Below are 51,472 nucleotides of genomic sequence, written 5' to 3'. Positions count from 1 at the left end.
CAGTGTAATACTAAGTACTTGTTCGTGAAATGCATCTGCGACCTGCATTGATAAGCTAATATTAAAAATTCTTGTTCCATATCCAACTCAGATAAATGAATGCGTATACAAATATTAAATATCTAATAATTTAAACTTCTGCACTAGGGTACAAGTACTTCACCTTTGTCCCATTTATGAGATTTAGATACTAGCTTTTAATTTTATTTAAAATTTTATATCATGATTATTGGGCTTTCAGACAAGCTCCGATAATTGAGTCCATGTGAACACTGGCTGCTTATTGGTATTTTTTATTGGTTCGCGACATGGTTGGTGTGTATTTGCTGACATCAGTGTATTATATTAAGAAAAAATTATATATAGATAGAGTTATGAATCCTAAATAATAAAATAATTTATTTTAAAATTTTATTTTTTAATTTAATTAATTTAAATAAAATAATTACAAATAAATCAAAAATTATTATTAAAGTTTCAAATTCCCTTTTTGTAATATGACTTATTTTTTTTGTTCTTGAGTTGTTTGTTTCCTTGCTTAATTATCAAAATATATATATATATGAAATAAAGTTTCCCCAATTATCTTTTCAAAATGATGTTATCTATAATTTGTAAGGGTGGCCACGGATCGGATTAGGCATCAATCTTGATCCGATCCGCTCGCAACGGATTTGGAGATTTTAAATTCGCCACCAATCCGTTAGCCAACGAATCAGATTAGATCCAATCCGCAAGCGGAATTTTTCAAAATAGTCTATTTTCACCAATTTCAGATCCACCTACAAAGCTGTATAATAGAACATAGATAAAACCAATTTAAATGCATAATAAGTAAGGCAACCGTTTTTCTCTGTGCTCTTCTTTAATACTTTGAGTTCTTTCATCTTTGGCTAAGTTTAGGTTTTCATTAAATGAAAAGTATGTCGTCCACTGTTATTGATTTGAGTAATAAATATTATAAAACTAATTCTATAATACTTACTAAAAAGGAAAACACAAAAAGAACTGTATGTTAAGAGTTCATATATTATATATTATTAATATATATATATATATATATATAGAGATCAGCTAACGGTCATTTTACAAACCTACCTATAGCCTTTCCTTTTAACACAAAACCATTTTCACCCTATTTTTAGTTTCTATAATTAATTTTACTATTACCACCTATGTAACAATAAAAGGTAATTATCAAAATAAAAATAGAAACCTTTAAAAAAAATTAATTCTCCGCATCTTACTAAGAGGCTTGATAGTGTCTGGGGTGTCTGGTTTTTCTTCAGTTTTTTTTTTTAAACCAACTTTGAATGAGAAATCAAACAGTAAGATCACTTAATTGGGAGAGTAATGGGGTTGATGGGTATAATAAATTAGACTTGAAGCTTGATGTTTTCATGGCTCAGCATGATATGGAGAATATGTATATGTGGGTTTTCAAAGTGAGGCCTGAAAATACATTGGGAAAGATGCAGCTGTACCAAAGCTCTCATAGAAAACAGTATTATTGTAATAGTTATTTGTGCATGTATATGGATAATAATATTATATAACTGAATAATGAAATCATATGGCATTGACTTTATTCAAAATTGTTAAAGCTTAAACTAAATAAAACGAAAACAAAAATTTTAATCTCTTCATAAAGGGATGAAACTTAACAAAATTTAAAAACATTTAATCCTCAAAGCCTTAAAGTAAACTCTTCCACGACAAAGGTTTCTATTTTTATTTTGATAATTACCTTTTATTGTTATAGTATGTGGTAATGGTAAAATTAATTACAGAAACTAAAAATAGCGTGAAAGTGGTTTTGTGTTGAAAGGAAAGACCATAGGTGGGTTTGTAAAATGACCGTTAGATTTAATTCAACGGTCTAAATAAAAAGTGTGGATTATTTTTCTTACTCCATGGAGAGCAAGAGATCAGGACTCATATTATATATATATATATATATATATATATTACGAATTTACCGATCGGATCGAATTTTTGACAGCCTAATCCGCCACCAATTCGTGAAATTATAGATTCAATTTTTTTGAATTCGCCACCAATCCGTGGGACTGATAATCCGATCCGATCCGTACGGAATGGATTGGATCGAATCGAATTCACCGATTCGCGAATTTTTTGCCCACCTCTAATAATTTGTAGTGAGACCAAATTTACAAATTTATGGAATAAAATTAAAAAAGCAAAATAAGATGAACCTACCGTACCAATATTAAAAGTCTAGTTAACGACATAAAACATTTTTTGAAACATAAAAATTGTAATAAGCTTTTATGGTGTAAGGCATATGACTTATTGTTGTAGACAATATTCCTTTCAGTTTTTTCATTGACTTTATAATAAAGATAACCATTGTTTTGAAAATGAAATATTAGTACTTGCTCCATTATTTTATTAGAATCATGTGATGCCCGTTATGTTCTTAGCAAAATAATATAAGTTTTTTATTGGTACTTTATTTTATTTTGGTATTTTATTTTATTCTATAATCATATAATTTTGGTCTCACTAAAAATATACATGAAATCAATTTGAAAAGATAATTTAGGAAAATATTTTTTTGATATATATATATATATATTGATAATTAATTAATTTTATTAAATAAGGAAACAAACAGCACGAGCATATTTTTTGACAATAAAAAAAGTAATGTCTAAGTACAGAAAATACTACGATAATATGCTTATAGCGCATAAAAACACTCCTAAACTGGCATTTGTGCATATAAGTCCTACTCACACATTTACGACTAAAATAACCCTAGCCCTAGCGACACATTTAATCTTATATATAAAATAATTAATATTTTATGAAATGACTAAAAAGGAAAGCTAAAAAAAAAAGCCACAATCGTCTCCGTCGACGGTGGCGTTGGTCTGGGTATGGTGCAGATCTTGAACCACCTTATCAGCTGAGATGTGTCTGCTTAAAGATGAGCAATTTCTCTCTCTAAACACCAAAACATGTAACTCTCCCTCTTTCTCTCATGGACGCTACAGATGGACGAGCCACTGTTGCCGGTTAGCCGGCTATTCCTTCAGCCGGAGCTGAACCAAATAATCACCTGCGTCATCGGCCAAAAACACCCAATTGACGTGGACGCCATCCAGGCCGAGATTAGCAACCCTGTCATGATTATACTCCCCAGATTCAACACTTCATAGGTAACCCATTGTCGACGGAGTCAACAACGAGGACGGGATCAACAATTACCTCGCGGAGCTGGCGACGCTCAACTTTGACAAGCCGCTGTGGGAAATACACATGTTAATGGCCCACAATTGTCTCCGTCAACGGTGGAGGCGCCGCCACCCCCACTATCCCCAAACCCATAATCGGGCAACAGAAATCAACAATGGAGGCGCCCCTCCAGAAACCCCTTCCTCCGCTAATCCCCTTCTCTCCAAGGGCAATATCCAAGGAACTTAAATCAACCTCCAGACCTATAGCCAATGCACTTATCCGCTTTGTTACCAGCATAGCCTTTACAATTTGGATGGGCTATATTCTATTACTTCTCTAAGGAGGCGACATCTGCCATTTACTACCCCTCTTGCACCTTTCGCACTGAAATATGGATATTTTTTGTACAATTTTTAAAATAAAAGGTAAGAGTGTTATAAAATATATACTTCAAGTATTTTTTGCACTTATCTTAAAAAGTAAATCAGATTAAAAGAGGTTATTTGAAACTGTAACAATAATTCTATATATATTTGTAATTATTTTGTTTAAATTTATCAAATTAAAAATGAAACTTTTAAAATAAATTATTTTATTATTTTGAGCTCCTAACCCTACCTACTTGTTATTTTCTCTTTTTTTTAGTTGGTTCAGTAAACGGTTGGTGTGTGGAAAGAAACACGTTGCTCCGGTAACCGAGTCCTCGTGAACACCGGCTAGTTATTCATAATCAACTGACATCAGTGCATCACGGCGTTTTTTATTGGTTCATGATGTGGTTGGCGTGTGAAATTAGAAAAACTTAAAACCGTCATAAATAAATAAATAAATTTGAATATGCGTGAATTAGAAAGCTTTTGAATTCATGATACATGTCACTGCAGGGTGTTCTGAGAGGAAAAATATTTTAATATATATATATATATTATTATATTGATAACTTGATATCACTAATATATTAAATGTAGTGTGATATTCTCTCCATTTCATAATAGAAATCTACATATAAAAATAAAATAATGAACTATTAATATGGGACCAAGAGAGTAATATTTATAAAAATAAATGCACTTTTACTAATGTTATAAGATAAAATTGTTGATGACACTTATGGGACATGGCATCACCAATGCAGTGTAAAACTATCTTTTTGAAACGACAAATGATTTTACTATTTTACCCTTATCTAGCCAACCTCTTATGAGAAGCCCATTCATTGTTTGTTGCATGGAAATATCAGCAATAGAGCTAAAGCTTTGGAGAGACCTCTCTAATGGCTAGTCAAATGTCTCCTCCTTCATGGCTTATCCTCATCAGAGCATCTGACAGAGATCAAAAGGCATGTGTGTGTATATATATATATAATATATTATGATTCATATTGCTTTTAAGGTTTTTAGAGCTTGATCATTATGCTATAAACAAGGCTTAGTTGCATTATCAACAAACTTCATCCAATTAAAAATAGGGTAAATTACACCTAGACCCCCTGAGGTTAGGTCATTTTTCACCTATATGAAGATTTGGGTTTTAACTTTCACTTACACCCCAATTTAATTTTTGGGCTTTGACACATGTGAATTGACCCTATTACCCTTAGTTTTTTTAATACAATTTAAAACAAAAAAATCTGCAACTCTAGAAGACAAAACTACCCCTCTTATTATATACTAATACACACCAAATGACACATACCACACAACACCCAACACCCCGCTTTATATCTCTCTCTGAACCAAATACAGATATAGCCATCGACCCACACACGAAGAGGCGAAAAGAAGCAACTGGACCGAGAAGATCAAGGCAGAATGTGGTCAGGCGAAGAAGAAAGCGTTGCATACAATGACGGATAAGGATCCCAGACCAGATCAACTGACTCAATTGCTAATAGATGCTCGGGTAAGGATCCCAAACCGGAACAACTGACTCAACTAATAATAGATGCTCGGAGAATCGGACTAATCCACTACTTTCTCTTCAGGGACTGTCAGATCATCTTCCTGAATCTTGTTTCCCATATGAAAAAGACTGTATCCTGGACTGTTGAAAAACCGTGGACTGTTGAAGAACCCTAATTTCAGGTACGATCATACCCTAAATGTTTATGTTTTGTTGTGGGTGTGCTTAAATTAAGGTTTATTAACCCTAATTTAATGAAATTTCTAGTTCTCGTTCTAGACTTTTTTTTTTTTTTTTTTTTTTTTTTTTTTTTTTTTTTTTTTTTTCTCTGGGTAAAATATGCCATTTTTATTACTGAAAATTTGCTAGAACAGTTATAATTTTTATGTTTAGTTGATGTTCATACCAAATTGAATTCATGAATTTTGAGTGTATTGAGTATATATTTATTTTTTGTATTATATGATTGCAATTAGTCTTTCTTTTTTTTTTTTTTGGTTCTTTTTTGATTTCTATCAATTTATCCAATGATTTAATTGTTTCCTTTTCATTTGTTTGCTTTTTTTTTTTTTTTTTTTTCCTTCTCTCCGTATAAAATATTTCATTTTTATTTCTGGTTCTAATTTTTAAGTTCAGTTGACGTTCATACTGAATTAAATTGATGAATTTTGAGTGTATTGAGTATATATATATATATATATATATATATATATATATATATATATATATATATATATATATATATATTGTATTATATGATTGCAATTAGTCTTTCTTTTTTCTTTTTTTCTTTCTTTTTTTTTTTTTTTTTGGTTCCTTTTGGATTTTTATCAATTTAAGTGTGTGCATTTCATTTGTTATTCTGCGTGTTCATGTTTTGGTTCAATTTTTCTGCATACTGTACCCAACTTTTGGAAAAATTTATGCGAGTCTGCATTTCATTTGTAATTCCAGTGAAGGTTTTTTTTTTTTTTTTTTTTTTTTTTTTTTTTTTTTTTTTTTTAAGATATTATCTGACATGTTTGTTGTGTGTTATTCCAGTTTGAAATGGTATATGACAGATTGCATGATATCATTGTTCACTTTGAGGGACACATACATGTAATAGGGAATGTTCATCCGGACAAGTTCAGTTATGTCATGTTGTATAATAATGTTATTGTATTGCTGAAAAATGATGTTCAGAAAGGTGCGGCATTGAATTTTTTCTTTAAATTTCATGGAACTGATCAGAGAATATTGGTAGAAGCAGATGAAGATGTGATAATCATATTTGAGATGATGAAAGGCTGTACTGATATCAACATTGATGTTGAAGTGGCTCAATATTGTTTGGCTTCACATACTAGTAATATTTTGGATGGGGACAGTGATGTTGAGGAGGTGATAGAAGTAGTGGTGAGGCAAGAAGAGAATGTTGGTAAAGAGGTGAGTGAAGAAGAGAATGTTGGTGAAGAGGTGAGTGAAGAAGAGAATAATGAGAGTGATGGTGGTGGATTGGAGTATAGTTTTTGTGACAGTGATGATGAAGATTGGACTGGTGTTCATGAAGAAGTCGAGAATTTGGGAGATCATAATGTTCAAAACATTGGCTTGGAAAATGAAATTCCAGATGTGAGTAGTGATGGGTTATCTAATTACAGTGAGAATCAAGATTTGACTAGAGAAAGTGAGGATGAAATAGACAGTAATGTAAGGAAAGGGAGAAGAAGAAAAGCAACAAGGACCATGAATTATTTACATAAATCATTAAAGGGGAAGTTGTTCAAATATGGTGAAGGGGGAAAAATTGAATTTGAGAAGGACCATATTTTTGATGACATCCACCATTTCAGAGACGTTTTGGTGGAGTATTCAGTCCAGAAAGGTTTTAACCTTTTTAGGGAAAAAAATGAGACTGGTAGAATTACTTGTCACTGTGCCAACCCAGGCTGCAGTTGGAGAATTCATGCAACCATATTGGCTGATAAGTTAACATATAAGGTGAAATCTGTAGGCCCAGAGCACATTTGCATCAGAATAAGTAAGCTCAAGAGTGTGACTGCACCTTTCATAGCAAAAAAGCTTATAAAGAAGTTTAAAAGGAATCCTGATATTAGTATCAAAGAAGTGAAAGAAAAAGTTCGAGAAAAACTTCTTGCAATTGCAAGTCATGTTGCTTGTTGGAGGGCTAGAAATATAGCAAAAGAACAGATTCTAGGGAACCATTCTACTTCATATAAAAACCTGTGGAAATATGTAGCTGAGGTGGTTAAAACTAATCCTAGGAGTTTAATTTTTATAAGACCAACTATAGATGACCCTCCCAAGTTCAAGAGACTTTTTTCTATCATTTGCAGCATGTCAAAATGGTTTTATTAATGGTTGCAGACCATTTATTGGTATTGATGGGTGTTTTTTAAAAGGGCCATTGGGGGTATGTTGATGAATGTAGTAGGACTTGATGGAAATAATGGATTATATCCATTTGCAGTAGCTGTAGTTGAGTCTGAAACTAACGACAGTTGGAAATGGTTTCCGGATCACTTGCATAAATTCTTAGGTGATACAGCAACTAATATGCCATGGACTTTTATGTCGGATGGCCAAAAAGGCATTTTAACTGCTCTCTCTGCAATTTTTCCACAGGCAATAACTAGGAGATGCTGCAGGCACATATATGCTAACTTTAGGACACGATGGCCTAGTGTGAAGTACAAGAAACTATTCTGGGAAGCTGTAAATGCATATAATGAAGAAGATTTCAAAATTGCAATGAGGCAGATTGAGTCAATTAGTCAGGATGCCTTAAATTGGTTAATGGAGCATCCTTTGGAGACATGGACAAGACACAAATTTGATGATAGGGTGAAGTGTGACTATGTCACCAATAATCATGTGGAGTCATTTAATTCTTGGCTTGGGAATGTTAGAGCAAAACCAATCACTGCTATTTTTGAATGTATAAGAACAAAGCTAATGTCCAAATTCAACAAAAGGTTTCAAAGGACAGCAGATTGGACAACCACAGTAGTGCCAAAAATTAAGAGAAGACTGAACTCCAATATATCCAAAGCTGGTACATGTGAATTGACATGGCCCGCTGAAGGTGTGTATGAGGTAACTGATAATGCAAAACAGAAGAGTTATATTGTTATGCTTGGGGAGAGGACTTGTTGTTGTAGGGAATGGCAAGTGAGTGGAGTTCCTTGTATGCATGCATGTGCAGCCATTACTACCACAAGGGTAGATATTGAGAAGTTATGTTCAAATTTCTACAACAAGGATACATATACAAAGACTTACACTCCTTTCATCCACCCCATGCATCACGAAAGTATGTGGACTGAGGTTGACAAACTTGAATTGGATCCACCAGAGTTCAAAAGACCCTGTGGCAGACCAAGAGTGTCAAGGAAGAGGGAGGATGGTGAAGCAGAAGCAAGGAAAAGGTCAACTGTTGTGCAGTGCAGTGTATGTGGACATTTCGGACACAACAAGAGGGGATGTCAAAAGGCTCCTACTGCAAAAGAGGCAAGAGCAGCAGCAGTAGGCTCATCATCATCATCAACAGCAGTAGGCCCAAGAGGAGGAAGAAGATGTCCACCAAAAAGATCAAAAAGGATTAGATCAACAACAACAGCAACAGAAGGCTCTGAGGTATTAAATTCATTGAATAAAGATTTCTTCATTTCAATTATTATTATTATTTATTTTTTTATTTTTTTTTCAGATTTCTAAAGCACTGTTGTATATTATTTATGTTTTTATTTTCATATTAGGATTCAGGTAGGGCAGCAGCAACAAGAGCAACTCAAGGCAAATCAACACAAGGCTCTTAGGTATGTAGTTCATTTATTGATCCTAATAACAACAAAACATAAAGCTCTCAAGTATATAATTGTATTATAATAAATATTTTTGGTTTCATTTCAGGCTTCATGTTGCACCAAGAAGTAGGACCTATAAACACAATTGAGATAGAATTTTTTGTACAGTGCTAACACCAATTAATTGGTTATATGAGCTGACTTTCACACACAGAGCACATATTTTGATTATAATATGAATTAGAAGTCCCAACTGAAGATGTAATGAATTTGATGACATTTTCTATTTGTTGCAATTATTTAGTACTTTAAGTTCGGTATTTGATATTTACGATATTTTGAGACTTTAAGTTGGGAATGTATTGATATATTTTAAGACTTTAAGTTGGGAATGTATTGATATATATATTTTGAGACTTTGAGTTGCTATAACAGGTTTTAAAAATTGGATTACAGACATAGCACATATTTTGGCTTATCAATTGCTGTAACGGGTTTTAAAAATTTGCAATCCTCTAATAGGTTTTAAAAATTGGAATGTAACAGGTAGGATTTTAGAGGTTTAAAAAAAAAAAAAATTACAATTGTTTAACATGTTTTCAATTTAAATTAAAATTTGTTAGCCAATTATATTACAGGATTGTAACCAGATTTTTTTCCAAAAAAAAAAAAAAAAAAAAAAAAAAAAAAGGGATTGTGCAAGATGTCCTTGTGAATGGGCAGAGCCAGGTGCTCTTATTTGACGACCGTAGGGGAAATCCTTTTAGAATTGAGTAATGGGCTGAGGAAAGGAAGCTCTTAATTCTCTACTAAAAAGCCCCATTCTCTCTGAACTCATTCATGCAATAGGCACCCTCAGCAAGAATGCTAATATTATTACACTGTTTTACGTTCTAATATGCAACCAATTAAGAAAGAAATAAGATATGCAAACAATTAAGAAAGAAATAAAACTCTTTCTTAATTAAGCAATGCAAACAATTAAGAAAGAAATAAGACTCTTTCTTAATTAAGCACTGTTTCACATTCTAATATGCAACTAATTAAGAAAGAAATAAGATATGCAAGCAATTAAGAAAGAAATAAGACTCTTTCTTAATTAAGCAATTAAGCACTGTTTTAAATTCTAATATGTAATCAATTAAGAAAGAAATAAGATATGCAAGCAATTAAGAAAGAAATAAGACTTTCTTAATTAAGCAATTAAGCAATTATAGTAGCTAACATCATTGTCAGGGAAAAAAAAAAAAGGCAACAGTTATTTGTTGAATACAAACAGTTGCGGCTTGTAAGGTGATTGGGGTATTTTTGTCATGAAAAAATTGAGGGATATTTTTGTCATGAAAAATTTGAAATACATTTTTTTTAAGTCAACAAATGGTTAAAAGGATAGAATAGTCATTTTATACCTAAAAAGTATTTCACTTACACCCCAAATGTCAATTTGGGGTGTAAGTGAAATACGAAATCACTCTTTCAAATATGAATGAAAATTAAAACCAAAATCTTCATTTAAGTGAGAAATGACCTAACTTCAAGGGGTCTGGGTGTAATTTACCCTTAAAAATATTACATTTTATAAGACTAATACGTTGTTAGTGAGACCTCCTATCAACTTATTGGTTTTAGGGTATTACTCAGTTGCGAGGTTAATACCAAAGATATATATATATGTATTTGAGCCTGCATTGCGCTAACAAACACACTGTATAATATATATGGAGATTAATGATTTGATCTTAGTTTAAAAACATGAGTGTTGATAGAATTAGTTAGAACTGCTCGTTTTGTGCTTTCAGGCTTACATTGTGTACATGGGTGACCGCCCCAAGGGTGATCTCTCTGCATCACTCCTTTATACGAGCATGCTACAGGAAGTTGGTGGCAGGTCACTACATATACATATATATATATATATATATATACACATATATATATACATTCATATATATATGTTTATAACATATACCATAACATTAACATATCAAAAGACAGTGGATATATATAATAAGAATTTAAGTGGTGCTTCATAACGCGGTAATCACAAAATTGAACATGCAGCTTAAGGCAATTTCTGTTGGAAACGGGAGCATTAAAAATATAAACTTTGGATGAGAATTGGAATAATACCGTTAAGAATTTTTTTTGCAGATCAATAGACGAGCGCGGTCCTCTTCGCGAGGAGATGAAAGTGGTATATTTACTTTCTCAAATCCATTTCCGGGTTAATGAAAAATTAGATCCAAAGTGAGGTGTTTGATAAGCCTAAATGGAAAAAATGTTGAAACCAATTGAAGTTTAAATAAGTCAAGCTTGGGCTTGAACCCAATTGTAAAGCCCGGTTATTCCTTTTACTAAATCGAATTTTAGATTGGGCCTATTTTTAGGCTGGGCTTATTTAAATGGGTTTCACAAATGGTTGGTTTTTGGGTGGGTGGTTTTTTGAATTTAAATTAAAAAATCACTTTTTAGTTTTTTACAAAGGATTACCCCTTTTTCCGAACCATCATAACCCATGGTTGCATCCACCCAAAAAGGCACATTGCTACCTATAAATACTCTCTTTTGGATCATTTGCAAATCACACCAATTCAGATAATTCTTCTCTTCTTCTGCATTTTCTTCTTCCTCCTTCTCTCTTTAGTCTGTGGGTTCGAGCCTTTGTACTTGGGTTCGAGCCTTAGTCAGTCACTTCGAGTCCGAGTTCGAGTCAGAGAGTATTACACCGAGCTGGTTCACCTATTCCTTTGGTTTGCAGTGCTATTATCGAAGGAATACAAGTCGTTGTATCCTGAGAAATAGACGCCACTGAATCCGTTAGTACCATAGCGAGGCAAATCTGTCTTAAGGACATAGAATCAAATTCTAGCCTCGACTTTTAATCAGGTTCCTTTATTTTATAGTTTTTATTTTATTATATTAAACTATATATTATAATTATAAATATATAGATTATTATTTTATAATATATATATATATATATATATATATATATATATATATAATCATTATATTTTTACATAATATTTAAATAAATAATACTATAGTATATTGTATAATTAGACCGTAGTATTGGACAACAATCTTAAGACAAATTCTGCTTATATTATAGTTTAATTATTTAAATATTGTTGTTATTTTATTCCTGTAAATTTGACTGTGGTCTGTATTTAATATATATTTGACAAATGGCAAGTACGAGTACTACTATGTCTAATGTTCCCGTCAGTTATGGGGAGAAGCCCGAAAAATTCACTAGGGCGGAGTTTAAAAAGTGGCAACAGAAAATGATGTTCTACCTTACAACTCTAAATCTAAGCAAGTATCTAACTAAGACTACCCCAGTGCTAGATGAGGGTGAGACTGACATTACCAAGCTAGGAGCTCTTGAAGCATGGAAGCATGGAGACTTCCTATGCAAGAACTACATCCTCAATGGATTGGACAACACTTTGTATAATGTGTACAGTCTAATAAATATTGCTAAAGAGCTCTGGGAGTTACTAGACAAAAAGTATAAAACAGAGGATGCTAGATTGAAGAAGTTCGTGGTTGGACGATTTCTGGACTTCAAAATGATAGATTCCAAGACAGTTATGAGCCAAGTGCAGGAGCTCCAGCTGATCCTACATAAGATACATACTGAGAAGATGACATTGAGTGAATCCTTTCAAGTTGCTTCAAACATTGAGAAGCTGCCACCTACTTGGAAAGATTTCAAAAATTACTTGAAGCATAAGCGTAAGGAAATGGGGCTCGAAGACCTGATTGTCAGGTTAAGAATTGAAGAAGATAACCGCACATCTGAAAAGAAAGCCGGGAATTCTTCAATGGCGTCAAAGGCAAATGTAGTGGAAGCTGAACTGAAGAATAAGAAGAGGAAGTACTCTGGCTAAGGTCCCAGCCAAGGAAACTACAAGAGGTTCACTGGGAAGTGCTTCATATGCGGTAAGCTAGGACATCGAGCTAAAGACTATCGTAACCCAAGAAAAAGACCACCGAGGTGCACATTGCTGAGGAAGATAAGTTGATAACTGATGTATCAGAGCTAAATCTTTCAGCTGTGGTTTCTGAAATCAACCTTGTGAGCAACAATAGAGAATGGTGGGTGGACACAGGAGCTACTCGTCATGTTTGTTCTGAAAAGAGGATGTTCACTACCTATGAAGCTATAGATAATGAAGAACAACTCTACATGGGGAACTCTTCTACTACAAAGGTTGAAGGATAAGGAAAGATCAAGCTACAAATGACCTCAGGGAAATAGCTCACTCTTAATAATGTGCTGCATAGAACTTAGTCTCTGGATCACATCTAAGCAAGAATGGGTTCAAGCTGGTCTTTATACCTGATAAGTTTGTGCTGACTAAGAATGGGGTGTATGTGGGCAAATGGTATCTAAGTAATGGACTATTTAAGTTCAATGTAATGACTGTTGTACCTAAAGCTATTAATAATAATAATAAAGCTAATGCTTCTTCTGCTTATATGATTGAGTCATTTGATGTGTGGCATGGTAGATTAGGACATGTTAATTATGATACGATTCGTAGATTAATTAACATGGATTCTATACCTAAATTTAGTATTGATTTAAATAAAAAATGTCAAACATGTGTAGAAGCAAAATTGACTAGAATCTCATTTCACTCTATAAAGCAAAGTACTGAACCTCTAACATTAATTCACAGTGATATCTATGACTTTAAATCTGTGCCAACTAAAGGTGGGAAAAAGTATTTCATTATTTTTATTGATGATTGCACAAGATACTGTTATGTATACTTGTTAAGAAGTAAAGATGGAGCTTTGAAAATGTTTAAACATTACAAGAATGAGGTTGAGAATCAACTTGGCAAAAAGATAAAGGTGTTTATAAGTGATAGAGGTGGTGAATACGAAGTACCATTCATTGACATTTGCTTAGAACATGGTATTATTCACCAAACTACTGCACCTTATTCACCGCAACAGAATGGTGTTGCTGAACGCAAAAACCGTACCTTAAAAGAAATGATGAATGCTATGTTGATAAGTTCTGGTTTAACCCAGAATTTGTGGGGGGAAGCTTTGCTTTCTGCTAATTATGTTCTCAACAAAATACCTCAAAAGAAAACAAATGTGACACCTGATGAATTATGGAAAGGACAAAAACCTTCCTATAAATTCTTAAAAGTGTGGGGGTGTCTAGCTAAGGTTGCGGTTCCTATTCCTAAGAAAGTTAAGATAGGACCAAAAACCTTTGATGATATTTTCATAGGTTATGCACAGAATAGTAGTGCATATCGTTTCCTTGTGCATAAATCAGACATTCCTGATATCCATGTCAATACAATTATTGAGTCAAGGAATGCTTATTTCTTTGAGGATATATTTTCATGTAAAAATCCTCTTAAAAGAAATCATGATATAACTAATAGCAATATTCAAGAGAATATAGACCAAGAGTCTATAGATGGTGAAAATAAGTAAGAACCTAGACGTAGTAAAAGAGTTAGAACGTCTAAGTCATTTGGTCCTGATTTTCTGACATATATATTGGAGAATGAGCCACAAAGCTATAAGGAAGCTATGTCTTCTCCTGAAGCTCCTTTATGGAAAAAAACCCATAAATAGTGAAATTGAATCCATCATGCAAAATCATACTTGGGAGCTGGTGGATCTTCCTCCTGGTACTAAACCTTTAGGGTATAAGTGGATTTTCAAGAGGAAGATGAAGCCTGATGGTTCAATTGATAAATATAAAGCCCGACTTGTTGCTAAGGGATACAGGCAAGGCTTGGATTATTTTGATACATATTCACCAGTCACAAGAATAACATCCATTTGACTGTTACTAGCTATTGCAGCATTGCAAAATTATGAAAAACATCAAATGGATGTTAAGACTGCATTCTTGAATGGTGAATTAGAGGAGGAGATCTATATGGAACAACCTGAAGGTTTTGTAGTTCCAGGAAAAGAAAAGAAGGTGTGCAAACTTGTAAAATCCTTATATGAATTAAAACAAGCACCTAAACAATGGCATGAAAAATTTGACAAAGTGATGCTGTCAAATGGTTTTAAAATTAATGAGTGTGATAAATGTGTTTACGTGAAAAAAACTCAAAATGGATATGTTATTGTGTGCCTATATGTGGATGATATGATAATAATGGGTAGTAATGATGTTATAATCAAAACTACTAAAAAAATGTTGACCAAAAATTTCAATATGAAAGATTTAGGCAAAGCTGATGTCATCCTAGGAATCAAGATTTCTAGAACATCAGATGGTCTAGTATTATCTCAATTTCATTATATTGAGAAAATATTAGAAAAGTTTAATAAAGAAGACAGTAGTTTAGTAAAGACCCCTGTTGATGTAAATCTTCATTTATTGAAAAATACTGGTCCTAGCATATCACAACTTGAGTATTCTTGCATTATAGGAAGCTTAATGTATTTAATGAATTGCACATGACCAGACATAGCATACTCAGTTAATAAATTGAGTAGATATACAAGTAATCCAGGAAAGAACCATTAGACTGCAATAATCAGGGTTCTAAGGTATTTAAGATATACCATAAGTTATGGATTATATTATTGTAGATATCCAGCAGTACTTGAAGGATATAGTGATGCTAATTGGATATCAAATACGAAGGATTCTAAATCCATAAGTGGCTATGTCTTTACTATTGGAGGAGGTGCTATATCTTAGAAATCTTCAAAACAGACTTGTATTGCCAGATCCACTATGGAATCCGAATTTATTGCTTTGGATAAAGCTGGTGAAGAAGCTGAGTGGCTTCGTAATTTCTTAAAAAATATTCCAAATTGGCTTAAACCTGTGCCCGCTATATGTATACATTGCGATAGTCAATTAGCAATTGGAAGGGCACAAAGTAATATGTATAATGGTAAGTTTCGACATATACGTTGACGATATAATATAGTTAGACAATTGCTCTCAAGTGGGATAATCTCAATAGATTATATTAGGTCAAAAGATAATTTAGCGTATCCGTTTACCAAAGGTTTGACAAGAGAGCAAGTGTATAGTTCATCGAGGGGAATGGGATTAAAGCCGAAAGCTAACGAGTCATCTTAATGGAAACCCAACCTAGTTGACTGGAGATCCCAAGATCTAGGTTCAAAGGGACAACAAAAATTCTGAATGGCTCACCAGAAGCACTGGGAAGATTTAATCTTCTACCCATTTCTATGATGAGACAGTGCTACCTCCAGCGATGAGTAGGATAAGCTATGCTTTTAATGACTCTTATACTTTAAAAATTCAAGTGGGGTATAGTAGGATACTCTTAATAAGAAGTCACCTATATGAGTGTGAAGTGGGGCCGCTTCTATGAGAACTTCTAAAGGCTAAGTTTTCTAGAGCGCTCATGAAATACCAGGAGTTGTTCAGGGCCATATAAACACAACCGTGAGAACCTACTTTGTGCGGAAAGGAATTGTGTGTTTGCTATTGTCTTGGTTTACATCAACGGCTGAACAGTTCAAGACATCATATTCACTGGTTAGCTAGTAAATCCGATAGTAATACACTAGGGAAGGTTCAAGGCCAAAAACTACCTATCTCGATGCAGTTACTTTCTAATAGTACTCTCTCTAGTGTCTGTATCTTCTTCATTTGTAATTTGCGCAAATTTCCATTCATGCGGGGGATTGTTGGAAATGGGGGCATTAAAAATATAAACTTTGGATGAGAATTGGAATAGATTCCACTAAGAATTTTTTTGCAGATCAATAGACAAACGCGTTCCTCTCCGCAAGGAGATGAAAGTGGTATATTTACTTTCTCAAATCCGTTTCTAGGTGAATGAGAAATTAGATCCAAAGTGAGGTGTTTGATAAGCCTAAATGGAAAAAAATGTTGAAACCAATTGAAGTTTAAATAAGTCAAGCTTGGGCTTGGTTTTGGGCTTAGGCTTGGGCCTAATTGTAAAGTTCGGTTATTCCTTTTATTAAATGGAATTTTGGATTGGGCCTATTTTTGGGCTGGGCTTATTTAAATGGGTTTCACAAATGGTTGGTTTTTGGGTGGTTGGTTTTTTGAATTTAAATTAAAAAACCACTTTTTAGTTTTTTACAAAGGGTTGCACCTTTTGCCGAACCATCATAACCCATGGTTGCACCCACCCGAAAAGGCACCTTGCTACCTATAAATACCCCCCTTTGGATCATTTGCAAATCACACCAATTCAGAGAATTCTTCTATTCTTCTAAATTTTCTTCTTCCTCCTTCTCTCTTTAGTCTATGGGTTCGAGCCTTTGTACTTGGGTTTGAGCTTTAGTCAGTCACTCCGAGTCTGAGTTCGAATCAAAGAGTACTACACCGAACCGGTTCGCCTATTCCTTTGGTTTGCAATACTACTACCGAAGGAAGATAAGTCGTTATATCCTGAGAGATAGACACTACCGAGTCCATTAACACCATAGCGGGGCGAATCTGTCTTAAGGACATAGAATCAAATTCTAGCCTCGACTTTTAATCAGGTTTCTTTATTTTATAGTTTTTATTTTATTATATTAAACTATATATTATAATTATATATATAGATTATTATTTTATAATAATAATTATATATATATATATATATATATATAATCATTATATTTTTACATAATATTTAAATAAATAATACTATAGTATATTGTATAATTAAACCGTAGTATTGGACAACAATTTCTTGTCACATTTGCATTGAATCCAACTGACACCAATTGTAGTATTTGTTTGTTTGGATGTAAAATATTTTTTAAAAATATTTTATTTTTTATTTTTTGGTATTTGGTTGTTCAAAATTGATGTAAAATATTTATTCAGTTGAATATATTATCAAAACTTAACAAAAATAACTTGTGTTTTAAAAAAAATTTCTATACCTTTGGAAGACACTAGAAGATAAAATAATAAAGGTGTTTTACATTAAAAAGTTTTGTATGAAAAATATTGTTTCAGGAAGATATTTTACATTGAAATAAACAGAGGCAAAGTAAAAATAAAAAAATTAAGAAAAGCAAAAGTTTTTAAGAATTATTACAAATACATAAACGTATGGACCCATTTTTAACATTTGATGGAGTCAAAGTCAAGATCTCTCTAAAAACTGAAGATGACCAAAATACTGACGCGGACATAAAAAAAGAAAAAGAAAACAGTGTTTATTGTCCAAACTACCCTTACTATTTATATGTACCACTTTTGTTTATGTAAGTATCACTTTTATGTATAGAGGCAGTACACTTTTGCGCATAGGTACCACTTTTTGTGCACACAGATACCATTTTTTGTGCACCATGTTTGCGTGCACAAAAAGTGATATCTAAACATATGGTCTGCACAAAAATAATACTTACATTTACAAAAATGATACATAAAAATAATAAGGTTAGTTTGGGACAAATGAATAGTATTTTTTCATATCCACATCAGCATTTAGGTCCACTTCATTTTTCTCAAAACATCATGATCTAAACTTCTTATGATAAAATATAAGTCCATAACATCGTCTATCATCCCAAGTTCTTATTCCTGCACTGGCTAAGCATAGTGTGGTTCTCCATATATATATATATATATTGTGTGTGTGTGTGTGTGTATATATATATATATATATAATTCTTTTAATTTCAAGTTTGCTGAAGATATGAAATTAACTTTGACTTGTAAAATTATTTACCCAAACAAAAACTGACTTGTAGGATCGTATAACATGCGACTCAACTATGTTGAAATGTACAATAAGATAATAATATGATCTCTCAGAAGAAAATGCACATACATCCTAATACATCAAACATGTTGAAGTTCGAAATTTACTGTATATTAACTAACTTCCACATATATTACTGTATGAATTTAACAGTAGAGCATCGAAATCTTCACTGTATAGCTACAACAGGAGCTTTAATGGGTTTGTGGCAAAGCTGACAAAGGAAGAGATGGAGAAAATAGCAAGTGGGTGATTAATTTATAATTTCATTTAATTATATTGTTCCATCTTCTCTCTGTGGACGTAGATATAAACGAACTACGTAAATCCTTATCTTATTTGTGTGTGTGCCTATTTTTTTTTTCTTGTCATTATTTTTCTCTTATTCTCATAAACTTCTATTCGATCCTTATTTCATAACAAACTGTTATTAGAGCTTGGTTCGTGTATTGTGTACAGATACTGTTCACACGTATGTTACTGTTCACAGGTTCTATTCAAGGGTACTATTCACAAATACTATACTATTCACCGAGAAATATTTTGGGGAGTTTTTTGTTTTAGATGTCGATCAGATATGAGATTGAGAAATTTGATGGCAAGATTAGCTTCAGTCTTTGGCACATTAAGATGCAGACCCTGCTAACTCAGCAAGGTCTAAAGAAGGTGTTATTCGGGAAAGACAAGTTGCCAACAACTATGTCCAATGAAGACAAGGATGAGGTCGATGAAAAGGCATGCAGTGTGATTATTTTGAATCTAGCTAATGAGGTGCTACGTGAAGTTATTGATGAAAACATGGCGACAAAGTTATGGCTGAAATTGGGGAGTCTGTATATGACGAAGTCTCTCACCAATAGATTTTACCTAAAAATAAAGACTCTACACCCTTCGTATGAAGGAAGGTATGCCTCTTAAAGAGCATATTGATAATTTTAATTCTATTATTATGGATTTAAAAAATACTGATATTAAAATTGACGACGAGGATTAAACCCTTATTTTGTTGTGTTCTTTGCCTCATTCTTATGAGCATTTTGTTAAAAAAATTGCTCTATGGAAAAGACACTATTAGTATGGAGGATATTAAATCCTCATTGAACTCTCAGGAGTTGAGGAAAAAGTGTCTCGGAATATTGGAGATGAATAGGCCGAGGGTCTATTTATAAGAGGCAAAAGTGACACAAAGAGTTTTGATAGTAGGGGCAAATCTAGATCTCATAAAAATGTGGAATGTTACTACTATCACAAGATAGGGCACATCATCAAGCACTGTCCTAAACTAAAGGTAAAGAATGGGAATGGCAAAGAAAAGGATCAAGAAGTAGCTTCTGTGGCAACTACTACAACGAGTGATTCGAAAAGTGACGAATATGTTCTCATGACAACCTCGTGTTCAGGTATGTCATTTAATGACAGTTAGATCCTTGATTCTAGTTGCTCCATTCAAATGTGTCTCATTAGGGATTCTTTCTCTTCCTATAAAGAGGTGAAAGGTGGTTCCATTTTGACGGCAGATAGGAAAGTTGTCAAAATTTTGGGAATTGGAACAGTCAAGAACAAGACACACAATGGGTTAGTGTGAACATTATTAGATGTGCGATATGTACTGGATCTGAAGGTGAATCTTATTTCAGTAGGTGTGCTAGACTCCAAAGGCTATAAGGTTGTAACAAAGGGTAGAGTAATGATGGTCGTGATGGATTCTCTTGTGGTGATACAGGGCACCAAGGTGCAAAATTTGTATCTTCTCCAAGGGAATACAGTAACTAGTGGAGCTTTTATAGGGTCTTCTATAGTTAGCAGAAATCTGCGTTCGGGTTTTAGTAAAAGAAGAGTTAGAAAGAGGAGTTACGATTCTAGTTCTCAAAAGGGTTGTTAAGGGACTACACAACGTGGTGGGAGAATGAAATCCTTTTTCAGATGGCAACCAAAATTATAGTATTCCTTATATGGAGGCAGACCCATGAGGACATGTGTGATATTGACTTGCAATAATCTTGGTGGCAATGAAATAGTCCATTCGAGTGCCACTAAGATGTGTGGGAGGCAAGTAGTTGGTCACAATAGAGATGCGAGGAAAAATCAAGGACGTCTTATTCTCCACAAGGATGAGAATATGACTTTTCATTACCAGCTGGTGGTTTGTGGGCGGTTGGAGAAGGTTGCTGAAGGAGATGTCAAACTTGGAGTTTCCGAGGTTGCTTTTGGTAAGCATTTAGAGTTTGACAGAAATATCGGAGGTATGCTTGTGGCTGCGCAAGGCATGCATGGGTTGATGGAAGAGAGCTCGAGGGTTAAGTTTAAGGATGACTCAAACTTAACTAAAATTCTTAATTAATTTGTTTTGTGGAGAAAATAGTTTTTGTTTTGCAGAGATACAACGGCGCATTTAAATTTTTTCGCCAAGGTGGAGATTTGTTGAATTTTGTGGATTAAAATTGACAACTCAGCAAGTCTTGCATCACCCATGACTTCATCTTCTTGGCCTCCAAGTTTGAGTGCTCAGGAAGCCCTTTTCGTGGTCACTAAGTAACCTTATCAGCTTGTATTTTGGTGACCTATCTTTGGCTATAAATAGACATGTCTCTCATGCATTCTAGATCATCCTAAATCAATTGAGTTAGTTTTAATATCAGTTAGTAAGAGAGAGAGCTTCGGTGTAATTGGGTTTTGGGTGTGAGCCACTTTGCCTTGTATCTCTTTATTTCCATAGTGAAATATTGTTCCGTCTTTTCCCAGTGGACGTAGGCAAAGCCGAACCACATGAATTCTTGTCTCGTTTATGTGTGTGCCTATTTTTTTTCTTCTTGTGATTATTTTTCTTTTGTTCTCATAAACTCCTATTCGACCTTTATTGCATAACAAGTAGTGTCAGTGTTCCCTAATGAAAAGATGGAACTCCACATAACGAAGTCATGGGACTTCATGGCCTTCATTCAAGGAGTTACAAAAAGGGTGGATGTTGAAAGCGACATCATTATTGGAGTGTTGGACACTAGGATTTGGCCTGAATCTAAGAGTTTCAATGGCACGGGATTTGGTCTGCCTCCAACCAAATGGAAAGGCTCTTACAAATCCTCTTTCCCTTGCAACAAGTATATACATTTCAATTACATAACCATAAATTACATGAATATATGGATATATTAATTGCTTGACTAAAATTTTGAATACTTAATTTGCTATAAAATTATAAAAGCTAAATACTACCACACTGAAAGCCCAATACCTCTAGCAGATTTTCATTCACCAAGAGATTTAGAAGGTCATGAAACACACACTACATCTACAGCATCGGGACGCTTAGTGAGCGGGGCAAGCTTATTAGGCTTTGCCTTGGCTACAGTTTGGTGAGGGGTTCCCTCAGCTCGCATTGCTGTTTACAAGGTGTGTTGGACTGATCATTGTTCAAAGTTGGATATCCTTGCAGCATTTGATGATGCAATTACAGATGGAGTTGATATAAAATCCCTTTCGGTTGGACTTAGTGGGAAGGAACTCCCCTTGGATTACTTTAATGGTTCCACTACGATTGGAGCTTTCCATGCTATGAAAAAGGGAATACTCACTTCCACTTCTACTGGTAATTCAGGTCCTGATCCTGAAACCATCAGAAATTACTCACCGTGGAGTCTCTTAGTGGCTGCTAGCACCATAGACAGAAAGGTTATCACAATGGTGAAGTTGGGCATCAATATGTCTTATGTGGTGAGCAAATAGTATGTCCCATTATAGAGGTATATGTTTGATCTTTTGTTACAAATAAAAAAGGATAAGCACTCAACAATAGAAGAAGATAAAGTAGAGAATAATTCTAGTCTACATAAAATTCATTAAACAAATAGCCTTTATATACGCAAGTACATCAACTGGTAAAAACATGAAAATAGGCACTACACACCACTACACAACGTGCAAAAACAAACTCCTATAAACTTGGTACATATAAACCAACTTGCTGAACACAACTCCACTATTAACAAATTCCTAAAGACTAGGACAACTTAGACAGAGTAAAAATTAAACGTTCAAACACTTAAATTATTTAACAAACCCTCCCTTAAAGCTTTTGGACTTCATTTTAATTATGCGATACTTTCTTTAAGTAGGATTCTCCAAAGTGGAAATACCCAGCAACCCCTTAGATTGTGAAAGGAAATAGATCTCAGAAATTTAGTAAATATATCAGCCAGTTAATCTTCACTTTTGTAATACTTCAGACCAATTGCTCTATCATTGCTGAGATCTCCTAAAAAATAATATTTCACATTAATATGCTTGCTCTTTTATGTAGCACGGGATTTTTAGAGACTTTGATAGCTGAGCCGTTGTCACAAAAAATTGTAGTAGCTCCCACTTGCTTGAAATGCAGCTCTTTAAGAATTTTCCTCAGCCAGATTGCTTGATAAGCACAAGCTATTGTAGCAACAAATTCAGCTTCAGTGGTTGACAAAGTGACAATTGGTTGTTTCTTAGATGACCATGGAATAGCCGCTATGCCTAACATAAAAACATAACCTGAAGTGCTCCTCCTATCATCTTGGTCTCCTGCATAATTGCTATCAGTAAACCCAATCAAATCTGACCTTTTACCTTTCTTGTACAGCAGCTCAAAATCTTTAGTTCCTTATAAGTAACGGAAGATTTTCTTGGCAGCTAAAAGATGTAACTTTGTTGGATACTCCATATATCTACTGATTAGACTCACAGAGTACATTATGTCAGGTCTTGTTGTAATTAAATACATCAAACCTCCAACCATTTGTTTATAGAGTGTGCTATCCACCTTCTTTCCTCCGTGATCTTTGGTTAGCTTCAAGCCAAACTCAGTTGGAGGACTTACAGGATTATAGTCCTTCATATGAAACCTATCCAAAATCTTTCTCAAATACGTCTTTTGAGAAATAAAGATTCCTATAGCAGACTGAACCACTTCGATTCCAAGAAAATAATGCATCATACCAAGATCAGACATTCAAATTCAACCATCATAGAATTCTTAAACTTTTTAAACATGACATTATCATTGCCAGTAAATAGAAGATCATCTACACATAAGCAAATAATGAGCATTTTCCTCCATTACCAATTTTAACAAAAAAGTGTGTGCTCATATGGACATTTTTTAAAACCTTCTTTCAAAAAATAAGCCTTAATGTGACTATACCAAGCCCATGGGGCTTGTTTTAATCCATAAAGAGCCTTTTTTAATCTATACACTTTATGCTCATTTCCAATATAACCAGGAAGTTGATCAACAAATACCTGTTCCTCCAAGTTTCCATGCAAGAATGCCAATTTGACATCTAATTAGAAGATAGGCCACGAATTTTGTGCTGCCAACGCGATCACCAATCTGATTGTGTCATGCCTTGCAACAGGAGCAAAAACCTCTTTGTAATCCATACCAAACTCTTGTTTGTAACCGTTAGCCACCAAGCATGCCTTGTACTTGTCAACTTCACCGTTCTCCTTCAACTTTGTCTTATAAACTAACTTGACACCAATTATTTTTTGCCCTTTTGGAAGATCTGTTAACTTCCAAGTGTTATTTTTTTCGATAGAGACAATTTCATCATCCATTGCCTTCTATCACTTTACGTCTTTGACAGCTTCTTTAAAAACTACAGGATTACAGTCTGAAAATAGAGAAAAATGCATAAGTGGATCATCGATATCAATCATGCTGGATACCTCATAGTCTGACATCCACGCTGGTCTTTTTCTAGCACGCTGAGGACGTGATCCTGTTATAGCATCAAACTGTTCAACAGATTCTGCTGCTACAGGTGAAGTTTCAGAGGCTATATGGACGTTATTTTGAATATTCTGAGGGGCTGAATTTGCTGGAACATTTTGTTGCTGCTGCTGCTGCGTGTCCTCTTCATTTCTACCATCAAAATTTGCTGGAATTTGCTATCCACTTGTGTTGCTGCTCCATGACCATATCTTTTCTTCATAAAAAATGACATCACGACTAATGACAATTTTCTTGGTGGTAGGATTATCCAATTTGTAAGCTTTTGAAATCACTAACACCAATAAAAATGCATTTTTCGCTTTTGTCATCTAACTTTCTTCTCTTGTCATCTGAAACATGAGCATATGTTATACACCCAAAAATTCTGAAATGCTCAACACTTGGTCTTCGTCCATTTTAAGCTTCTTCAGGAGTTAAGTTTTGAACAACAAGTGTGGGGCTCCTATTCAATACATGAATGCTCAAATTTACAAATTTATAGCTTCGGGCCAAAAACTTCTTGAGATCTTGCTTCTTTCCAAAATAGTCCGCACCATGTTCAAAATTGTACGATTCTTCCTCTCTGAAATGCCATTTTGCTATGGTGTATAAGCTGCTATTAGTTGCTTTTGAATTCCATAAGCCTCACAAAAATTTACAAATTCTTGTGAGTTGTATTCTCCACCATGATAGATACGAAGAATCTTTATGGGCAAGCCCGCTTCTTTTTCGACCAGCGCCTTGAAATTTTTGAAAGCTGAAAATGTTTCAGACTTCCCTATAAAAAATAAGCCCATATTTTTTTGACTATAATCATCAATGAACGTTATAAAATAACGTTTACCACCATTTAATGTCAGATTAATGGGTCCACATATATCAGAATGTACCAGCTCCAACACCCTTTTCGATCTCCATGATTTTCCTTTTAGAAAACGATCATGATGTTGTTTACCAACAACACATTCTTCATAAATTTGTGAAGATTGTTGAAGTAGCGGAAGACCCGTCACCATGTTCTTCTAATGTAGTGTCTTTCAACCACCAAAATTCAGATGTCCATAGCGAAAATGCCATAGCTATGCCTCATTCTTCAATCTCACAGAAAAACATGACTAAGTGGTGTTATTGAGATACAACAGAAACATCTAGTTTGTCGTCATGTTAACTTGAGCAATTAAACCCAATTCTTCATCTTGAATGCGACAGACTCCATCTTTGATAGAACTCTCATATCCATTCTTTTGGAGCTGACCAACACTTAGGGTCTGTTTACTAACGCTTTTACTTTCTGTTTTTTTACTATCAATTCCTAAAAATGTGAAGTAAAAGTGAAAATTATGTTTACTAATATAATTTTACTTTTTACCTTTTAGAAAGTACTTTCAGATTTAAAGAAGGAAAGGGAAAGTAAAAAAAGGATGCTTTTTGTGATTTCTCCACTGTACATAGGAATTACTTTTCTTACTGTAGCTTTATTGTAGAATTATTTATCCAAATCACAAAATATAAAAAATCGAAACCGCAAACCCTTGTTGCCGCATTCGTCGTCGTTGCTGCAGATCCGGCGACCACCATCCCTGTCGCACAACCGCCACCACCGTCCTTTTAGTCAACATTTGGTAATGAGTAGGGACATTAGTAGGGGCCGTGGCACCAAATCTAACCGCTCTGCTGCTATAACAGTTGGCCCCAAATAACCCTTTCTAATTCTTGTTCGAATTCTTGCTTGTATAGTCATGCTTAAAAAGCAAAAGAAGTAAAAGGAAATGGTGCGCGGCGTGATGCAGAGCTCTATATTTACAGCAGAAATCAGGGATTGGTTAGCCTATTCTATGGATCAAGATTCTGATTTAAGCTATATGGCTTCGAACCCCTTACCCTTGTCTGAGCCCAGTTGTCATTGCGAAAGTTTAATTTATAAGCCCTGATACCTTTTTTCAATTCTGGTTCAGTCCCATCCATCCATTGCCTCTACAGCAGCCGGTCATCAATCTTTTGACTAGTAGTAACACCAACAACGATGGGACCAGATGTATAGATATAAACATACACCATATACTTAAAAAAATGTCGACTTCTTTCTTACCTAAATCCATCTCACCTTTTCTCATAAGCCCACCTTTAATTCCTTCAACCCACTTCACCTTTTCTCATTATCAAGCCGCCATGGAAGGCAAGCCATAAATAGCATTTTTTAGAAAGAGAAAAATGATGACCACGAAAGTAAAATTATAATTATAGTTACTAAACTTACTTCCTATTTTTTTGCTTTCAAAATATTGAAAATAAAAAAAGTTTATTAAACACCATTCTACTTTTTATTTCAGTTTAAGAAATCAAAATTATGATTTTACTTTTGGAAAAAGTAAAAATAAGAAAGTGAAAGCGTTAGTAAACGGGCCCTTAGCAAGTTAGTTTTTAGATCTGGAACAAAGAAAACGTTAGAAATAATCTGATTAGAGTTGATGCGACCCGAGCGTGTGCACAAAATAATGCACAACACTTTGCTTTTAGAAATGGCATCAAACAGGCATCATACTTTAAATTTATATAAAAACTGCTTAACACTTATACCGTTAAGTATGAAGTGAGAAGGGATTGTTCCTAAGGGATTGAACACGTGTTGGGATTAAACTTGGTTTCAAAGTTAATTAGATTGTAAAAGAGAGAAAGAGAGAAATAGGAGAGTTTGAGAGAAAAAGATTTTGGTGAAGTGATTAAGTTAGAGTTCAATTGAAAATATAGAAATGTAAATGACAATGCAAGTATTAAACTAAGAATTAAAGAGATAGGAAGAGAGTCTAAGGATTAGGATTCACCACTAAGCTTATGCAATTAACCATATGTTTTCAATTAAAGGGGAAATCATTAGTGTAATCATAGATGTGGCCATATTATCATCACAAATCACAATTGTAAGCATAGATTATCAACATCAAGAATGAATTGTCTACCTAATGACAATTAAACTAAAGTGTAGAATCCATTCAAGACTACGTCATAACCCACCATACACATTCACAAATGTATCAAACAAGAGTACACATCAATCAAGAGGATAATACTAATTGTAATTAAAAGCATGGATTAACATAATCAAGTACGAATTGCCTACTTTACTACAATTAACTAACGACAAGTAAGCTAATTTGTAGAATAACCCATCAAGATTAAGCCTTTATCCATCAAATTAATTGACAATTGTATCAAATAAGTATCATGCTATGGCCATCACTAAACATAACTACAAAACGTATCTAGTGTAGAATATAATTCTAAAGTAATCACATATAGACATGCAAACTATATATAGAATTAATGAAAGAATTAATTTTTAATCATCTAATAAAGAATAAAATTCATAATTAATCATCTATAGACATACAATCAACTTAGAGATTTCAATGGAAGAATTCATCAATACAAGCTCTAATTCGTCAAATCAAGCATGTATATATAAATAAATCACAAGACCATACATTTAATTACAACATAATAATTCCCCAATAAAAGAAATATAAAGGTTTAGGATATATGAACTTAGGGCTCATCTAAGACCTAAGTGAAGAACTAGCTCATGAAGGAGAAGATTATGGTGTCAACAAGCTCCATCTTCATCTTTTGGCCCTTCATCTCTGAGTTTTTTCAAAACCCTTGCATGTTCTTCTTCTATTCTCCTCTTTTGCCTTTTTCCAAAGAGAGTGATATAATTTACATAATATAAAACTTAATAATAAAATAATCAAAACTAACTCCTAAAATAATGAAAAACTAACCCTAAAAATAATGGGCTTATTTTCCCTTTAATACAAAACCTAATAAAGCCCATAGGTTACAAAAATTAGCCCAAAAGGTTAAAACCTGTAGTCATAAAAACAAGTCAAACCCGTAACTAAAATTGCTGCCACAAGCTTGGCATCCGGACGCGATACTGCTGCATTTTTCTACTTCTTTCTGAATCTTGTCCCAATGCTCTGGCTTGACTCCAAAATGGTCATAATGGACCGCTGTAAGCCTATTTTAGCTTTATTGCCCTGAAATGCACATAAACAAAAATTAGGACTAAAACATAAAAGTAAGATAGATGTAAGGACTGAAAAACCTTAGCTTAAGTGCTGAAATGTGCAACATTTAAGCATTTGTCACGCCCCCAAACTTAGATATTGCTAATCCTTAACAATGAACTACAGTATGAAAATGAAACAAACATATATACAACTATAAACTAAATAAGCAAATAAAGATAACACCACTTTCGTAGGTGTAGGTGCAATTTTTTATACCCGAACACCTGAAGAGATAAATTAAAAAAATACACAAAACAATCAAGAAGGGGAACGATTAGTTTTTGAGAGAATAGCAGTATTGGGAATTCGATGTCTCTTTATTCTCATTCAGGCTCTATTTATAAGCTTTTCTCAGAGATTTACATGGGGCCGTTTCTTGGCTTTTACTTTCAAACGTGGGTATTTATACCTACTAATCGTGCGTATATCTTTATGACAAATGTTATGGATTTTTGGGCTTGCAGAGACTAGATCATCTATTTAGCTTTTATGGTAAGTGGATTTTCCTTCACTAAATTGGGCTAGACTGGTATGCGCATATGATTTCTGCTGTTGGGCCTCCAACTGATTGTGGGCTTCTGGTTTATTTTGGTTTGGTTGTGGGCTGCTCCTTTGCCACGTGGTGTGTTGTGATTGGTGGGGTTTTTTCCCTCCATACTTTGCCCCTGATTCCTTTTATGAATTTGATTCAATTAGGAATTGTAACTACTTTCTGGAAGTAGATAAGTTTTCGTGGCTATTACTTCCTATCATTACCATTTGTGCTGCTAATTTTGGGGCTTCGTGCTTGTCCTTCCATTATCCGCCTCATTTTGCTTACATATTGGGTTTTTGTCATTCGGGTGTCTACATTTGTGGTTTCGTTCCCGAGTTTTGGCGAGAGTCCGATTGCTGCTTCAACATCACCTTCCATTTATTGAGGTTAGTTCTTTTTTTTTTTCGTTGTTCCTTCTTTCTTACATTATGAGTCAAGAAAGTAATGAACGAACTCATAGTGTTCATATGTCTGATTCTGAGTCGGGAACTGTGGCGGTGAGTCTGAGTGAGTATACCAAAGGTCCCATAATCCTCCCTGCAAACATTGTAGAAAGGAAGTCTTTTTCAATTTCTCAGTTGAGAAAGAAAAATTGAGTTTCTTTTCACGTTACCCTTAAGGAGTATGATCTTGACTTAAATTTTAGTACAGGTGAGGGTTTGGAGGAAGGCGAGATGCTCTTCTTAGCTTTGCATTTTTCTACTTTTCTATTCTCCCTTAATCCTTTTTACCTTCGAGTTCTGTCGGGTTGAATTTGGCTCCTCTTCAAGTAAACCTTAATTTTTTCCGTATTCTCTCCTGTCTTCTTGCTTTGATAGGATGAAAGGTGAAGAAGGTAGATTCCATTTTCATTCTAGACCAGGCAGGACCCTTTTTTCTCACCTTAATACCTCTGAAAATGAGTGGAAAGATAAAATTGTTAAAGTCAGAGGGGCGTTGTGATCTTCATCCACTCGGGATATATTCGTACGATCGAGCTTTCATGCCCCATCCGTTCCCATATTTGATGATTCGGGCGAGTTTTCTTGCTTCGTCTGTATCGTAAAGCACTTTTGTTATATTTATGACTTCTTGGGTCACGAAACTGACTTTTTCTCTTCAAAATTTACAGATAGTCGCCTTGCTTATTTACAAGAAAGAGTCTGGAGCGACATTCCCTCCGCTAAGGTCATTCTCTCTTCTTCTCTTCTTGAGACAATCTCGAAGGATTTTCCGGTAATTGTTCAAAATCATGAGGAGCCCATTGATCTTAACGCTTCTGATTATGAGGCTATACTTTTATCGCCTGCCCCTCTTTCCCTTTCTCAATTAGTGATGGAACTTCCTCCTCCAAAACCTCGTACTATTAAGAAGAAGAGGGAGGTAGCTACTAAGTTACTGCAAGAAAAAAAGAAACTTCTTGTTGAGGCGAGCAAGCTTTCCTCTTCTCAAAAGCAGAAAGGGGTTCAGTTAGGGACTAGACGTCCCTTATTGAATGATGATTCTCTTTCAAAGCGCCTTAAGCTTATGGCTGGGGCTTTTGGGGGTAAAAATGCCCTAACTCCTGGTGCTGCTGATGTTGCCGGGGGTAATTTTGTGGGGTCTACTGAAAAGTGGTTCCTCGAAATGATGAAAGCCCAGAAACATTGATGGGTTTAGCAAGAGAGATGTGGCCTCCTAGAGATGAAATTTTACAATAACAAATGAATGTTGACGATTTGTTATCTCTTGCTCCCAAGTCCATAATAAAGGTAATTCTTCCTAATTCCTCTTTTATTTATTTTTTTATTTTTTTAACAATTCTTTGTTGTTTTTGCACAGAGCTCTTTCTTGATATTTGCTCTTATGAAGAAGCTGTCAACTAACTCCCTTTAAGCGAACCAGTCTGCTGCCCTTCAAAAGAGGGTAAGTGTTTTGGAGGCTCCCTTCGCCAAGGAGAAGAAAGTGAAAATCCAACAGCTTAAGTCGATTGAGTACTTTGACAAGAGAGTTAAGGAACTTGAGCATAAAGTGGCTGAGCTTGACTTACAACTTGGGAAAGTGAACTCCCTTATTTAAACCTGCAAGGATGGAGGTTTAAAGATGTTCAACCATTTTTCCCAGATTGCGAATCTTTGTTATGCCAAAGGCTTCAGGGTTGGTTTTGCTCAAGGGCAACTTCCTTCTAAGGAGAGAGATTATGGTGATACTGATAAGTATGATGCCGAACAGGGGCTCTTGATTACTGGTGAATATGTTGAGCCCTTGGCTGGCCCTAGAGAGATTGAATTTGTCGCTCTACTAAAGGGTGAGGTGGCCGTTGAGGTTCAGCCTCCCCTTCAATATCCCTCAGGCTCTCAGAGGTTACCTGCTCTGTCGCTTGACGCCCCTTCCTCTACTCTAGCCAGGGTAGAGTTGGTTGATACTTTTATGCAGAGGTTTAATGCGGAAGGTGGAACTGAGCCTGAGAGTGACCCTGCATAGCTTCTTTTCCCTTTTTTTTTTTTTTTTTTTTTTTTTTTTTTTTTTTTTTTTTTTTGAGGTATTGGGTATGCCCTGCCTCTTTTATAGAAACCCCCACCACTTTGAAAATTATATAAGTTTCTTTTTTGTAATCTCTGGGATTGCTTTTGCTTGTGATTTGATCTTGATGCATTTGTCTAATTTGTGATCGGTTCTCGTTGCCGTTTGGCTTTTTGTACTTGATTATTTTTCTGATTAATTCTAATCGTGCGTTAGGCTCTTGAGGGTTTCGCTTATTTTTGCGATCGGCTTTTGGGGCCGTTCGGCTTTTTGGGACTTAAGTAGTTTCATTGGTCAAACCTGTTCGGGCATTAGGCTCTTGGGGCCTTCGCCTATTTTTCGATTGGCTCTTGGGACCATTCAGCTTTTTAGACTTGATTAATTTTCTGATCAAGCTTGATTGGGCGTTCGGCTCTCGGGGCCTTCGCCTATTTTTGCGATCGGCTCTTGGGATCGTTCAGCTTTTTGGGACTTGAGCAGTTATGGAGGGAAAAAACCCCACCAGTCATAACACACCACGTGACGGTGAAAAGTAGCCCACAACCAAATTAAGATAGCTAGAAGCCCACAATCAGTGGGAGGCCCAACAAAAGAAACCTTACGCATGTACCAGTTCAACCCAATTAAAGTGAAAAAAGTTTTACTTAACATAAAGGCTCAATGGGCGGCCCAGCTTTGACAAGGCCCAAATTCCATAACGTTTGCCATAATGATGTATGCACGATCAGTAGGAATAATTACCCACGTTTGGAAATAAAAGCCAAGAAACAGCTACATATAAATCTCTAAGAAAAAACTTATAAATAAAGTTTGAATGAGAATGAAGAGGCATCAAATTCCTAATATTGCTACACTTTTAAAAAGCCATTCATTCCCTTCTTGATTGTTTTGTGTGCTTTCTGTAATTTATCTCTTCAGGTGTTCGGGTGTGAGAAATTGCACCTACACTTTGGCGCCATCTGTGTGAACTCGATATAAGAAGTCCGTTCTCTATCTCTTACTTGTGACATCACTCTGGAATGGTAATCGGACTGGACACCTTTCAATCGCAGCAATAGGAAACCATGTAGAAAATACATAAAGAAATGCAAGTACAACTCGATGTCCTTCGACAAGCCAATGAAGCCAGTACTGAGCAAATCAATATGCTAAGGCAAGCTCAGGAAGCTAGTGTGGTGCAAATCAGCACTCTGCGCAGGGAAAATGAAAGACGTCGAGGCAATGCTCTGCAGAACGATCTGCCGATCGACCCTCAGCTCGAGCATTAGAACGAAGATCCCCCTATGGAATCGAGCACTGATAATCCACCTCACCAGCAGAAGGCTCCACGCCAACAGCCCAATGGAACGCTGGAGGACGCTAACGATGCCACAAGTCAATCCCACACCCTAGGGAACTCCAATGTTGGGGACCTCAAGCCACCAAAGCCCATCTATTAGATAACGCAGACTCGGGTATAAAAGAAGTGTGGACCCCAGCAATTGATCAACCATCTTCGAGGAATGACTTTATCACCAGGCTTCGAAAAGAAATGGACGAGCGAATCAAAAGGCTGAAAGCCCAAACACCTGAAGACATGGCAAGAGAATTCACTGCGTCAATAGTAAAGACCCCTTTCACAGATGAGATAGAACGGGTTTCAAGGCCTAAGAAATTCACAATGCCAAAATTCATCAAATTTAATGGGACTGGAGACTCCCTCCAATACTTGAACCACTATACTCAGGAAATGACTTTGGAAGCACACAATGATCTATTCATGTGCAAAATATTTCCATCCAATCCGACGGGGGTGGCCCTAGAGTGATTCAAGAATCACTCGTGCAAGTTAATTCCAAACTTTAAATCACTATGCGTTGCATTTTTTGCTCAATATTGTGGAAACAAGAAGTAAAAAAAAAAAAAATTATTGCCAGTCTCTTCACGATTCAACAGATGAAGGGAGATGGCCTACAGACCTTCCTCACCCGAATCAACATGGAATCTTCGGGCATTCCAGATTGTAATCAAGACACAGCCATAGAAGCATTCAAGATAGCCATGGTATAAGGCTCACGTTTCCACTATTCTCTGGTGAAGAAGACCCCAACTAATATGTCAGAGTTAAATTCGTGGGCATAAAACTACATCAGACTCGAAGAAAAAGAAGTGACTAGGCAACAGAGAGTGACCCTGGTTACAGTGGAGAACCGATCGAAGGAATGACCGAGCACCCCAAGGGTCCATCGGGAACCCCCGGCTATCGAGGAACGAGCCCCTGAGAAGAAGTCCCGAACGGTTGAAAGAGTCACACCTCTCAAAGTAACGTTGGCCAGACTGTATCAAGAAATAAAGGCAAGGACCATCTTCCAGATCCCACCACCAATTAGACAGCCAATGGAATAGAGAGACCAAAGTAAGCACTGTACATTCCACAGTGATTTTAGCTACCTAACCAATGATTGCAGGAGCTTGAGAAGACAAGTGGAGGCGTTAATAGCTAAGGGCGAATTGACTGATTACCTGATTACCCTAGGACAACTAAGGCAACAAGATTGAACCTGGGCAATTCCAAAGGCCACAGTAGAAAACTATCCTGTCCGAGTAATTAACACAATTCATGGCTGTCCGGAGGAGGATGAGCAATCGTGAAATTCCTATAGGATCCAGCTCAAATAAGCTCATAAGCTGTGGAGGATTGGTGAAATCAACGCTGTTGACTGCAAACCCAATCCTTCACAAGTTTCTTTTCATAAAGGAGATCTCAGAAGGGTTCAACACCCACAGAAAGACCCATTAGTAGTTAGCCTACTAGAGGCCAATTGCCTGGTCAGACGAGTAATGATTGATCACGGCAGTAGTGCCAATATCATAATAAAGTGGACGTTCAATCAGTTAAAATTGGCCACAGATCAAATTCACCCCACTAGAAGCCCTTTGGTAAGATTCGATGGAAGAAGAGTGGAACCCACAGGTGTAATCGCACTGTCATTCACTGCAGCCAAAAGATTTTTGAAAAAGAACTTCCTGATTGTGGTTATTCATCCTACCTACAATTTGTTAATGGGCTGAGCATGGATCTACTGCATGGAAAGAGTCCCATCAACCCTGCACCAAGTCATAAGATGCGTGAGTCTGAATGGTTAAGAGGTCATCAATATTTGGGTGGACCAAGTAACAGCAAAGGAGTGCTACCACACAACGATTTATCCTTCTGATAAGGGTAAGAAATTGCTAAAATAGTAATTACCGAGCTTTTCCCTTCCCGAAGAGAGGAAGGAACTCGAAGAAGAGCATCCTATTGAGGAACCCCTACAAGCCGTGCAAATAGTCGTAGGGGATGAGCACAAGTTAACCTACATAGGGACTCTCCAATCAGTTCAGGAAAAGGAGGAGCTGACAGAAATCCTGAGGCAGAACGTCGACATCTTCGCTTAGAATCACTTGGACATGCCAGGAATTGACCTACGGACAGCTTGTCATGGCCTAAATGTGGACCCTAGCCACTATTCGGTGAAACAAAAGTAGAGAAGGTTTGCCCCCGAAAGAAATAAAATCATTACTGAGGTAGTCAATCAACTTTTAGAAGCAGGATTCATTTGAGAAGTCCACTACCCCCAAAGTTGTCAAACGTGGTAGTTGTCCAGAAAAAGAATGGCAAATGGAGAGTATGCATTGATTTTGCCAACCTGAACAAAGCATGCTCGAAAGATAGCTTCCCACTCCCTAAGATCGATCAGATGGTAGATGCTATAACCGGGTATAAAAAATTGAATTTCTCTGATGCTTACTCAGGTTACAACTAGATCTCGATGAACCCTTCGGATGAAGAGAAGACTTCTTTCATCACCGAATATAGGACCTACTGTTACAAAGTGATGCCCTTCGGATTAAAAAATACAGGGGTAACTCATCAAACACTGATCAACAAAATGTTCGAAGAGCAGATCGGCCAAACGGTCGAAGTTTACATAGACAATATGGTTGTAAAAAGCAAAGATAAAAAATATCATCGGCAACACCTGCAGGATGTATTTGATACTCTCGGGAAATATAGGATGATGTTAAACCCAATAAAGTGTTCGTTCGGTGTATCCTCGGACATCTGGTGAACAAGAGGGGAATAGAAGTAAGTCCCACTTAATTGGCAAAACTGCTACAGAGCTAGGAGCCCCGAACCATGAAGGAAGTCCAAATCCTCACTAGGAGAGTAGTAGCTCTTAGCCGTTTTATATCCAGATTATCAGGCAAATGCAAACCATTCTTTGATGAATCAAAGCAAGAAAAGAAGTTATTTGGGGGGTAGAGCAAAGAGAAGCTCTCGTGAAACTCAAGGAGTACATGATGAATCCCCTAATTTTATCCGCCCAGAGCCCGAAGAGCCGTTGTACCTCTACCTAGCGGTATCTCAGTCAGCAACCAGCTCGGCCCTAGTAAATAAAGTAAGAAAAAAGCAACACCCGGTCTTCTACTCCAGCAAGGCCATAACCGATGCAGAAACCAGTACTCAATGGCAGAAAAAATCATCCTTGCTTTAGTTTAGGCCAAAAGGAAACTTTGACACTATTTTGAGGCTCATCTGATACACCCAATCAAAGCAATTCTCAATAAACCAGATATTTCAAGTTGAATCACCAAGTGGGTAATCAAGTTAAGCTCCTTTGATATTTGGTACAAATCACGTATCGCAAAAAAAGGACAAGTGATTGCAAACTTTCTTTTGGACACTGACCAGGGGAAGAACAGCAAATCACAGAAGACCCTTACTGGGAGTTATACGTCGATGGTTCCTCAAGCCAAAATGGGGCTGGAGCAGAGCTGGAGATAAGAACTCCTAAGGGGACTAGAATCCAACAGTCAATCTGACTAGAGTTCCCGGTCATAAACAATGAAGCAGAGTATGATGCGCTGTTGGCAGGGCTCTGATTGGCTAAAGAACTTCAAGTAAAGCACCTCAGAGCCTATAGTGATTTGCAGCTCATCAACAGGTAGGTGATAGGAGAATAGACCTCCAGAGAGAACAGAATGAATGCATACCGAGAAGAGGTTAAAAAGTTAGCAAAGTATTTTGATACAATCAAGTTTCAGCAAATCCTGAGGGAAAAAAATCCGACAGCCGATCACTTGGCGAGTGCAGTATCCACAGTGAACAAATCACTAACCAGGGTCGTCCCCATTGATATCCTAGATATGTCAAGCATCACAAGGGGAATACAGGTACTAGTCATCCCATAGGAACCAAGCTGGATAGATCCAATACTGGTTTACCTTGAGAGAAGAGAACTCCCCAACTCTAAGGAAGTGGCCCAGTAGCTAAGGATGAAAGTTTTTAAATATTTAGTTATAGAAGGACAGCTCTTTAGGTGATCACATTCTGGGCCCTACCTCAAATGTTTGACCCCCACGGAATCTCGAGAAGTTTTACAATAAATACACGAAGGGGAATGCAAGAATCATTCTGGGGGCAGGTCACTGGCTCATAAAGCCCTCACTCAAGGTTATTTTTGGCACTACATGGCAAGGGAAGCGAAAGAATACTCCCACAGATGCGACACGTGCCAAAGGTATTCCCTCTTGTCCATCTGCCCCCAGAAGAAATACACACCATAAGCAGCCCATGGCCATTCGCACAATGGGGAATAGACGTGGTAGGACCTCTACCAATGGGGGCATCACAAAAAAGAAATGCTCTGCTAGCCACTGATTATTTAACCACATGGGTAGAGGCAGAGGCATACGTAAATGTGACTAACGTCCAAGTAAAAAAGTTCGTTTGGAACAATCTAATATGCAGATTTGAAATCCCAAAGTCCATCATCATGGATAATGGTCCAAATCTAGATAATCAGTACACTTAGCATTTCTTTGAAAAGTACGGAATCAACCAAAAAGTATCAGCTGCATACTATCCCCAAGGCAACGGGTAAGCGGAAATAACTAACAAAACAATCTTTGCCTGTATCAAAAAGAAGCTTGAAGATAAAAAAGGGAAGTGGTTGGATGAATTGCCAAATGTCCTATGGGCATACAGACCCACTCCGAGATGTCCCACTGGCAAAACTCCTTTTTCTTTAGCTTATGGTATTGAAGCCGTAATCCCCACCGAAATGGTAGCACCCACCATCCGAAGCTTGGCTTGGGACCAAAAATCAAATAATCAGCTTCTGAAACACATTTTGGATCTATTAAAAGAAAAAAGGGAAGCTGCAACCATCCGGCTAGCAGCCTACCAGCAGAAGATAGTAAATAGTTACAACAAAAGAGTCAGAAGAAGAAGCTTCAATCCAGGAGATCTGGTACTCCTAAAATCAGAGAAGTATGCCGGCAAATTGGAACCCAACTACGAAGGACCATACTAAATATTAGACGTGATTGGAAAAGGAGTTTATAGACTTCGATACCTAGATGGCACCGAAATGGCCAAACCAAGAAATGCAATGAACCTGAAAAGGTATTTTCAATAAAGTAAGTCGTACAATGTTTTCCAGTACTCTACTTTTTGAATGAATAAAGCTGCTGACAGTTTTTTTCAAAAGTCCCACGTCGGATAGAAACAAAACTTCTGACTATTATTTAAAGTAAAATAACACGAAAACAAAACAATGGAGTGGACCCTTTGATGGTAGGCAACCCATAATGGGACCCACCATCAGGGGTCTCCACTTTACACTTTTTATCTTGTCATAGATGAGACTTCTTCACCTACAAGAAACGATGTCCCACATCGTTTAAAAAAAATGAGTTTTTAAGCTTTTCTTATAAAATCACTCACCCACTTATTTGTCAGTGTGTGGGACCCATTGCAATGGGATCCCATCTATAACATCGAGATGCCCCATTGTCAGAGGTCTCCACACATTCCCCACATCTTTTTAACAAAAAGTCATTTTTGTTCCTAAAACTTGAGGTCAGACATCGACAAAAAAGGAAAAGAGTCCTTTATTATTAAAATATGACCTGATGGATATATAGTCAGCAGGTATGGGCCTTGAGTTATGGGATCCATGGGTAGATACGGTCCATTATCGGAGGGCCCATAATTTAGAGCCTTCCCCGTTTTTCTCTAGGAAAGATCTTTTCAAGTCGATACCTCAATTTAAACAGAAAATGTGTTTTCTATAAAACAAAATCGTTTGATCTTAGCGCCAACAAGAGAACGCCCAATAAATAAATAAATAAATAAATAAAATTTCCAACACCCGTTTTGACAATAAAGGCCTAATAAAAAGGAGTCGACCCACGTCAAAACACTCAATTCGAACTTACAAATAGGCGAAGGCCCCAAGAACCTAACGCCCGAACGGGCTTGACTAGTGAAACTGCTCAAGTCCTAAAAAGCCAAACAGCCCCAAGAGCCGATCGCAAAATAGGGAAAGGCCCCAAGAGCTTAACGCCAGAACGGGCTTAACCAGTGAAAGTGCTCAAGTTCTAAAAAGCCGAATGGCCCCAAGAGCCGATTGCAAAATAGGCGAAGGCCACAAGAGCCTAACGCCCGAACGGGCTTGACTAGTGAAACTGCTCAAGTCCTAAAAAGCCGAACGGCCCCAAGAGCAGATCACAAAATAGGCAAAGGTCTCTAGAGCCTAACGCCCGAACGGGCTTGACCAATGAAACTGTTCAAGTCCTAAAAAGCCGAACGGCCCTAAGAGCCGATCGCAAAATAGGCGAAAGCCACAAGAGCCTAACGCCCAAACGTGTTTGACCAGTGAAAACTGCTCAAGTCTTAAACAGCTAAATAAGTCCTTAGAGCCGATCGCAAAATAGGTGAAGGCCACAAGAGCCTAACGCCCGAGCAGATTTGACTAATGAAATCTGCTCAAGTCTCAAAAAGCCGAACAGCCCCAAAAGCTGATCGCAAAATAAGCAAAGGCCATAAGAGCCTAACGCCTGAGCAGGTTTGACCAGTGAAAACTACTTAAGTCCTAAAAATCCAAACTGGCCAAGAACAGATCGCAAAATAGGCGAAGGCCACAAGAGCTTAATGTCCGAGTGGGTTTGACCAATAAAACTGCTCAAGTCTTAAAAAGCTGAACTGCCCTAAGAGCCGATCGCAAAATAGGCGAAGGCTCCAAGAGCCGAACGCTCGATCAGGTTTGATCAGAAAGTTGATCGGGCCCAAAAAGCTGAAAGGCCCCAAGAGCCAATGGCAAAATAGGTGAAGGCTCCAAGAGCTAAATGCTCGATCAAGTTTGATCAGAAAGTTGATCTGGCCCAAAAAGTCGAATGGCCACAAGACCCGATCACAAAATAGATAAATGCGTCGAAGAGCAAGAACACAAGCAAAAGCAATCTCTGAGATTGTTAGAAAGAAACTTCCATAAAGTGGAGGAGGTTCCTACAAAAGAGGCAGGGCATACCCAACACCTCAAAAAAAAAAAAAAAAAAAAAGAACAACAAGGAGCTACGCAGGATCATTATCAGGCTCAGCTCCACCTTCTGCATTAAATCTTTGTGTAAAAGTATCAACCAACTCTACCCTGGCCGAAGTAGAGGAAGGGGCATCAAGCGATAGACTGGGTAACCCTTGGGAGCCCGAAGGATATTTGAGAGGAGGCAGAACCTCGCCAGCCACCTCATCCTTCAGCAGAGCAGTAAATTCAGTCTCTCTAGGGCCAGTCGAGGGCTCAGCATATTCACCAGCAATCAAGAGCCCCTGTTCGGTATCATGCTTATCAGCATCACCATAATCTCTCTCCTCAGAAGGAAGCTGCCCCTATGTAAAACCGAGCCTGAAGCCTTTGGCATAGCAAGATTCACAATCTGGGAAAAATGGTTAAACATCTCTAAACCCCCATCCTTGTAGGTTTGGATAAGAAAGTTTGCCTTCCCAAGCTGTAGGTCAAGCTCAACCACTTTGTGCTCAAGTTTCTTAGCTCTTTTGTCAAAATACTCAATTGACTTAAGCTGCTGAGTCTTTTCCCTCTTCTCCTCGGCGAGGGAAGCCTCCAAAACACTCACCTTCTTTTAAAGGGTAATAGACTGGTTCGCTTGAAGGGAGTCAGCTAACAGCTTCTTCATAAGAGCGAACATCAAGAAAGAACTCTGTGCAAAGACAACAAAAAATCGTAAAAAATAAAAATAAAAATAAAAAAATAAAAAATAAATAAAAAATGAAGTAGAGGAATAAGGAAAATGTACCTCCATTATGGACTTGGGGGCAAAAGACAATAGATCATCAACACTCATTTGCTGTTGTAAAATTTTATCTCTGGCCCCAAAATCACCAACGGTGATAGGAGACCCATTAGACTTCATCATTTCAGGGAACCACTTCTTGGTAAACGCCTCCAAATCACCACCAGCAACATCAGCAGCCCTAGGAATTAGGGCACTTTTACCTCCAAAGGCCCCAGCCATAAGCTTGGGGCGCTTTGAGAGAGAATCATCCTTTGATAAGGGACGTTTAGTCCCTGACTGGACCCCTTTTTGCTTTTGAGAAGAAGGAAGCTTGCTCACCTCAACAAAGAGGTTCTTTCTTTCTTGCAACAACTTAGCAGCTATGTAATGACCCATATTTTTTCGGATAAATTTTTTCCGTTGTCTTTTCCCTTATGAGTTTGGTTTCTTGTCGATTAGTGTCGTCTCGAGTGCTCTGGAGTGATTTCTGAGACTCTTTTCTTTGGATTGACAACTTCCTTTGAGGACCGAGTCATTTTCACATTTTTCGTTTTTTGACACTATTCACTTTTCGTCATTTTCCCTATTTTGTCTTTTCCCTGTTTGTCACTTTGTTGGCATAACCTCACTTCTTGTGTTCAGAGTTGGTTTTGACTTCACATATCTTCATTCTAAGTGGTTTCCATGAAATACGTATCTTTACTTTTGTAAGAAAGTACTCTGGTTGCTCCCGGTGTCCATAGAGGCATGGATGTATAGTTCTTTGGAATTATTTTTTTTCTTGGGATATTTTTCGTAAATATCTTTTGAAAATATTTTATTTCAGTGGTTTTTAAGAAAATATTTTTGGAAGATATTTTCATTCTGGCCAGTTGTGCAGTTTTCACTTTTTAGAGGGGCCATTGTGCAATTAACGAAAGTTCTTGCAAAATGCCTCGTCTGGAGCCTGGATCTTCGTACGGGATTTATTTTCACATTTTGTCGAGTCATGGACTCTTGGAAATTCCTTCTGGTCATTTTTCTTCAGTTTTAGAGTTTCTGGACCCGGTTGCCATTGAACTTGTTCGGGGCATAACTTTCTGCTTGGAACTCAGTTTTCGATGCCGTTTCTTCCTTTGTTCATATTTTCTCATTACAAATCTTTTTTGTTCACAGAGTTTTTCTGTTTGAGCGTGTTTGTTCAAAATCCACTTTTCCGGACCAGGCGGGGCCCTTTCGGGGCACTTTTTGAGACTTACTGTAAATAGGATGCCCTAAAGTGAAAAACCACTTTTTCACTCATCTTCTCTAGCTCTTGGCCAGCAGCCATGGGAGCTCCTTGGCTGCCACCCTTTCTCCTTCTCCTCCACTTGATTTCCTTGGTAGAAATCCTTTGGCCTTTACGTTTATTGTTCCCCTCAGCGTGCTCTACCATTCCCTCTTATTAGAATTAAGTTTTGGCCATTTCTTGAGTTTGGGTTTGAAGTCAAGTTGTGATTTTGATGAGGCTTCTTGTGGGTTCATGTAGATCGTGGTGTCCCCGACAAAACCCTTCGGTATCGTCAGATTTAGAGCATTTTTTTTTTCGGTGGGCTTTTGAGATTTTCATCTCAAATTGAGGTAGGGAATGTTTTAGGATTATTTGTGCGTTGTATTGTGTGTTTATCATGATTATATAACATATATGTATGCCTTGCATCAAATCTAGAAAGTTAGTAATTTTTATTTCTTTGTATAAGATTTAAAATTCCTGATGATGTGTAACTTGGATTTGAATTGTGGCATGTTAGAAAATCTTGTTTTAATGTGTTGGTTAACATATATTAAATTTGGAATAATTAAATAAGAATTGCACTTTTTAATTAATATTTATCTTTTGTGAAAGACTAAAGTTCATGGCCATACCTTGCATGAAATTGAGTTGTATTATGCTTTATAATTAAGTTTTGGCATATTCTTGAACAAACTTTAATTTGAGAGCATTTGGTTGAGTTTGAAAATCTAGAGACTTTAATTAAGAGAATTAATTAAAATCTATTTTGTGGTTTCATGGGCCTAATTAAGCTTTTGTGTGAATATATGTAATGACCATGATATGTCTTTTATCATATATTAAATTGAGGCCATTTAGAATTGATTTGAAATCTAGAGAGTTTAATTATTTTGATGTAATTAAATTCTATCTTGTTTATCCATGGATCTAATCATGTTTTAGAAGTTGTTTCTATTTTAAGAGCATAGATTTAGACTTATGATGTATTCACTTGATTGTGTTATATGCATTGAAGAGTATTGTTGTTAAATTTATATTAATGAGAGTATGTTTCTAATATGAATATATTGTTGGCTTGTGATTTCATAGCATTAAGGTTATGAAATGCTTATTATGCACTATTGAGAGTTATATTGCTAACTTGTTACTATGTAGTAGTAATATATATAAGTTATGAACTTATTTGGTTTATTTTGGAGTCTTGGGATATTATTGTTACATGTGATATGGCTAAAGTTCGGCTTTAGTGCGGGAGGTATGAGTTCTCCCCAATTGAGATGGTGCACACTTAGGGTGGTTTTCCCTACGGGTTAGTGCCCGGAACAACCATTTTGTTCTCGGCGGAAATCCGAGACGTGATTTCCAAGTCTTCCACTAATTGTGTTCGCATTCAATTCCAAGTTGGCAATCATGTTTAATTGTGACTTGTGGTTTTGGCTATTGGCGATTTTGATGTTGTTAAGTACATCCATACTAAATTGCTATATTTAGTTGATTTCACACTTTTAGATTTCTAGTTGATAACCTAGAGAATCTATGTCTTGATATGTGATATTAGATATTCTAATTATGCTAAATTGTTATATTTAGTTGATGTTGCATTTTAGACTTCAAGTTGATAACCTTGAGAATCTATATGTTGTTGCTTTGTGTGAGTATGATCCTATGTTGTTGCTTTATGTAAGCATGACCCTATGTTGTTAAAATTGCATAAATGAGGTGATTGATGCTAGAAATGATCTTAGGTAGCTAGGATGCTCCGTGAGTCTCACCTTTGACATAGATGTTAGGTGGAATGAACCACAATAACTAAATCATGCAAACTTGTAAAACGTAGGTCGATGCATGCTCATTTCCTACGAATAGCTTTATGTTACTCACCCACATAGTGAGGACATTTTTTAGGTACAAGAATCAAAGTTGAGATTCTCATCATGCTTGGATGGTTTGTGGACTTGGAGACTTCCATTTTTGTGAAGGTTGGCTTGGAATGCCAATTGTAGCCTTATTTGTTAAATGTATATATTTGATTCTAAATTTGTAATGTGTGCCTAAGCACACTTTTTGATTCTCATTTTGTGTATATGACATAAGGCCAAAGGCCAAACTTCTGTTGGAATCACATTTATATCATGGATGTTAATTTTTGTCTTAATGAGAATATATGAAAAATCATGTGTTTAAGTATGCTATTTTGCACCGAAGTGTGCATTGTGTATGAAACTCATCCATTAGCATTCATTCATCATGTATGAGGTGTAGCCAAGGGCCAAACGGCATTTTGAAACTATTTCATGATTTTGAATTCCAAGTTTTCATTCCAAACTTCATTTTTGTCATTTTGGCCGTTGGGGGGGTCATATTTTGTATCGGCCATATTTTTGAGCCATGGACCATTATAGCACATCTTATTAGGTAAGTTACATTTGCATGCATGGTCGTTTCCGGGCAAAGCTTCTTCTTTGGTGAAATGAGCCTCATACGGACTCATTTTACACTTTTGTCGCATAATCTGACCTAAGGGTATTTTGGGAATTTACTTTGGGAAATAAATTCCATTCTTCACATGGTCACTTAGAAAATGTGATTTTAGGGGAGGTTTCTTCTTAGTGTTTTTCCTGAAAATATCGTCTTGACATCGAAAATCCATCGCAAAGTTCAGCTTTCTGTTTTTCCATTTAGTAGCTTTTTGGACCCTTTGGACCAGGTTTCTTGGGAGGGCATTTTGGGTATTTCACAGGGCGTATTTTTCAATTTTTCTCGTGTGTCACGTAGAAAACTCAATTTTGAAGGGGTTTCTTCTTTGTGTTTTTCCAGAAAATGTCATCTAGGGCCTCAAAATCCCATTTTTTCCGGGAAAACCCCTGCTGCCAAGTTTTTGCTAAGTTGTAGTACAAGTGTACGGGTCAAGTGTACGGGTGATGAATCTCGTAACCGGTTAGATAAGTGTGGGCAGTGAGTTGGTCACTGATTTTTGCTTTCTAACCGGCTAGAAAGGGTCTCTTAATTGGTTAGATGTTCTTGGGTTGGCACTTTTGATCGTTTTGCCCCTTCTTTTTCCGTTAGCCATATTTTCTTCATCCGGACTCCGAATCAAGTGATTCTTGTGTCTAAATTCATTAATTTTTCATTTTGTTTCCAATGGTGTGCTCGGTGGCACCCACTTTTAAGCTAGAAATGACATTTTTACCCCTAGGTTCATTATTGTTCGTTTTTGAAACGTTGCTTCCGCATTTGATTCCTTTGGGTTCCGTGACCTCGTTGAGGGTCACATTGGCGTCTTAGAGTCACGCTGTATCTCTAGAGACCGTTGTTTGTCTTTTGCTTCCGCATTTCAGATCTGTTATCGGGTCATCTTTCGGTTCATCACTGACGCACTGGGTTGAAAAACTTGGGCCGTCACAAGCTACCTCCCTCTCCTCTTTCGTCATACGAGGTTTTGGAGGAAGAAGTTCCATCGTTGATTGGGAAAGGGAAAGAGGGGTAGGCGATAAAAAGATAGCCTCGGAATCAGAAACGTTAAGATCAATGGGCTCCTCAAGATTTTGAGCAAACACTAGAGAATCCTTCCAGATCGCCTCAAGAAGAGAAGAAGAGAGAAGGACCTTGGCAGAAAAAATGTCGCTCCAAACTCTTTCCTGCAAATAAGCAAAATGACTATTGTAATACCCCTAATTTTAAAAGGATAGTCTCGGCATTTTAATTATTATTTTTTTACATTTTTTCTTGATTATATGATTATTTGCCTAATTGTTTTAATTGGTTTTAATTAATTATCTGGTTATTTGCCTGATTGTTTTACGTGGTTTTATTTAATTGAATTATTTGTTTTAATGGTTTAATGATTTAAATTAATTAATTATTTTCTTTAGTATATGCTTATGTGGAATAATGAGTTAATTGTTTTATTAGTTTTTCTTTTCATTATAATTTTATAGTTTTATATGTTTTACGGGTTAGCCGACTAGGGTTATAATTAGTTAAGTTTGTCATCTCTTAATATAAGTAGAATTAGGTTTTTTGTCTAAGCCTATATAAAGAACAGAATGTCTGCCGTTTGAAAACCCTATTCACGCATACAGAGAGACAGAGAGAACTAGAGAAAGGAATACTAGGGTTTGGCTTAGATTAAGTCTGAACCAAGGAGGGGAAATTGGCTTGCTCGTGGGTTGAACCAGGAGCCACAGTGGTCGGTAAAAGCAGTAAGGTCGCCGGAATTACTAAAGACGACGGTTTAATATTTCAAAACTGAAACCAAAGGCAAGTCTCTGTTCTAACTCTTTCCCCTAAGCCTGTGTTCTGTGCATGCCTAGGTATACTCCAGGGGTTTAATTAATGCTAAAACGAATTTTTTATGCATGTTTAAACTATATTTTAACTCGTTGAATTAAACTGGTTTGCAAATTTTTAAAGTTCTGTTAACTGGTTTTTACTGTCTTTGAGTTTACGCTTTGTTTAATTGAGATCGTTGATGCATGTCGATGTCTTATAATTAATCTAGGATGTTGAATGAACACTAGAACAAGTATGTAAAATATTACAGAGGCCCTGAGTATAGCCGGAGGAGAGGAAGACAAAGCAGAAACACGTAACAGCTTTAGGGAGTGAGAGAGCAGGTTCCCAAAAGGAGGGAGCCAGCTTCCTCATTGATGGACCTGGCTCCAAGGAGTATGGAGCCTGCTCCCAACTCCTTAAAGCAGGATCCTAAGTTAATGGAGCATGCTTTTAACTTATGAGAGCTTGCTCTCGCCCGAAACACACAGTTTTGGTCTTTTTAGGGGTTGTTTAGGCTATCCGGAGTGTTTTTAATCCATTTAAATTGCACTGAAGAATGTAATTAATTGTGATGGACCTATGAAAATAATAGGAAGCATTATCATATTAGTGTATTAAAGAATGAAGCAACATGAAGATAAAGAAAAGCCTACATATTGAGCACTATTTTGTTAAGTTCTTTGCTTATTGAAACTTACCAAATCTTTCCCATATCATTTAATAATATTTAATCATATTTCAATAGTGGTATAAGGGTGATAGAATACTTGCAATTAACTAGGGATTAAATTGATATTTAATTTCTTAAAAATGGTATCAATTTCTGGGTTGTTTGGAGGATTAAATTACTTACTATAATTCTAGCATTTTGTGTATGCATGATTAAACAGTATTAATCATGTTTAAGCACCGAAATAAGCATAATTGATTAACTGAAACTGTAGTATGCTTATATGGAGTTAATTGATATTTTAACGGTTTAGATTGCATCAATTGTTGGATTTATGGATTGTTATGAAATTTATGTTTAAGAATTTCACTATAATGTGTTCAGTAACAATTCTGAGTATTATTATTATATTGTTCTGGATTATAATTGATGAACTGCTTGTACTGTTTGGTAAATTATTGGATTGGTTGTGTGTGTATGCACGGGTATAGGACGGTGGCCTACTAGGGACGGATTAGTTTAAAATACTAAGTCCTACCTATTCTGGAATAAGTTGGATTAACTATAACAGTTAAGTCCTACTTATATATATGTATATGCACCAGTATGGGACGGGTGACATATTAGGGATGGCTTAGTTCAAAAACACTAAGACCTAACTATTCTACGGATTAGTTCAAAACACTAAGTCCTACCTATTCTGTAATAAGTTGGATTAGCTATAAAAGCTAAATCTTACTTCTATTTATGTCAGGTCAATAAACATTTGAAAGACATACCTTGAACGGATTATATATATATATATCTTTATGGTGTCATGGTATGAGCTTGAGTCTCAGGACCATGGTTAGGGTGCATATATTGCCTAGGATGGATTACTGGACATAGTTGTTGTTCCCTGGTAAGTCTAGGTATACATGCCTACGTGATGTGCGATTTGCATGTTACCCTCTATTCAAGCTGAGACAGAACTACTGGACTAGTGAGTGTCCTATAGTGTGTGTATATATACATATATAAACTACTTTAGTTATTGTTGAGCTATCTAGGATGTATCTGTGTATCGGATTTCTGTATGGAATGTAGTAGGATATGATTTGCATGTGGGCTTGACCCACTCCCTTATTTTTTTGGTGTTCGTCACTTCCAGGGTTAGAGCTTGATCGTGCAGAGCAGATACAGTCACTCACTCCTCCGACTAAGTAGAATTGCTTTCTATGTTTAGCTTTAGATTTTTACTACAATTGTTTCATTTTCAGTTTGGGATTTGGATAGGGGTCCACTAGATAGATTCCCGAATTGTACAGATATTGGAAAGTTTGGAATTTATATTAATTTATAAATTTTAAGGATTATATTTTAGAATTCTTTTTAGTTTATTACTTATTTCTTTAATTTATTCTGTATTTTGTGCTTATTTACATATGGATTGATTGGTGTCCCTCGGATCTGTGCTCGGACTTGATCAGGCTCTAGAATCGAGGAATATCACAACTATCTGCAAATTTCGAAGAGATAAAATCAGTTTTGTGACCCAAGAAGTCATATATATAATAAAAATGCTTTACGACACAGACAAAGCAAGAAGACTAGCCCGAATCATCGAATACGGGAACGGATGGGGCATGAAAGCTCCATCGAACGAATAAATCCCGAGCAGACAAAGATCGCCACGCCCCTCCAACCTTAACAATTTTGTCTTTCCACTATTTGTCAGAAGTATTAAGATGAGAGCAAAGAGTTTTACCTGGTCTAGAATGAAGGTGGAATCTACCTTCTCCTCCTTTCAATTTATTAAGTGAGTAGCAGAATAGAAGATTGACAAGATTCAAGGTCAAACCTTGAACCCTGTTCAAAACAAGAAGACAAGAAAGAATATAGAAGAAATTAGGGTTAACTTAAAGAGAAGCTGATGAGCGCTGAAAAGTGCACATTTAAACCCCTTAAGCTTAGGTATTATAGGACCTTTATCTCTCTTACTTTCCCGTTTTAGACTAATTTTGTGTTATTACCCTTTTTAGGTGCTTATCCCTAAAAATAAGCTAATTCAACCAAATAAGAGCATAATTGAAGCAATCTTGAGATGAATCAAAGAAAGGAGCAAAGTGGGAGCAAAAGGAAGCAAGTGGTGGAAATTCAGCAAGTTCAATCGATCTCAGGAAATATTTGATCGATCCAACTTTGATCGATTTCAGTATTTCAATATGGATCTGAATTATTTTGTCCTTATCCAAAGTTCAATCGATCCAATTTTTTTCCGATCGATCGAAAAGATTCCATCTTATCCTGTTATACCACCCTACCTACCACTTTTGTCTCATTCCCCAAAATATCTCAGATCTGTCCTTATCCAAAAAGGTGCCGCCATAGAGGATTGATCCAGCTTAAGTTCGATATATCTCAACCATGTTCGATCGATCTCAGAGAATGTTTGATCGATCGAACTTCCCCAAGTGTGAAAAAATTCAATTTCCAGCTCATTAAAAGTTGTCTCATATCCAATCATTGGGAGGAATATTGGTGTACAAGCCTAGGTCATTGGGGGTGACATTTTAACCTACCTATATAAGGAATATGAGCTATTTTTGAGATATAGATATACTAGAGAGATTTTTGACACAATTGACATATCATATTCTTAGTGAGGAAGAAAAGAAGAGAGGAGGCTAGAGACACAAGCTTGGAGTTCTTCCATCAACCAAGAAGAGAAGCAATTTTTACCAAGGAGTTAGCCCTTGAGTGTTGGAGGACACTATCCATGAGTGGTTAGACATCCTCTTGAGGATGGAGTTAGCCCTAAGCATGTTTTCTACATCTTAATTTATGTATTTTTGAGGGGATTTGTATTGTGATATATGTTTTGACATTTTTATATACATAGATCTTGTTTATTCAATGATTTGTGTGGTTTAATGCTTCCAATTGATCATTTCATTCTATCCATATGTCTATGTATGCTAGAATAGATGTTCATGTGTTTGTCTCTAGATTTTGTGTTATTGATGCATGTCTATGTATATTGATGCTATAAATCTAGAGATTGTCAAGACATAGTGCTTAATAGAATGCTCTTGTGGTTTATTGGATAGTTCATACTCATTTCTTGATGGATTGTGCCTCTCCTTTAGTTTAATTAGTTTAATTTCATATCATTAGCTTAATTGTAGTGTAGTTGTTGTTTAGATGTTAAATGGGAAGACAATCCATGCCTGTTGTTTGATGTTCCATACTTATGAGAACAAGTAACATATGTCTCTAACTTTGTGATGTGTTTGGATTGTGAGCTTAAAGAAAGGATTAATGGCTTAGTTTGATATATTATGCTATCCATTATGTTGCTTAGACAATATATACTTAATTAGTCATCCATGCTTGTTGAAACAACCACACACACACACTATTGTTGTAATACATGTTTTCCCCCTCATTAATCATTCATTAAGGGTGTAGAAAAGTTATGCTTAGTGGTAATCTCTCAACCCCAAGATCACTCTCTCTTTTTTTCTCTCTATTGCATTTAATTGTTTACTTTAGTTTAAATTGCATCTTAGTATAATTCAATCACCAACCAATATTTTGATCACTCGACCTACTAACCCTAATCTCGATTCCACAACCTAATAAGACCCACCAATCCCTTGGAACGATCCCTACTCGCCCTAAATATATTTTTAGTGAAAGGTAGTAGTGGCAAATTATAAATGTAAAACTTGGCCACACTCATCATAGTCCACTTTGCAAGCTTTGGGTGCATCGCGACAAGGCACCCACTAAGTTTTTGGCACCGTTGCCGGGGATTGATTGAAGGCAACGTTGTATTTGTGGAATCAATTAGGAATTAGTACTCTTTTGATTGTGTCTTTACTTTATTTTCATTTTCATTTTGGTTACTTATTGTGTTGGTTCTTGTTTGACTAGGTGCATTGAGCTAGAAGGTGAGCAAAGGAGCATTTTAAGCAAGGAGCTAAGAAAAAGCAAGAAAGAAGCTACAATCTAAAAAAATTTGCAAGGCTAAAATTGAAAATTGAATTGAAGTGCTAAAGGACCCTTTGTGAGCTCTTTCTTAACTCAATCTCTAGTTAAATCGTCGGCCCGCGTGGAAGCTTGTATTTCAATTCTTAGATAAATCGTGAGCCCACGTGGAGACAATTTACTTTTTTTTGCATGTTGTTTAAGCATGGGAGTATGGGATCATTGTATGTGGAGATTTGTTGATTGATTTGTTGCGGGGGCGAAGTGTTTGCTTAGTTGATTTCATTGTTGTGTTTCTTGAATTTCATGCAGTCTTAACCAACCCCATCATAACCAATGGAAAATCTAGAGGGTCATCTTGGTTATTTAGACCTGAACTTCATGGAGCATGCTCCTTTCAACCAATTTCCTCCCAGAGTTCAAGCTCTAATTCCTCCAATGATCCTTCGTGATCATTATAATCTTCATGAATACCATGCACCAACTTGCATCATGCTTCCTAATTTTGAGGCCAATCAATATGAAATTAAGCCCCAGACCATTCAAATGTGTCCACTATTTTATGGCTTAGATGGTGAGGAGCCATATAAACATCTTGATGAATTTCTTGAAATATGCTCCACCGTAATGTCCCGGAGGAAGTCCTTAGGTTACTTCTCTTCCCTTTCACTCTTAAAAATAAGACTAAGCATTGGTTCAACAACTTAGGGGCAAATTTAATAACTTCTTGGTTACAAATGC

The 51,472-nt window shown here is 36.3% G+C and overlaps 1 pseudogene; it reads left to right on the top strand.

The window, feature by feature from the left end:
- Positions 1-20,603: 20,603 nt before the first annotated feature.
- Positions 20,604-22,360, top strand: LOC132269896 (cucumisin-like; annotated as a pseudogene).
- The last annotated feature ends 29,112 nt before the right edge of the window (positions 22,361-51,472 follow it).

This window comes from Cornus florida, unplaced genomic scaffold, assembly GCF_030987335.1.
Source record: "Cornus florida cultivar Cherokee Brave unplaced genomic scaffold, ASM3098733v1 CherokeeBrave_3.0.0_Hap2_Chr08, whole genome shotgun sequence".
NCBI classification, from domain to species: Eukaryota; Viridiplantae; Streptophyta; class Magnoliopsida; order Cornales; family Cornaceae; genus Cornus; species Cornus florida.
Note: the sequence above shows the minus strand (reverse complement) of the source record. Positions and strands in the feature narration are given on the sequence as shown.